General features: G+C 40.5%; 2 protein-coding genes across 2 annotated transcripts in view; one reads left to right on the top strand and one right to left on the bottom strand.

Moving 5' to 3' along the window:
* Positions 1 to 13,878: 13,878 nt before the first annotated feature.
* Positions 13,879 to 51,830, top strand: rdh10a (retinol dehydrogenase 10a). Its single transcript, XM_088322352.1, has 6 exons — positions 13,879 to 14,416; positions 21,023 to 21,249; positions 40,560 to 40,658; positions 45,973 to 46,118; positions 50,041 to 50,172; positions 51,390 to 51,830. The coding sequence occupies exons 1-6, from the start codon at positions 14,131 to 14,133 to the stop codon at positions 51,511 to 51,513; spliced, it is 1,014 nt and encodes a 337-aa protein (XP_088178478.1). The 5' UTR covers positions 13,879 to 14,130; the 3' UTR covers positions 51,514 to 51,830.
* An 11,658-nt stretch (positions 51,831 to 63,488) lies between these two features.
* stau2 (staufen double-stranded RNA binding protein 2) overlaps positions 63,489 to 72,089 on the bottom strand; it is a 169,198-nt gene continuing 160,597 nt past the window's right edge. Inside the window, exons 14-15 of the mRNA XM_088322111.1 lie at positions 66,864 to 66,929; positions 63,489 to 64,246 (exon numbers count right to left, since the gene is read on the bottom strand). Of these exons, the coding sequence (XP_088178237.1) occupies positions 64,211 to 64,246; positions 66,864 to 66,929 (102 nt within the window). The 3' untranslated portion in view covers positions 63,489 to 64,210. The remainder of the gene's footprint in view (positions 64,247 to 66,863; positions 66,930 to 72,089) is intronic.

Below are 72,089 nucleotides of genomic sequence, written 5' to 3'. Positions count from 1 at the left end.
AACCGGACGTCGTGTCGCGGACCGTTATTGGCCGGCGGTTTCCCTTTGTGAGATGGGTAAAGATTTCGACATGGCCCCAGAACGAAGATGAGGGAGCGTAGAGATGCTATCAGCGTTTTGGGGCTGCCAGGGCCTTCCTGTGGCTGGGATCCTCGCAAAGGGACCGAGAGATAGGAGACCCGTAAGGGGGGCCAGGCGGGGGACTCAGACTGAGCCTCAAGATAGAAAACCTATGAAAGCATCTTTTTCGATCCGGTTGAATCGTTCGGCCTTATACTTAAGCCTCTAACTCAGGGGTGTCAAACTCATTTCAACTCGGGGGCCACACGATACAACAAACGTTCTGTCGGGGGCCGGACGAGTAGATTAAAGAAAAAGAAAAAGAGAGATAAAGAAATCAGAGAAAGAGGGAGGGAAAAGAAGAGAGAGCGGGACAAAGAAAGAAAAAGAGAGAGAGGCAGAGAGCAGGAGAAACAAAAGATGAAAAGTCGTGAGAGAGGGGGAAAAGAAAGGGAGAGGAAGAAAGAAATCTAAAGAGGAATAGAAAGACAGAAGGAGAGAAAAAAGAAATAAAGCGTGGAGGAAGAGAAAAGAGAGAAAAGGAAAAAAGGAAGTTAGAGCAAAAGAGGTTAAAAGACAGAGAGAGAACGAGACAAAGAGCAACAAAGGGAGAGAAAAAGAGAGACACGGAGAGTGAAAGAAACAGAGACAGAGTGGGAGAAAAGGGGTGGAAGAGAGAGAGAGAGAGAAATACAAGTACAGTGTATTTGTTCGAGGCACCTGGCTTTGCCAACATATTTCAACCTGCAGCTTGTTTTTCTCTTGCGCTTCTCCGAGCGTTGTCTCGCGGGCTGGATTAAATCCCTAAGCGGGCCTGATCTGGCCCGCAAGGTGCCTCTTTGACACCCCTGATTTATTAAAAAGAAAGGATAAGAGAGATAAAGAAATAAGAGAAAGAGGGAGGGAAAAGGAGAGAGGGCGGGACAAAAAAAGAAAAAGATAGAGGGAGAGAGCGTGAGAAACAAAAGATAAAAAGTCGTGAGGGAGGGGGAAAAGAAAGGGAGAGGAAGAAAGAAATCCAAAGAAAAATAGAAAGACAGAAGGAGAAAAAGAGAAAAGAAAGCGTGAAGGGTAGGAAGAGAGAAAGAGGAAAGAGAGAAAAGGAAAAAAGGAAGTTAGAGCAAAAGAGGTTAAAAGACACAGAGAGAGAACGAGACAAAGAGCAACAAAGGGAGAGAAAAAGAGAGACATGGAGAGTGAAAGAGACAGAAACAGGGTGGGAGAAAAGGGGTGGAAGAGAGAGAGAGAGAGAGAGAGCGAGAGCGAGAGCGAGAGAGAGAGAGAGAGAGAGAGAGAGAGAGAGAGAGAGAAACAAAAGATAAAAAGTTGTGAGAGAGGGGGAAAAGAAAGGAAGAGTAAGAAAGAAATCCAAAGAGAAATAGAAAGACAGAAGGAGAGAAAAGAGAAAAGAAAGTGTGAAGGGTAGGAAGAGAGAAAGAAAAAAGAGAAAAGGAAAAAAGGAAGTGAGAGCAAAAGAGGTTAAAAGACACAGAGAGAGAAAAAGAGAGACATAGAGAGTGAAAGAGACAGAGACAGAGAGTGGGAGAAAAGGGGTGGAAAAGAAAGAGAGAGAAAGAGAGAGAGAGAAAGAGAAATAGATACAAGTACAGTGTCTTTGTTCGAGTCACCTGGCTTTGCCAACATATTTCAACCTGCAGCTTGTTTTTCTCTTGCGCTTCTCCGAGTGTTGTCTGGCAGGCCGGATTCAATCCCTTAGCGGGCCCGATCTGGCCTGTTTGACCATAAAACCTAAATACTAACTCCTTTATCGAAATTTGGCCGCCGTAGGAAAAAGGCGATACCTCGATACCGACTTCTTGTTCGACCCGAGTCTGTCGAAATGTCCCGCAGCGTGGTGTGGGGCAATCTGTGGTCCTGAGGACTGCGACATCTTCACAGAGTGAAGAAAGAAGGTATTTCATCTCAGCGCCGCTAAATTACTCAACCAGCGGCACAATATAGGACCTAAACCCCCCCCCCCCCCCCCACCCCCGACCATAACAACATGCGTTTTATAGCTCGGATAATCTGCCGATTCGTTGTTTTCTTCCTACTCTTGGATGCAGCCTTTGACCTTCCGGGAGAGGACAAGTTAAACCTCTTTGCGTTTGAAAGTTCTCTTTATCTTTCAGTACTTTTGGACTTGCTAGTACTTCTGTGTACCCTAGTGTTCATTTGAGCAGTGAAAAGTGATGGGTCCCGGGGACTCGCGTGCTCAAAAATCTATGGGTCCCGACAGAGATCTATGGGCACAGGTGTCAAACAGGCGGCCCGCGGGCCAGATCAGGCCCGCTAAGGGATTGAATCCGGCCCGCGAGACAAGACTCAGAGAAGCGCAAGAGATAAACAAGCTGCAGGTTGAAATATGTCGACATGATGTTGACAAAGCCGGGTGCCTCTCACAAAGGCGCTGTACTTGTATTTATTTCTCTCTCTCTTCCTTTCTCTTCTTTCTTTCTCTTCTTTCTTTTCTTTCTCTTCTTTTTTTTATTTCTCTTCTTTCTTTTCTTTTCTTTCTTTTCTTTCATTCTTTCTTTCTCTTCTTTCTCTTCTTTCTTTCTCTTCTTTCTTTCTCTTCTTTCTTTCTCTTTGTTTTTTCTTTTCTTTCTCTTCTTTCGCTTCTTTCTTTCTCTTCTTTCTTTTATTTCTCTTTTTTATTTTCTTTATCTTCTTTCTTTCTCCTTTTCATTCTCTTCTTTCTTTCTTTTCTTTCATTCTCTTCTTTCTTTCTCTTCTTTCTTTCTTTCTTTCTCTTCTTTCTCTTCTTTTTCTTTCTTTCTCTTCTTTCTCTTCTTTCTCTTTCTTTCTCTTTCTTTCTCTTTCTTTCTCTTTCTTTCTCTTCTTTCTTTCTCTCTTTCTCTTCTTTATTTCTCTTCTTTCTTTCTCTTTGTTTTTTCTTTTCTTTCTTTATTTCTTTCTTTCTCTTCTTTAATTCTCTTCTTTCTTTCTCTTCTTTCTTTCTTTCTCTTCTTTCTTTCTTTCTTTCTCTTCTTTCTTTCTCTTCTTTCTTCCTCTCTTTCTCTATCTTTTTCTTTTTCTCTTTCTTTTTTTCTTTCTCATTCTCTCTCTTTCTTTCTTTTCTCTTCCCTTCTCTTTAATCTACTAGTCCGGCCCCCAACAGAATTTTTGTTCTATCGTGTGGCCCTCGAGTTAAAATGAGTTTGACACCCCTGTCTATGGGTCCCCAAAATTGAGTGTGCTCCATGCCCTTACAAACTGTCGTATTTTCCCTTACAAAATACTAAAAAAGTCTTTTTTTTTTCCAAACATGTTTATTTATGTAGTTTAACATGTTATATTGTACATGTGTTTCCTTATATCATATGTATTGTTAATGAACATTTTGTTGTGAGACACTGAGTTGCTCGACATGAATGAGGTTTATTATAAAAAAAAGTTAAAAAATGAAGTCGCTTGGACATTCACTGTAGAAGGAAAAAATACATAATTAAGTAGAATTTTCTTATTCAAATGATGAATTCATTTTCTGCATTAAATTAATGCTGGTAATATACTGATTAAAGCAGGGGTGTCAAACTCCTTTGAACTCGGGGGCCACACGATAGAACAAACATTCTGTCGCGGGCCGGACTAGTAGATTAAAGAGAAAGAAAAAGAGAGATAAAGAAATAAGAGAAAGAGGGAGGGAAAAGAAGAGAGAGGGCGGGACAAAGAAAGAGAGAGGGGGGGAGAGCGTGGGAAACAAAAGAGATAAAAAGAAAAGTCGTGAGAGAGGGGGAAAAAAAGGGAGAGGAAGAAGGAAATCCAAAGAGAAATAGGAAGACAGAAGGAGAAAAAAAGAGAAAGAAAGCGTGAAGGGTAGGAAGAGAGAAAGAGAAAAGAGAGAAAAGGAAAAAATGAAGTTGGAGCAAAAGAAGTTAAAAAGACAAAGAGAGAAAGAGACAAAAAACAACAAAGGAAGAGAAAAAGAGAGACACAGAGAGTGAAAGAGACAGAGAGTGGGAGAAAAGGTGTGGAAGAGAGAGAGAGAGAGAAACAAATACAAATACAGTGTCTTTGTGAGAGGCACCTGGCTAAGGCAACATCAAGTTGACATATTTCAACCTGCAGCTTGTTTTTCTCTTGTGCTTCTCTGAGTGTTGTCTCGCGGGCCGGATTCAGTCCCTTAGCGGGCCTGATCTGGCCCGCGGGCCGCCTGTTTGACACCTGTGGATTAAAGGGATCACCACAAACCTGTCTTTTATTCATTTTCTCCTTTTATACTTCCTTTTTTTCTTAACTTCTTAATACAACATCATCATTTGTAATATAATGCATCAAAGCAAGTGAGCCGTTTGAGAGCCGGCTCTCTTGAATGAGTTGAGCCGAAAAAGCCGGTTGTCTAAAAAGAGACGGACTTCCTTTCACTACACAACTACCACGGAATGATGCATGATGGGAAATCCCCTGGCAGCAGACGCATGCTCACGGTAGCATCGAACCGCTCGCTTCGTTCGCAACGAAAAAAAACGATACCGAGATAGAGGCTACCGCGGCGAACTCGTTTGACACGATTGATTTGCCGTTTCGTCATAGTCGGTGTATACCCATCATCGACAAATTTGCGTTTTTCCGTACAGATTTTCTTGTACGTCGTACACGTCTTAAAATGCATACTAAACGTACTTTGTACGGCAAAAACGTACAGCTTGACAGGTACGCATTTCAAATATTTCATACTTTTTAAAGTGTTTCCGTAGTGCAGTGCTTAGTAACATACCCGGTTTGAGACCAGGTGGAAACATGTGTTGGCCTGGGGAGGGATGGGTGCCACCAGACCGTTCTTGCCCCTGACACACCACAGGAAATGGTGCTCTGAAACCCTAAGGCACAGGTGTCAAAGAGGCGGCCCGCGGGCCAAATCAGGCCCGCTAAGGGATTGAATCCGGCCCGCGAGACAACAGTCAGAGAAGCGCAAGAGGAAAACAAGCTGCAGGTTGAAATAGGTCAACTTGATGTTGCCAGGTGTCTCTCACAAAGACACTGTACTTGTATTTATTTCTGTCTTTTTTTTTCTTTTCCCTATGTCTCTCTCACTCTCCAACTCTTTCTTATTCTCTGTCTTGCGCGCTCTTTCTATTCTTTCTCTCTAATTTACACTTGAATTCTCTTTCTATTTTTCCTCCCTTTTTTTGACCTCTCTCTTTCTCTCTCTCTCTCTCTCAAATTTTCTCTCCTACTCTCTTTTGTCTCTTTTCTCTGTCTTTTTAACTTCTTTTGCTCTAACTTCCTTTTTTCTTTTTCTCTCTTTTCTCTTTCTCTCTTCCTACCCCTCACGCTTTATTTTCTCTTTTTTTCTCCTTCAGTCTTTCTATTTCCCTTTAGATTTCTTTCTTCCTCTCCATTTCTTTCCCCCTCACTCATGACTTCTTTTTTTTATCTCTTTTGTTTCTCACGCTCTCTCTTTCTTTGTCCTGCCCTCTCCCTTCTTTTCCCTCCTTCTTTCTCTTATTTCTTTATCTCTTTCTTTCTCTTTAATCTACTAGTCCGGCCCCCAACAGAATGTTTTTTCTATCGTGTGGCCCCCGAGTTCAAATGAGTTTGACACCCCTGCCCTAAGGGATCCAAGCAACCATACAGTTTTTGTAGTCTGTTTTACTGGTCGGTACGTTTTTACAATTTTTGTGCTTTTACATGTTAGTACCTGCGGATGAGTGGTCCACCACAGAATCGCTGCAAAGAAATATAATATGTTTATATTTGGAAGCAAGTGGGAAACACAGCGAGGGTGAGAAAACCGAGCGTCTAGGAGGGGGCTGGCTCCTGAGAAAGAAAGAAGAGAGAGAGAGAGAAGGGAAGTAGAGAGAAATAAAGAGAAGTAGAGAGAAATAGAGAGAGAGAGAAGAGAGAGAAGAGAGAAAAGTGAGGCAGAGAGAGAGAAGAGAAGTAGAGAGAAGTAGAGAGAAAGCGACAGAGAGAGGGGAAGAGAAGTAAAGAGAAAGAGAGAGAGAAAGAGAAATAGAGAGAAGGAGAGAGAAGAGAGAGAAGAGAGAAAAGTGAGGCAGAGAGAGAGAGAGAGAGAGAAAGAGAAGTAAAGAGAAAGAGAGAGGGAGAGAGAAAAGTGAGACAGAGAGAGAGAAAAGAGAGAGCAAGAAAAGAGAGAAAGAAAGAGAGACAGATAAAAAGAAAGAGAAAGAAAGAAGGAGAGAGTGGAAGAGAGGGAGAAAAAAAGAGAGAGAGAGAAGAGAGTGGAAGAGAAAAAAAGAGAGAATGAGAGAGAGAAGAGAGAGAGAGAAGGGAGAAAAGAGGAGGAGAAGAGAAAGATATATATATATATAGGAGATCAAAAGAGAGAAGAGAGTGAGAGAAAATGAGAAAAAAAGAGAGAGAAGAGAGATGAGAAAGAGAAAGATGGGAGAGAAAGTAAGAGCGAGAAGAGAGAAGAGAGAAAAAGGGGGAGAAAGAGAGAAAATAGAGAGAGAAAGACAAAGAGAGGGGAGAGAGAAATAAAGATGGGAGAGAAAGAAAGAGAGAGAAGAGAGAAAGAGGAAGAAGAGAGAAGAGAGAAAAGAGGAGAAAGAGAGAACGTAGAGAGAGAAAGAAGGAAGATGAGAGAGAGAAATAAAAATGGGAGAGAAAGAAAGAGAGAGAAGAGAGAAAGAGGGAGAAGAGAGAAGAGACAAAGGGGGAGAAAGAGATTAAGAAGAGAGAGAACGACTTATCAGAGATAGACAGAAAGTGAGAGAGAAAGATAGGAGAAAAAGAAAGAGAGATACGAGAGAAGAGAAAAAGAGTGAGAAAGAGAATGAGAGAGAAAGAGAATGAGAGAGAGATAAAAAGAAAGAGAGAGCAGAGAGAAAGGAGAGAGAGAAATGGAGAAAGAGAGAAAAGAGGTTTGAGAGAGACAGGGAGTTGAGATAGAGAATCAGACTATTATTAAACCATCCCCTGATCTAAAACCTACATGAGGGTAAGGAAAAACTCAAAAACCTCAAGTCAAGTCCTATTTGTGACCCCCTTAATCACAAAGAGTCTCAAGGGATGCACAGACCACAGATTATTGCAAACCACAGACTATGATGACACCATCCCCTGATCTCAAACCCACATGACGGCACAGATACACAGATATTGTCAACATAAATTATAGGTTGGGTAGCACGGTGGCGCAGTGGTTAGCGCGTGTGTAGCACAGAGCAGAAGAGAGAGGGAGAGAAAGAGAGAGAGAGAGAAAGAGAGAGAGAGAGAGAAAGAGAGAGAGAGAAAGAGAGAAAGAGAGAAAGAGAGAGAGAGAGAGAGAGAGAGAGAGAGAAAGGAAGAGAGAGAGAGAAAGGAAGAGAGAGAGAGAAAGAAACAAGCAAGGGCGAAAGGAGAACGAGAGATAGAGAGAGAGAAAGAGAAAAGAGAGAGAGGAAGGAAAAGAAGAGATGAGAGGGAGATAAAAAGAGGGAGAGGCAGAGAGAGAGAAAGAAAGCGAGACATAAATAATAACCAATCACATTCTCCAAATCCACTTTTTTTTTCTACACAAACTTTGCTTTCCAACAGAGAAGCAATCCAGTCACGTGACACCGTTCGGTCCAATAACAGAGCATCGACAAATATATCCCTTGCCTTCCTCTCCAAAACGGTACAATTGAACAAAAGATTTCAATAAAAGGAAATGAAATGTCCACTTCGTGTTCACTGTGTCATCAAACCCCGAAAAGCAAGCGTTCTGTCAGGAAGCCATTTTCCGTTATGTGGCTGCGTAACCTTAGTTTCACCAGAGGGGGGCACTGTCGCATTATTTTTCACGCACTGTTTTTCACTCCAAGCGTTTCAAACGCGTTTTAGCTCAAGGGCCGCATGGTTGGGAGATAAACTCTCACGGGGGCCGGACTAGTAGGTTCGAGAGAGAAAGAGAGAAAGAGAGAGAGAGAGAGAGAGAGAGAGAGAGAGAGAGAGAGAGAGAGAGAGAGAGAGAGAGAGAGAGAGAGAGAGAGAAAGAGCAGAAAGAAAGAAAGAAAGAGCAGAAAGAAAGAAAGTAAGAAAGAGCAGAAAGAAAGAAAGTAAGAAAAAAAGAACGATAGAAAGAAAGTAAGAGCAGAAAGAAAGAGCAGAAAGAAAGAGCAGAAAGAAAGTCAAGTCAAGTCACATTTATTTCTGTAGCCCTTAATCACAAAAATGTCTCAAAGGACTGCACAGGATTACAATTACAAAATTACACAATTACCCGATCTTAAACCAGCATGAGCAGAAAGAGCAAAAAGAAAGAGCAGAAAGAAAGAGCAGAAAGAAAGAAAGAAAAAGAAAGAAAGAAAGAAAGAAAGAGCAGAAATAAAGTGCAGAAAGAAAGAGCAGAAAGAAGGAAAGGAAGGAAAGAAAGAAAGAAATAATGAAAGGAAGGAAAGAAAGAAAGAAAGAAAGAGCAGAAAGAAAGAAAGAAAGAAAGAAAGAAAGAGCAGAAAGAAAGAAAGAAAGAAATAAAGAAAGACAAAAAGAGCAGGGAGAAAGTGCAAAAAGAAAAAAAGAAAGAAAGAAAGAAAGAAAGAATGAGCAGAAAGAAAGAGCAGAAAGAAAGAACGAAAGAGCAGGAAGAAAGTACAGAAAGAAAGAAAGAAAGAAAGAAAGAAAGAAAGAAAGAAAAAAGAAAGAACAAAAGAAAGATAGAAAGAAAGAAAGAGCAGAAAGAAAGAAAGACAGAGAGAGCAGAGAGAAAGAGCAGAGAAAGGAGAGAGAACAATAAAAAGAAAGAAAGAAAGAGAAAATGAGAAAATGAAAAAGATAGTGAGAGAAAAACAGCAAACAGATGAGAGAAAATGTGATAGACAGAGAAATGAGAGAGTGAGACGTGAGACAACAAGATCAAAGAGAGAGAGAGGGAGAGTGAGAGAAAAGAGAGAGAAGAGAGAGAGAGTGAGAGACACAAGAGAGAGAGTGAAAGAGAGAAAAGATGCAAAACAGAGAGAAAAAGACCAAATGAAAGAGAGAGAAAGAGACTGGTAACCATGGAAACCAGCACTGTTTCATGTGGGGGCGCAAAAAAACGTCACGCAGACCCAACGTCTGTGTTGGTTCAAATCCAGCTACCGGACTTCCTGTGTGTAGTTTGCATGTTCTCCCCGTGCTTGCGTGGGTTTCCTCCGGGCACTCCGGTTTCCTCCCACATTCCAAAGACATGCATTTCAGGTGTGCCCTGCCATTGACTGGCAACCAGTTCAGGGTGTCCCCTGCCCACTGCCCGATGATTGCTGGGATGGGCTCCAGCACCCCCGCGACCCTACTGAGGATAAGCGGTGCAACTAATGAGATGAATTTTTCTCATTATTATTATTTCTCTTTCAAAACGGAGACTGTCATATTTGACCACTTGGTGTCGCTGTATTGAGTAGTGAAAGAAAAAACGAGTGCTCCAAAACACATTAAAGAATACAATATCGCTATCCCCCTCTCTCTTTTTCTCTGTGTCTCTCTCTCTCTCTAGCTCTCTCCCTCTAGCTCTCTCTCTCGCTAGTTCTCACTCTCTCTCTTTCCTTCTCTTTCTCTCTGTTTCTCTCTCTCTCTTTCATGCCCCTTTTATTTTTCTAGCACTCTCTCTTTAGCTCTAGCTCTCTTTTTTTCTCTCACTCTTTCTCTCTCTTTCTTCCTCTCTCTCTCTCTCTCTCTCTCTCTGTCCCACTCTCTCTCTTTCCTTCTCTTTTTCTCTCTGTTTCTCTCTTTCTCTTTCATGCCCCTTTTGTTTCTGGCACTCTCTCTTTAGCTCTAGCTCTCTTTTTTTCTCTCACTCTCTTTCTCTCTCTTTCTTCCTCTCTCTCTCTCTCTCTTTCCCACTGTCTCTCTTTCTCTCTTGCAATGTCTCTCTCTCTCTCTCTCTATTTCCGGCTCTCGTCACCTTCCCTCTCTCTTTCCCTTTCTCTCTCTCTCTCTTTCTCTATCTCTCTAGCGCTCTCTTTCATGCCTTTTTAGCTTTATAGCACTCTCTCTCTAGCTCTTATCTTTTCTCTCTCTCCCTCTCCCCCTCTCTTTCCCACTCTATCTCCCTTTTTTCTCTCTCCTTCTGTCTGCCTCTCTCTCTCATAGTTTTAGCTTTCTAGCTCTCCAGCTCTCATTCTTTCTCTCTCTCTCTCTCTCTCTCTCTCTCTCTCTCTCTAGTAAAACAACAAATTTAGAGACTATTTTCCCTAACAAAATGTAAAATTCTCTATCATATCAATCCCGTGTGTGTTCGTAAGTGGCTTAAAGGCTCCAAAACAACTGAACCGATTTTCGTGAAAATTTACACAGTAGTACTTTAGGCCTCTGGGAGTGTTTTTAGCTGGGTTTCGTGTCAAGTTACTCCCAATAAATACCAACAAAATCGATAAACATCCGCCTTCGTGTACAAGTGCAGCTGCATACGGTCATACTGCTCTTTGACACTCCCTAGAGGCTCCCTGCTGCTATTTCAACAAACCACGGCCCCAACAACCTCGCTCAAGTACAATGCCCGACAACAATGTTTTATTTCTTTATTTAAACTCTGTTTTTTAAAGTTGATACACACGAGTAAAAAAAAAAAAAAGGTGTTGAATATTCTCTGATGGCCCCCTGGTGGACAGTAACATAAATCCAGGGAGCTCATGTAAATGTCCGCCATCTTGCTGCTACAGGTAAAACAAAAACCTTGTGATAGATTATGCGGTTTGGTCACTTTGAGTCTCTGTTGTTTGTATTCCTCCTTGCGCTTTGTGGCACTCCACAATACAGTGACATCTAGTGGTCAAGTAAAACGCACTGTCCCTTTAAAAAGACGGGTTTTGGTGAGTTTTGAATTATTCTCGTGCATCGGTGTTTGTTTTTAAAATATATTTCAAAACTTCAGGTATAGTATAGTTCTTAAAGATATCGGTAACTGCATTTTTGTTTGTTCGATGGGACGATTATTAAGGCTCAGATACGGCCAAGCCTTTCTCTCCCTTTCTTTTGCCTTCTGTCTCACACCACTCACTCTGCACCTTCTGATTGGATGAGCAACCGGAGGCGGAGCCACTGGAGCAGGAAGAATAACATTAGTAAGGATTTGCAGGTCTGCTAACTCTTAGCTTAACTTAGCACAAAGATCTTAGGCACTAAAAATGCTTTATTTTCAAAATGAAACATGTACTATGCTAACTTTAAACCGTAAAATAATAAACTGTTTCGGAACAAAAGTCAAGAGATTCACACCCAAAAAGCAGAAAAGAAAAAAAAACACAAATACCGTACAACAATTTCAAAAAGACATCTAAAATACCTTCCATTGCACAATATTTTGAAAATGAAGTTAGTTGTGCCAAAAAAGTGAAAACCCTATTGCATACATGCTAACCGTTTGACATTAAAGCTGGGGTGTGTCATTTGAGGTGTCCTTAAAAAATGAAAAAATAAAATATTTTCTCTATTAAAACATGTAAACAATACCCAACTGAGTTCAAAGAGCCCATACATTTTTAGTTCCACCACTGCTTCTATCTTAGTTTTAGCTGTTCAGCACGAGGAACACATTAGGTAAGAGGAAAGGGCGTGGTTGGAGAGGGACATTATGCTCGTCACTCAAGTTTTTTGTTAGCGTAGCATGAAAATGGTGAAAGTAAGAAAAGGTCCAAACGCCAACACAAAGCATCTAAAAAAATGCATGTAGGAGACAAATGAACCGCATGTGATCATGACTCTAAACCAGGAGATGGCGGCAGAGAGTAAATGGTAAATGGTCTGCATTTCTATAGCGCTATTCAAGTCACGGAGGAGCTCCCAAAGCGCTTTACAATCTGCTTCACACTTACCCATTCGCGCACACACTCACACACCAATAGCGGCCTGCTTATGACATCATTGTGTTTATTTTTTGTTTAGATATTCTTCATATTTGTGAAATTTGTTTACAAAAAATATAAGGGTTTAGAGCACAGGTGTCAAAGAGGCGGCCCGCGGGCCAGATCAGGCCCGTTAAGGGATTGAATCCGGCCTGCGAGAAAACACTCAGAGAAGCACAAGAGAAAAACAAGCTGCAGGTTGAAATATGTCAACTTGAGACACTGTACTTGTACTTCTTTCTTTCTCTCTCTCTCTCTCTCTCTCTCTCTCTCTCTCTCTCATCCATCCCTTTTCTCCCACTCTGTCTCTTTCTCTCTCTGTGTCTTTTAACCTCTTTTGCTCTAACTTCCTTTTTTCCTTCTCTCTCTTTTCTCTTTCTCTCTTCCTACCCTTTAGGCTTTCTTTTCTCTTTTCTCTCCTTTTGTCTTTCCATTTCTCTTTGGATATTTTTTCTTCTTCTTCCTCTCCCTTTCTTTTCCCCCTCTCTCACAACTTTTTATCTTTTGTTTCTCATGCTCTCTCCCTCTCTCTCTTTTCCTTTCTTTGTCCCGCCCTTTTTCCTTATCCGTCCCTCTTTCTCTTATTTTTTTATCTCTTTTTCTTTCTCTTTAATCTACTAGTCCGGCCCCCGAGTTGAAATGAGTTTGACACCACTGGTTTAGAGTAACAAAGTTTCAAAATCCAGACAAAGTTTTTTAAAAACAGCAATTTGTCCAGCTGTGCACACAACAGCTGGACATTCTTAGTAAATCGCGACTCTAAAAACCCAACTCAACATTCAAATCTTCTCTCGCTCTATTCAAACTCCTACTCCCGCTGTTTTGGGTAAACAATATGTGCACGCATCCTGTGCTGATCCAGTGATGATGTAAGGCAGGGATGTCAAACTCGTTTTAAGTCGGGGGCCACAAATGCTATAAAAAATCTCACGGGGGGCCGGACGAGTAGGTTTAAGAGAAAGAGAGAGGGAGAAAAAGAGAGAGAGGGAAAGAGAGAGCGATAAACAGATAAGGAGAACAAGGGAGACAGAGTAACAGTGAGAGAAAAAGAGAGAACAGACTAGAGATATGAATGGAGAAGAAGGGGGAAATGAATGTAGAGAGAAAAAGAAAGTGAAAAAAGAGAAATATAAAAAGAATAAGAGAAGTGAAACGACAGAAAGAAAAAGAGTCAGCAGGAGAAAAAGAGACAAAATGAGGTGAGAGAGAGAGAGAGGTCGAAAAAGGGAACAAAAGGGGGTGAGAAAGAAAAAGAAGAATAGAAAGAGATCATTGAAGTGTAAATTAGAGAGAGAAAATAGAAAAAGAGCAAGCCAGAGAAAAAGAAAGAGTTAGAGAGTGAGAGAGAAATAGAGAAAAAAAAGAGAGAGAGAAAGAGAGAGTGAACAGGAGAAAGAAAAAGAGGGAGGAATAAATAAAAAAGAGCAGAACAGAGATATGAATGGAGAAGGGTGAAATGAATATAGAGAGAAAAAGAAAGTAAAAGAGAAAGAGAAAAAAATAAGAGAAGTGAAACGACAGAAAGAGAAAGAGTCAGCGGGAGAAAAGGAGACAAAGTGAGGTGAGAGAGAGAGATGTCAAAAAAGGAAAAAAAAGAGAAGAATCGAAAGAAAGATAATTAAAGTGTAAATTAGAGAGACGGAGAAAAATAAAGAGTTAGAGAGTGAGAGAGAAAGAGAGAGTGAACAGGAGAAAGAAAAAGAGGGGAGGAATAAATAAAAAAAGAACTGAGTCAGAGAGAAATGGAGAAACACGACCACAATTGTTTTGCAAGTGTTAACTGGCTTTGGTGACACCCCGGTGGAAACATTTAAAACCACAGCTCATTTTCCTCTTGCGCTTCTCTCACTGTTGTCTTGCGGGGCCGGATTTAAACCATTCGCGGGCCTGATCTGGCCCGCGGGCCGCCCGCTTGACACCCGTGACGTAAGGGGTCTTCATGTAACACTCAGAAAATGTAGGTTTTTCACATGTCACGTGATCAGCGGCGAGTCAATTCCATTGAGCGCTGGCGCTAAAAGCTCGAGTCCGATTGGATCCGGACTAAATGGGAGGAACGAATAAATAGCGAGCCCACATGCGCGTCGGGAAGAGTCGGAGTAGACTAAGCGAGCGCACAACCTCAACTTTTTAACTCAACTTCTCGTCCATTTTTCCCTTCCCGCGCGCTCGCTCCCTCGCTTCTCTCTTTTCCCATCTTCGCCGCGGTCCGTGAAGTACCCCGCCCGTTCTCCTACCTCAGAAAAGTCTCCCAACGTGGCGCTCGTCCCCTCTTTCATTTCATCCGCAAAATTCCAGTTGTTTTTCCCTCCCCAACATGATGATCATCGTGGCGGAGTTCCTCGTGGTCCTCCTGAAGGTTTTGTGGGCTTTCGTGACGGCCGGAGCCAGGTGGGTGGTGCGGCCCAAGGAGAAGAGCGTCGCCGGACAGGTGTGCGTGATCACCGGGGCTGGAAGCGGCTTGGGGCGGCTCTTCGCCAAGGAGTTCGCCCGCCGGAGAGCCGTCCTGGTGCTCTGGGACATTAACAGCAAAAGCAACGAGGAAACCGCAGAGATGGTGCGGCAGATTTATCACCAAGTGGACGCGCCGACCTCCAAAGATGGTGCGTTGTCGTGCACGGGGTTCCTGATTGAATCGTGAATATTTGACGACCTTCGCGTCGCGACTTGTGTATTCCACGCAACGTGGGTTACATAACCTAACTCCTCTGACTCTTAAAAAACGCACGCTTTCGATTGCAACCTGCAGGATTCTCTTCAAATCGAATGATACGCGCGTGTCAAGCGATCCGGTTGGTCACCGAGTCTATAATATTCTGCAGTTTGGCCCCAAAATGGACTTCATGTCCGTGCACGAGTAAATAACTTCATTGGATGCGAGAAAAAACGCAAAAAGGTGCAAGAACCAATCGATTAAACCGGGAGTAATTAGCAATGTAACTGTTTTATAATCAGGGTTGGGTAGGGTTACTTTAACTGGATTACTTTCAATGACTTTTGGATGACTCCAAAACCAAATATGCGAATAAAAGACAAAAGAAACTAAATTTTGTGCAGGCTTGGGGAGTAACGGAATACATGGAACGGCAAAAATGCGGTTGGCAAGCTGGTTGGAGTTATTTTCATTTTGTTTCTGTCGCATTTGATGTTCGTTTTGCCGGAGATCAAAGAGATCAAAGCCAGGAGAGAAAGCTTACCACGTGTTGTGAGTCATTATTTTATGCATATTTAGTTTTTTTTTGTCTTTTATTACCTTTTTTGGTATTTGAGAAATCAAAGTAATTGAAAGTAATCCAGTTAAAGTAACCCTGTCCGTACACGAGTAAATAACTTCATTGGATGCGAGAAAAAACGCAAAAAGGTGCAAGAAGAAATCGATTAAACCGGGAGTAATTAGCAATGTAACTGTTTTATAATCAGGGTTGGGTAGGGTTACTTTAACTGGATTACTTTCAATGACTTTTGTATTACTCCAATACCAAATATTTTTGATAATCTGATTGGTTGATTTTACAAAATACGACGTGGCTAAAGTTACTCAGTACTTGAGTCATTTTTGGTCTTTTATTACCTTTTTGGGTATTGGAGTAATCCAAAAGTTATTGAAAGTAATCCAGTTAAAGTAACCCTGTCTGTGCACGAGTAAATAACTTCATTGGATGCGAGAAAAACGCAAAAGGTGCAAGAACCATTCGATTAAACCGGGAGTAATTAGCAATGTAACTGTAGCACTAAATTTCGACACAAATACGGTAATGTACCACTGTAAAACTTCACGTAAAATGCGTACTGGGGTAGTTCTTGCTTTTTAATTTTTAATTTTGTCAAGGAAGGCCTTTATAGGGTGTGACACCATGATTAAATGCTTCCTGTAAAGTTTCTCATTGTTAAAATGTTTCTCAAAGACACTTTTGAACAGTAGTCTCGTATAGAGCGAGATTTTTGGCCGCTATTGGTGTGTGAGTGTGTGTGTGAATGGGTAAGTCTGGAGCACATTGTAAAGCGCTATATAAATGCAGACCATTTAACGTTTAGCATCTTGATTATCCTCAAAACATTTGAAGGCTGACTCCCTATTGGTGTGTGAGCAGGGTTGGGTAGGGTTACTTGAACTGGATTACTTTCAATGACTTTTGGATGACTCCAATACCAAATATGCTCATAAAAGACAAAAGAAACTAAATATGAATAAAATGATGACTCACAACACGTGGTAAGCTTTCTCTCCTGGCTTTGATCTCTTTGATCGCCGGCAAAACGAACATCAAATGCGACAGAAACAAAATGAAAATCAATCCAAACAGCTTGTTTTATAACCTTATCTTCTCTGTTCCTTTCTTTTCTTGGGTTTTTTACCTCACTGTGAATGTGTGAACCTGGAGCGTCATGCCCAATTTTGTTTTCACAATATGTGAACCCATTTTGCAACAATGACAATAAAAGGTATATTCTATTCTATTCTATTTTTGCCGTTCCACGTATTCCGCTACTCCCCAAGCCTGCACAAAATGGAGTCATTTTATTCATATTTCGTATCTTTTGTCTTTTATGAGCATATTTGGTATTGGAGTAATCCAAAAGTCATTGAAAGTAATCCAGTTAAAGTAACCCTACCCAACCCTGTTTATAATGAAATAACTGCGAAACTACTGTTTATATTAGAAATTCCTCAGATATTCAGAATTCAACACACTCAAAGGTGACTAATCGCAAATTTCTCTCCGTCGTTGGCTAGATTATCTTGAGTTGAATCAAATAAACCCAAGAATGAACAGTATGTCAAGTCATTTTTATTTGTATAGCCCTTAATCACAAAGAGTCTCAAAGGGCTGCACAGGTTATTGCCCAGACTATTATGACACCATTCCCTGATCTGGAACCAACATGAGGGCAAGGAAAAACTCAAAAACCCCAACATGAGGAAAATGAAGATGCATATTTATGTATTGGGTATAGATCGTCAAGAGAAAAACGGGAATTTATCCGTTGATTATTTGGAGAAAAACAATCACTTTTACATGAAAACTACCCATTTCTGATTTTTATTTATTTATGTAACATTTTACCATGAGAAATCTATACAATAAAGGATATTATTAAACATTTTCGCCTAATTACTAGATGCAAAACAGTACATTCTATGAATTGTTTGTCCATAACTTAAATTTTCTTCAAATTTTCAAATGGAATAAACAACAAAAAAACCTGAGACAGGCTGTCGATTAATCCAGTGTTTTTTTTTTAATCCTTTTTGAACCAAGGTACACTTTTATTGATAAAAAATGTTTAAAAATGAAGTTATGTCAAATATGTCACTGTACAACCCCATAAGCAGATAATTAGTATGTAAAAAAAAAAAAAATACTTCAAATAAAAAAGAATGATGCGCTTTATTTTTATTTTTTACAGCGCAATCTTAAACCGCTTTGTTAAACAAATGAAGTTATTAAATGTACTGTGCTACCTCATGAGCAGATAATTAGTATATAAAAATCTACTGCCACCTACTGATATGGATGACCAATACAGTTCCTCGTCTGAAGATAGCAAAAATACTGAATAATGGCCTGATTTTTTTGGAAAGATAAAATTGGGCAAATTCCAGTGGCATACTAGACAAGGTCTCAACCGGCACATTAGTTGAAAAACACTTACCGTATTTTCCGCTCTATAGGGCGCACCGGGTTATAGGGCGCACCCCCAAAAAATAGTTTTTGGTTCTATATCTTCCATAGATAAGGCGCACCGGATTATAAGGCGCTACAACGGGAACGTCGACAAAACAGTCAGATGGTTCAGTCCAACTGATTACCCCCTTAACATTCCCAAAAGAAGCAAATACGTGTCGTAGACACGTGCGGATGCGGTGTCCGTACGATGTCACTCAAATGCATCGTTCCATCATTCGGAAGGTTCAAGACTTGGGATTCAAGAAATGCCAACCATTCCTTAGTTTCTATTTTCTTTTTCGCTCGCAATTTTACTGTGCATATGACAATAAACACTTGGAATTGAGTTGAATTCACTCAACTCATCACAGCAACATCAAGATCGTTCTAAAACAAGATACCGGGAAAATGGCGCATAGCTCACCTTAGTTCTCACGTTCAATAATGATACGCAACCGTGGTCTTCTTACAACCGTGAGTGAAGTAAATCCAGGAGAGTAAAATATTTACAAATACAGACGAATGAAACATGTTTCTTTATGGCGTAGTTTAGCGAGCTTGCTATTCAGTCATCTTTTTCGGCCAATTGCAGGGTTTGTTTCGGCCCTCTAGCCTATCCGAGGCTCCGAATAACTTCAGCCAATAGCGATCGATTTAACGGATGATTGACACATTGGTTAGCCAATGAAACGCCGGTATATTAATCCCAGCATACACCGCGGACTACTCCACGTTCGGGGTAAAATCGAGTCGGCGGCTGTTGCGTAAGTTGCGAGACCTTGCGACTTAATATTGATCCATATATAAGGCGCACTGTATTATAAGGCGCATGGTCAGCTTTTGAAAAAAATTAAGACTTTAAGGTGCACCTTATAGTGCGAAGAATACGGTAATTAAGAAGCCAGGGTCTATAAATAAGTCAAAAGTTGGTGATTTATATTCAGCAAAAAAATGATGCTATTTAGTCAATATGAGTCTGTTATTTTAGGGTATTAAGATTTTTTTGTAAGGATATTTTAATGAAAACGTGACATTTTTTGCAATGTGAATTTGAGAATCTGTGTTTTCAATGCTATTGACGGCAATCGACGTCAAATTCTACTTTAGCGAAACGGTGCGATAAGGGCTTTTTTTACAACTTTGATTTTCCTTTATTTGATAAGTGAAAAATTGGCATTTCAGGTTTATTGATTTTAATCATGATCAATAATTCTTAAGAGAAACCTTTTGAGAACGATTATAAATGGCTGCCGATTAATCTGCAATAGTCTAGATTTCACTCATTTGGTTAATTTTATTTTGCAAAAATTAACTCTGTTATTGAGTTCGTACATGTCAATATTTTTTTCTTGAATATTTATGTCCTTATAATTAAAAATATGTTTTTACTGATTAATCAGCCAGGCACTATAAATTTGTCCCTATTTGGTGATTTTTAATTTTGCAAAACTCAATCAAATAATTAAGTTTTCGATATTGTTTTTTTTAAGATATTTATAAATTTATTTCAGAATATTATTTACTGTTTTTTTTTTTTTTAATTGGCTTGGTTCTATAGATTAGTCCCAATTTGGTGATTTTTAATTTAGCAAAAATCAACCAAATAATTGAGTATTCAATATTATTTTTTTAAATATTTATACATTTATTTTAGGATATTATTTACTGTTTTTTATCGGCTTGGCCTTATAGATTAGTCCCAATTTGGTGATTTATTTTTTTTATTTTTTTTTTATTTCGCAAAAATAAATCAATTATTGAGTTCGTACATGTCTATTTTTGAAAATATATATTTATTTTGGGGTATTTTTACTGATTTATCAGCCTGCTTCTTTCGCTCGTTTTTCTTTTCCTTTCTTTTTGCGTGCTCTTTGTTTTCCCGTTCTCTTTTTTTCCTTTCATTCTCTATTTTCCCCCCTTTTTTCCATTTTTTTTCTTTAAAATTTGCTATTTTTTATTTATTTTTCATTTTTTTTTCTATTCTATGCTTTCTATTTTTCTTGATAATTTGTGAAACGCCCTGCAAAAAAATGGGAACACAAAATGTTTTGTTTTGGTCGGTTTGAGTCCCCGTATTGTAGTTTGTTTTCACCTTTGTAGCACTCATTGTCAATTACTCCACAGAATACAGTGATATCTAGTGCTCAAATATTACTCTCATATATTCATATTGGCTCGATTCTTTTTTTTACTATTCGTGTTTGAAATATTTTGCAAGATATGAACCTGTATACAATATTTCGTGTCATTGTCGGCCATAACAGTGTCTGAAATAAGGTCTGCTCGGACGCCCGGGGCGTCCATCTTTTATGTCGGGTCTACAACTTTCAAAACGTCTCGACAACTTTTTCAAGAAAAAAAAAAAACCCCAGAAAGATTTTTCTTTCAAATCAAACGTTTGCTTTATTCCGATTTCGAAATCTTCGTTCTGTTTGGACGTTTCAGTTTCGTTTAGCAATTTGCATACTCGGCAGCCAATCAGAAGCCTGCATCGTATAATTTCGTGCTTCCGGACTCCCGAGCGTTATAAGGTCATGCGTGTGCATATCATTTTCCAAAGTCGACGCACAAAAAACACAAGAAAAATGGATAAGTGGTTAGGAATCAAGCCAAAAACTCCAGAAGATATATTCAAAAGAAGCTATCAAAATGAATGACTTTACAAAACGTAAACGCACATTAAAAGCATGGGGGCAGGCGGTTATTTTTTGTCATGAGTTTTAGACACTTGCATTAGACGTCAAATTCGACTCGAGCAAAACTGAATTCCAGGCATTTTTTTGCAACCTTCGTCACCGGGTATTTTCTTTATTTTCATAACTTTTATAAAGTAGAAGAACTGGTTGTTATATACAATGTAAATTTGAAATGACGTGCAATCGGAGAATATATCTATCTCTATCTATCTATCTGTGTCTATGTCTCTCTCTCCATCTCTGTCTATCTAACTGTCTGTCTCTCTCTCTCTCCATCTCTCTCTATCTCTGTCCATCTATCTGTCTTTGTCTATGTCTCTGTCTGTCTCTCTCCATCTCTCTGTCTGTCTGTCTCTCTCTCTCTCTCTCTCTCTCTCTGTCTATCTGTCTATGTCTGTCTCTCTCCATCTCTCTCTCTCTCTCTCTCTATCTATCTGTGTCTATGTCTCTCTCTCTCTCCATCTCTCTCTCTCTATGTCTATCTATCTGTCTGTGTCTATGTCTCTCTCTCTCTCTCTCTCTCTGTCTGTCTGTGTCTGTCTCTGTGGCTCTCTGGCTCTCTGTCTCTGCCTCCTTTTTCCTGTCGGAGGCCGCCAATCCAAAGCGATCAAGGAATGAATTTTGCCCTTTGCCGTTTGCACTATTGCGCTACTGTAAAATACTATACATAGCCATAATTATTTAGCATATTATTAGTACTTCAATACTCTAAGTCAGCACAACATTTATTTATATCTGTACATTCAAGGAAACTGTGCGGGTCAGATGTATCGACATTTCGTTCTGTATACACGTGTACTAAAATGACAAAGTATATCTGAATCTGAATCTTTCCCCGTCTCAGGCGGCGTGGAGGAGGTCCCCCCGTTCCAGCCTCAAGTCTACACCTACGCCTGCGACGTGGGCAAGCGCGAGAGCGTTTACTCCACGGCGGAGAAAGTGCGTCGGGAAGTGGGCGACGTGGACATCCTCATCAACAACGCCGGCGTGGTTTCGGGACACCACCTGCTGGAGTGCCCCGACGAGCTCATCGAACGCACCATGGTGGTCAACTGCCACGCCCACTTCTGGGTGAGCCAATCGCACAGAGGCACTGTTATGAATTCCCGGGATGCTTGCCGTTCCGACGAATCGTCCGGGAAAATCGCATTTGCGCCGGAATCGCGCGTGGAAAATGAGAAGGGCGCTTCTTCGGGCATTCTTCGAATAGCAAGATTTTAGACCCGCTAGAGCAGGGGTGTCAAACTCATTTGAACTCGGGGGCCACACCATAGAACAAACATTCTGTCGGGGGCCGGATTAGTAGATTAAAGAGAAAGATAAAGAAATAAGAGAAAGAGGGAGGGAAAAGGAGAGAGGGCGGGACAAAGAAAGAAAAAGGGAGACAGTGTGAGAAACAAAAGAAAAAGTTGTGAGAGAGGGGGAAAAGAAAGGGAGAGGAAGAAAGAAATCCAAAGAGAAATAGTAAGATAGAAGGAGAGAAAGAAGAAAAAGCGTGAAGGGTATGAAGAGAGAAAGAGAAAAGATAGAAAAGGAAGATAGAGCAAAAGAGGTTAAAAGAGACAAAGAGCAAAAAAGGAAGAAAAAAAGATAGACAGAGTGGGAGAAAAGGGGTGGAAAAGAAAGAGAGAGAGAGAGAGAGAGAAATAAATACAAGTACAGTGTCTTTGTTCGAGGCACCTGGCTTTGGCAACATCAAGTTGACATATTTCAACCTGCAGCTTGTTTTTCTCTTTGGCTTCTCTCCACATTGTCTCGCAGATCGCATGAAATGATTGTGACGGGCCACATCAGGCACACGGGCCATGAGTTTGATACATGTGGTGTAGTGCAACCGAAAACGAGTGCTACAAAATACAAGGAAGAACACGAGCTACGGAGACCTAGTTTCCAAAACGCGCTGTTTTTCTTCTAGTTTTTTTTTTTAGTCCAGCTTTTTGCAAAATCTTTAGTATTTGGGGGTACGCCTAGCAGCAAGATGGCAGATAATCGTGTCGGCTACCTGTAGATGAGCTTCATGTTATGTAAAATAAGTACAAATTTCATTATTTGCACCATTTATTCTCAGTAGGGTTACGGGTAGTACAAATTTGAGCTAGGAATATTTAAAAAAAAAAAAAAGCACACCTAAATGTATTCGTGCCTAATACTCTAATTACTATTTTTTTTACTACTAGAAAATAGTATAAAATTGTATATTACTAGAAAAAATATCTTAATATTGTGCACTGATTTAAATAGTCACTTCAAGTAGAATAATTCATTCATTTTAAGTTTTATTGTTATTTTCTCATTTTGTGTATTTTAAAGAACTGTTGATACACACTTACGAAAACAATAATCAATGCTATTTTTAATTTCCTGACACCTTAAGTTCACGAATCCGTTAACTGCCAGGGTCGTAGTGGCACCACTTCCTGTGTTATGTCTTGGGCAAGTACAGCGCCCAATCCCTCTATAGTCTGTTTTTTGGGGTAATGGTTTTTTCTACCACATGAAAAAGAGAGTACTGGTTTCCATGGTTCTTAGTAGCAGGAGAGGCCAAGTGATCTGACTCGTATACAGCACATTCATCATCTGGTCGCTGTGGTTTTCGGTGTAAAGTGTTGTCCTGCTCTGCATTGACGGGTGACTATACTGTTACTGGGGAAATACTATTTTGTCCAGCAATTTTGAGTATCCCTTCCTATAGTACGCATCAGATCACTTCAGGCTTTTATATTTTTGTTTGAAAAAAACGCCAATTTTGTCGTAACGTCCTTTGAGGAGCATTTCTTCAAAAAAACAATTCAATCCATTATTCCCCAAAACAAGGCCTTCATTGTCTTAAATCCAATTTTCGAAAATCTTAAAAATGTGACCACGTTAATAAGATTTGTTTGAACTAAAAGGATATAATCACATTTTTATTTTTAGATAATTCAGCGATTTACTTTGGTGGCAACATGGCGTGACCGCAATAACAGAACTATCAAACGGTGATGTGGTTTCAGTCGGACACATGTTTTAGATCTACCCACAATATAGCAACATAGGACCAAAACATTTAATATGGACCATGGGAAAGTGAACATTTAATGGGAAGGGGCTTTCTATGGGTATGGGACACCATGGACTGTGTGCAAGAATTTTTGGTTTGTGATGTTTGTTTTTTTCCCCGACTTTCAAAAGACATTAAAAACGTCATAGTCTTGATTTTTAACTTTCCTAAAGATGCAGGAACCCTGAATAAGTTACCGTATTTTCCGCACTATAAGGCGCACCGGGTTATAGGGCGCACCCCAAAAAAAATAGCTTTTGGTCCTATATTTGACATACATAAGGCGCACCGGATTATAAGGCGGTACAATGGGAACGTGGACAAAACAGTCAGATGGTTCAGTCCAACTTCTTACCCCCTTAACATTCCCAAAGCTTGCAAAGAAGCAAATACGTGTCGAGAACACGGATGCGGTGTCCGAACAATGTCACTCAAATGCATCGTTCCATCTTGGGATTCAAGAAATGCCAACCATTCCTTAGTTTCTATTTTCTTTTCCGCTCGCAACTTTACTGTGCATATGACAATAAACCCGAAGAAGAAATCCGGCTTCTACTTCCTAGTTCATGTGTAAACATTCTATACTGTATCTATAGTGACATATTTATTGTTTAAGATCTCAGCCATCCATTCAATAGGGTTGCTGTAAAGTATAAAGAAGAGGCTAGTTGTTCTTTTGAAACGAAAGTGGAATAAGAAAGCTTGATACGGTTGAGAAAATGGTAGGAACGCTTTTTTGGGCCACTTTTTACCACGGAGTAGGACCTTTTGAAGCGCATCTTCCAAAAGTAAGTCAAACTCGACTTTATTTATCTTTTATAGGCATATTGTTTTATGAAATGTTCATTATTTTAGTACAAAACAATACAGGTTGTTTATACAAGCCTTAAACATACAAATTATAGCACTGAAGCAACTTAAAAACAAATTCAACTTACGAACGATCGTCGTCGGCAAAAATACTATTAATGAACTGAACAAACGATCATAAATTGAGTTTTCTATCGTGATTTATTAAAAAAACGTATACTGAAACTACAATTAAGTCCAATTAAAATCTCTCTCGATTCATATATTTGTTAAAAAGCTATAGAAGTAACCCTATAAAAACGTTCGACCTAAAAACCTGTAACTATTAAATTTGTGGCCCCAAGATGAATTAGTTTGAATTTTTCTTATCTCGAACAACTTTTCCCTATGAGAAATAACTGAAAACCAGTTAATCCGTTCCCTGCCTGCCAAAATCATCCAAATAAATACCGTATTTTCCGCACTATAAGGCGCACCTAAAAGTCTTAATTTTTTTAAAAAGCTGACCATGCGCCTTATAATACAGTGCGCCTTATTTATGGAACAAAATTAAATCGCAAGGTCTCGCCACTTATGCAACAGCCGCCGACTAGATTTTCCCCCGAAGGCGAAGTCGTCCGCGGTGTGTGCTGGGATTTATATACCGGCGTTTCATTTCCTAACCAATGTGTCAATCATCATTTGAATCGATCGCTATTGGCTAAAGTTATTCGGAGCCTCGGATAGGCTCGAGGGCCGAAACAAACCCTGCAATTGGCCGAAAAAGATGTGTCAATCATCCGTTAAATCGATCGCTATTGGCTGAAGTTATTCGGAGCCTCGAATAGGCTAGAGGGCCAAAACAAACCCTGCAATTGGCCGAAAAAGATGACTGAATAGCAAGCTCGCTAAACTACGCCATAAAGAAACATGTTTTATTAGTCTGGATTTACTACACTCACGGTTGTAAGAAGACCATGATTGCGTATCATTATTGAACGTGAGAACTTAGGTGAGCTATGCGGCTTTATATTTTCCCGGTATCTTGTTTTAGAACGATCTTGATGTTGCTGTGATGAGTTGAGTGAATTCAACTAAATTCCAAGTGTTTATTGTCATATGCACAGTAACGTTGCGAGCGAAAAAGAAAATAGAAACTAAGGAATGGTTGGCATTTCTTGAATCCCAAGACTTTAACCTTCCGAATGATGGAACGATGCATTTGAGTGACATGGTACGGACACCGCATCCGCACGTGTCTACGACACGTATTTGCTTCTTTGCAAGCTTTGGGAATGTTAAGGGGGTAATCAGTTGGACTGAATCATCTGACTGTTTTGTCCACGTTCCCATTGTAGCGCCTTATAATCCGGTGCGCCTTATGTATGGAAAATATAGGACCAAAAACTATTTTTTGGGGGTGCGCCCTATAACCCGGTGCGCCTTATAGTGCGGAAAATACGGTAATATAATATCACATTTTTCTGATCACAGAAAACACATTCAAATAACAATTGGATATAAAAGTATTGTATAAAGATAAATAATACACTTCCCCGAACCGTCGAGAGTTTCGAGTGCAAATGCGTTACAGTTCCTGATCAAAACAATCCCCCCTTCATTAAAAACCACGAATAAAACAAAGTGGAGACCACGTGGAGCTTCTCCCGGGAAAACCCTCGGCATAATACGGCTGAAAATAGCACGACTTCCCCCCGGTAGGAATCCATTCCGACTTCAAGGTTGACGCAGGCACTAAAAACGTGGCGGGGGGGCCCGAAAAAATCCCACAAAATCACGACAGAGGGTTTACAACGCGGTCGTCACCTTAAACCCCCCCCTCTGAGGAGAAAGACCTGATTTAGGACGCAGGAAATTTCAGTTTACGAGCGAAGTCGTCATGCCAAGATGCCCGGAATTAGGGTGTTTTTTTGGGGCCCTCGGAGATTTACATTTTCTGTGCTTGAGCAGGGGTCACTTAGTGTTCCCTCTAAGCTGCACATTCTCAGCGCACAAGAAAATCTAGCCAGCGCACAAAAATCAGGGATCGAAATTACTAATTAAGAAGCGACTTAAGTCAAAGTTACACTGCATGAAGGTCAAAATACACGTTGTGTCCTAAATGCGGTATTTTGGAGTCGAAGTAGAACGAAGTTGAGTAAAGTTAGTAGAATTTGTCGAGAACTGGCTTTTTCGGCTCAGCTTACAAAAACGAACCGGCTCCTTCGGGTCCTCAACGGCTCTTCAGGTTGTTTTTGCTTCTTTCATCCCAAAATGACCAAATATTATGTAAAATGATGCACAAAATGACTTAAAGGAAGGGGGGAATAGAACAAAAGAGAAAAAATAGCAAAATGAAAAAGTAGTGAAAAGCTGAGAAAAAAAGAAACAAAAGAGAAACAAAGAAGCAAAAATTGAGAAAAAAAGCCAGAAAAAAATGAGTTGTAAGAACAAACGACGTTTGTAGGCAATCGTACACGAGTCAATTCATTCAAAAGAGAAAAATAATTTTGCATTGCCGGAAATTCAGCAAAATGTAACTTGATGTCAAGTTTTGGACATGTTTGATAATGGTTTAGTTGCCACACTTGGGATTGCCGTTGCTCACTGTTGTTTCAAGCGTTGCTCACTGACTTGGTGTGAACGCTCAGACCCCGTAAGGAAAATTACCGGGAACATTGGTCACCCACTAGTTTTCTTAAATCTTGACGATGTGTTCAAGGTTCCGGACGAGGGTCGGAAATGTCGCTTTGTGACTCTTTCATCTTTAACTGTCATCAATGGCACAGAATATTTCAATTTTTAAAGGGACACTTGGTAAGATCTGACCACCAGGTGGAGCTGTATTGTGCAGTGCTACAAAGCAAATCCTTAAATAGTTAGAATAGAATAGAATATATCTTTATTGTCATTGTTACAAAATGGGTTAACATATTGTGACAACGAAATTGGGCTTGACACTCCAGGTTCACACATTCACAGTGAGGTAAAAAACCCAAGAAGATAAGGTTATGAACAAGAAGGATAAGGTTAGAGTTAGAATTTACACAAGAAATGTCGGCATGTAGGATGTTACATACAGTTTGGTATCGTAAGGGTATACCGGAGAGACATGTGACGCCGCTGCACTCGCGCGCGCCGCCATCTTGAAAAAGTTGCATTTTAATGTTGTGTTCAAGGACTGAGAAATGCTTGAATATTGGGCAAAGTGCTTGGAAATGGATGGGGGGGGAATAAAGATGTTTACAACCCAATTTTAGGTTCCTTTAAAATTTAATAACCAGTTTTTTTTTTAGATTTTATTCATCCAGTTTTTGGGGGGTGGTTTTGTACAACATGACCCAATTCACACTGTAAAAATTTCATATATGTAAAATAAAAAATGGAGAACGATACTATGCAGTTATGTAAATTGATGTAAAATACGTCAAACTACTTAGGTAGGGTGAAAATAAATGAGATTCATATATTTGTTGTAAACAAGTCCCATTTAAAAAGCTATAGAAGTAACCCTATAAAAATTGTTCAACCTAAAAACCTGTAACTATCAAATTTGTGGCCCCAAGATGAATCGGTTTGAATTTGTCTTATCTCGAACAACTTTTCCCTATAAGAAATAACTGAAAACCAGTTAATCCGTTCCCTGCTTACCAAAATCATCCAGATAAATATAAATATTTATATATATATATATATTTTTCTGATCACGGAAAACGCATTCAAATAGCAATTGGATATAAAAGTATTGTATAAAGATAAATAAAATGCAAGTTTATTATGATAACTTACCATGGAGGAAGTTGGGGGTTGCTAAAGCTGTGTGCGTGATGGTGAGGGAGCACAGGATCAGGTCTGTCTAGCGCAGGGGTGTCAAACTCATTTTAACTCTGGGGCCACACGATAGAACAAACATTCTGTCAGGGGCCGGACTAGTAGATTAAAGAAAAAGAGAGATAAAGAAAGAGAAAGAGGGAGGGAAAAGGAGAGAGGGCGGGACAAAGAAAGAAAAAGAGAGGGAGAGAGCGTGAGAAACAAAAGAGATAAAGTCGTGAGAGAGGGGAAAAGAAAGGGAGAAGAAGAGAGAAATAGAAATAGAAAGACGAAAGGAGAGAAAAGAGAGGGCAAAGGGTATGGCGAGAAAGAAGGGAAAAGGGAAGTTGGAGCAAAAGTTAAAAATACGCGGAGAGAGAAAGAAACTATAATAAAGGAATAGAAAGAGACACAACGAGTGAAAGAAAGTGGGAGAAAGGGGTGGAAAAGAGAGCGAGAGAAAGAGAGCGGAAGAAAGAGGGAAAAACAAAAGATAAAAAGTCACGACAGAGGGGGAAAAGAAAGGGAGAGGGGGAAAAGAAAGGGAGAGGAAGAAAGAAATCCAAAGAGAAATAGAAAGACAGAAGGAGAGAAAAGAGAAAAGAAAGTGTGAAGGGTATGGAGAGAAAGGGAAGTTGGAGCAAAAGAAGTTAAAAATATGCAGAGAGAGAAAGAAACAAAGAGCAATAAAGGAATAGAAAAAGAGACACAACGAGTGAAAGGGACAGAGTGGGAGAAAAGGGGTGGAAAAGAGAGGGAGAGAGGGCAGGACAAAGAAAGAAAAAGAGAGGGAGAGAGCGTGAGAAACAAGAGATAAAAAGTCGTGAGAGAGGGGGAAAAAGGGAGAAGAAGAGAGAAATAGAAAGACGGAAGAAGAAGAAAAGAGAGCGCGAAGGGTATGGAGAGGAAGAGAAAAAAGGGAAGTTAGAGCAAAAGAAGTTAAAAAGACGCAGAGAGAGAAAGAAACAAAGAACAATAAAGGAATAGAAAAAAGGGACACAACGAGTGAAAGAGACTGAGTGGGAGAAAAGGGGTGGAAAAGAGGGAGAGAGAGACGGGGAGAGAGGGCAGGACAAAGAGAGAGGGAGAGAGTGTGAGAAACAAGAGATAAAAAGTCGTGAGAGAGGGGAGAAAGAAAGGGAGAAGACAGAAATAGAAAGACGAAAAGAGAAAAGAAAGCGCAAAGGGTATGGAGAGAAAGAAGAAAGGGAAAAGGGAAGTTGGAGCAAAAGACGTTAAAAATACGCAGAGAGAGAAAGAAACAAAGAGCAATAAAGGAATAGAAAAAGAGACACAACGAGTGAAAGAGACAGAGATGGAGTGGGAGAAAAGGGGTGGAAAAGAGAGAGAGAGAGAGAGAGAGAGACACAGACACAGAGAGAGACAGACACAGAGAGAAAGAGAGAAAAAGAAATACAAGTACAGTGTCTTTGTTCGAGGCACCTTTCTTTGGCAACATCAAGTTGACATATTTCCACCTGCAGCTCGTTTTTCTCTTGCGCTTCTCTGAGTGTTGTCTCGCGGGCCGGATTCAATCCCTTAGCGGGCCTGATTTGCACCGCGGGCTGCCTGTTTGACACCGTGTACTAGGACATCTGTTGAGGTACCGCTGTATTTTTTTTTTTTTTTTTAGTTTTACTTCCACTAGGGGGTGCTAATACGCATTATCCCTTCTAAGCGCATTCTCGAGGCGTACAGGTGCAGGCATTTGAAAATAAAACTCTGCAAAGCAGGATCCTTCCGCCTGGTCGCCTCCATTCTCCGGCTCCGGCAGGAATCGGGCCCTCGGAACTCGGCTCCTGTCGTTTGGCATCTCGTCAAGCCGATCGGCAGACAAGAAAGCGATTGTCGGATAAAGTGGGTCAATAGCGGCTTACCAGTTGCCTCTCCTTTGGGTCCGCCCCATAGGCCCGGTGCCGCCTCCTTCGGCCTGCTCTTTTCCCGCCTCGGTCCGGGAGAAACTTCTTAACTCGGGGGGCCGCACCGTAGAACAAACATTCTGTCGGAGGGCCGGACGAGTAGATTAAAGAGGAAGGAAAAGAGGGATAAAGAAATAAGAGAAAGAGGGAGGGAAAAGAAGAGAGGGCGTGACAAAGGAAGAAAAAGAGAGAGAGCGTGAGAAACAAAAGATAAAAAGTTGTGAGAGAGGGGGAAAAGAAATCCAAAGAGGAATAGAAAGACAGAAGGAGAGAAAAGAAAGAGCGAAGGGTAGCAAGAGAGAAAGAGACAAAAGAACAACAACAAAGGAAGAGGAAAAAAAGGGACACAAAAAGAGAGACAGAGTGGGAGAAAAGGGGTGGAAGAGAGAGAGAGAGACATGAGAAAGAGAGGGAGACATGAGAAAGAGAGAGAAAGACATGAGAAAGAGAGATAGAGAAAGAAAGACATGAGAAAGAGAGGGAGAGAAAGACATGAGAGAGTGAGAGAGAGAGAGAAAGACATGAGGAAGAGAGGAAGAAAGACATGAGAAAGAGATATAGAAAGAGAAAGACATGAGAAAGAGAGATATAGAAAGAGAAAGACATGAGAGAGAGAAAGACATGAGAAAGAGAGAAAGACATGAGAAAGAGAGATATTGAAAGAGAAACACATGAGAGAGAGAAAGACATGCGAAACAGAGCGAGAAATACATGAGAGAGAGAGAGAAAGTGACATGAGAGAGAAAGAGTTAGAGAGAGAGAGAGAGAGAGAGAGAGAGAGAGAGCAAAGAGGAGAGAACACAGGCGGGCCAGATCAGGCTTGCTAAGGGATTGAATCCAGCCCGTGAGACAACACTCAGAGAAGCGCAAGAGAAAAACAAGCTGCAGGTGGAAATATGTCAACTTGATGTTGCCAAAGCCAGGTGCCTCTCACAAACACTGAACTTGTATTTCTTTCTCTCTCTCTCTCTTTCTTTTCCACCCCTTTTTCTCCCACTCTGTCTCGGTCTCTTTCACTTTCTGTGTCTCTTTTTCTCCTCCTTTGTTGCTCTCTGTCTCTTTCTGTGTCTTTTTAACCTTTTTTCCTTTTCTTTCTTTTCTCTTTATCTCTTCATACCCTCCGCGCTTCCTTTTCTCCTGTCTTTCTATTTCTCTTTGGATTTCTTTCTTCCTCTCCCTTTCTTTTCCCCCTCTCTCACGACTTTTCATCTTTTGTTTCTCACGCTCTCTCCCTCTCTTTCTTTGTCCCACCCTCTCTCCTTTTCCCTCCCTCTTTCTCTTATTTCTTTATCTCTTTTTCTTTCTCTTGAATCTATTAGTCTGGCCCCCGACAGAAAGTTTGTTCTATCGTGTGGCCCCCCGAGTTAAAATGAATTTGACACCCCTGAGATAGATAGTTAGATACTTTATTCATCCCCATAGGGAAATTCAAACTTCCAGCAGTCTCCTTTGTTGTTTATTAACAGGATGGCCTCAGGGTGCTGTGTTGTAGTTTAGCCACAGCGGAGTGGATGATGTCACACGCTAGTCCAAAACTTTGTGTAGTACTGCACTTCTATAACTACTGTATACATTTTCAGTCTTATCCACCGTATTCTGCAGTGTATATCGGGCACACTTTCAAATTTCTGGCCAATTTCTTTGTAGGTCCGCCTTGTATTCTGATATTTCACTATAGCTTGAATTTTATTTTCTTATCAAAAAACGGGATATTTCATCATGGCCCATGCTACTAGCTTTGACACTGACATAGCATTATGCACCGTTTTTTTTTTCTTGTAAATTTAGTATTTACACATTTGGGTGGCACAGCGGCGGTGCAGAGTTTGCATGTTCCCCCTGTGCATGCGTGGGTTACATCCCGGCACTCTGTTTTCCTCCCACATTCGTGTCAGGTTGATTGTCCCTAAGAGTGAATGTCTGTCCCTTTGTGCTCTATGGCTGGCTGGACACCAGTTCAGGGTGTCCCTTGGCCTCTGCCTGAGGAGAGCTGGGATAGACTCTAGCCCCCCGCGACCCTACTGGGGATAAGCGGTGCAGAAGATGGATGGATTCGTACATTATTTTAGTATCCGTCTGTATAAATAAATCCGTTTTTGGAAAAAGTCAGTGAGAGAGAAGCCCGGTCTGACCCGGTTGTAATGATTGACACTTTAGGCCTGACCTAGACCAAAATCTGGGTTTAGGATCTTGCCTCTGTTACATAGTAAAGTGGAACCTCGGTCCTCGACCATAATCCGTTCCAGAACCCTGTTCGAAAACCGATTTGTTCAATCACCGAAATCAATTTTTCCATTAAAAATAATGTAAATCGTTTTAATCCGTTCCAACACCCTGAATGTTTACCTTGAATATTTAACGTAAACTAAAGCTAACCCAGGCTAATCGTACGTTCGCGTTATCGTAATCTTCCGTACGAAAGATGACGCTAACATGAACGTGTAAAAATTAAAAAAAAAAGGATAAAGAAAAGAATTATGAATAGGATTTCTTACCTTTGTGGCGGTCAGCAGAAGGCGCTCGCACACCTCCTTCATATTTTGCTATTATTTCTTTCTTAAATGCAATAGTTGTACACACTACTTTTCTTTTTTCACCTGTAGCAACTTTGCTGCTTGCACTTTCTTCGGAGGCATAATTAGGGGCTAAAAGACTTCCTACACCTATATTAAAAGCGAAAGCAAAAGGAAGCACGTCCGCACGCGATAACAGTTGGTCAGGAACAGGGTTGGGTAGGGTTACTTTAACTGGATTACTTTCAATGACTTTTGGATGACTCCAATAGCAAATATGCTCATAAAAGACAAAAGAAACTAAATAGGAATCAAATGATGACTCACAACACGTGGTAAGCTTTCTCTCCTGGCTTTGATCTCTTTGATCTCCGGCAAAACGAACATCAAATGCGACAGAAACAAAATGAAAATCAATCCAAACAGCTTGCCAACATCATTTTTGCCGTTCCATGTGTTCTGTTACTCCCCAAGCCTGCACAAAATGGAGTCATTTTATTCATATTGAGTTTCTTTTGTCTTTTATTAGCATATTTGGTATTGGAGTAATCCAAAAGTCATTGAAAGTAATCCAGTTCAAGTAACCCTACCCAACCCTGGTCAGGAAAAGAGCGATCTCAGCACGGCACCCTAGCGTACGCACTCACGCATTACCGGCGTTCGAACTCCGATTTTTTTTGACCGAACAGCGAAGCAAGACTTTCTCGAAATTTTCGGTCGGACTCCGATTTCTTCGAACTGAGAGGCGTTGGAAAACCGAGCTTCCCCTGTACTGTAACAGTACCACCTCAAACCGGCAATCCCTTCCTTAATTAGGAGGCCATCTGGTTGAATCGGACGGGGGCCGATATTTTGTCGGTATTCGTATCGTGGAGGCTCGCTAATGCAGCCTGACATCCCAGGTGCAGGAAGCTTTTGTCACGGGACCCCCGGCGCTTTCCCCTCGGCCGCAATTAGGTGGAGGGGCGGGGGCCCGCTTCACGTCGGGGGCCCGCTTCACGTCGGCGGGTAATTTAGCGGAACGAGGGAACGGCGAGGCCCAATTAGGAGCGGCTCTGATGTAAGACACGAGACCCCCGCTCGCCTTCACACTTTCCGTGTCCGATAGGTCGGCAGGGGTCGGGGACGCATGCCGGGAGCTGCCACGAGAGCCGGGACCCGCATTTTGAGCTAGCGTGCCATTGGGCATGTTACTCGGTTCCTCCTCGGTGTTTCAGATTATTCTCAGCACACAAGAAAATCTAGCCGGCTCACAAAAATCAGGGCTCAAAATTACTTATAAGAAGCGACTTAAGTCAAAGTTACAGTGCATGAAGGTCAAAATACACGGGATCCCCTGACGTTGTGTCCTAAATGCGGTATTTTGAAGTCGAGTCGAAGTAGAACGAAGTTGAGTAAAGTTAGTAGAGTTTGTCGAGAACCGGCTTCTTCGGCTCGGCTCACTAAAAGGAACCGGCTCTTTCGGGTCCTCAACGGCTCTTCAGGTTGTTTTTGCTTCTTTAATCCCAACATCACCAAATATGATGTAAAATTATGCACAAAATGACTTAAAGGAAGGGGGGAATAGAACAAAAAAGAAAAAAATACCAAAATAAAAAAGTAGTGAAAAGCTGAGAAAAAAAGAAACAAAAGGAAGAGAAAAAAAGAAGGAAACATTTAGAAAAAAAGTCAGAGAAAAAGAAAAGAAAGAAATGTAGGAAAAAAAGTAAATACAAGAACAATCAGGACTCACCGACGTGATGCCCAGGAGCATTTTGGCCTTCTTTCTAACTAGCGATCTAGCTTCGTTTGAAGCTTTCTATATGTTTATTTAGATGGGGTATTACTCTTTTAGCTAGCTTTCTAGCTCCCTTTTAGTTTTTCCCCTGTTTTACTTTCATTTTGTTTCTGTCGCATTTTATGTTCGTTTTGACGGAGATCAAAGAGATCAAAGCCAGGAGAGAAAGCTTACCACGTGTTGTGAGTCATCATTTTATTCCTATTTAGTTTCTTTTGTCTTTTATGAGCATATTTGCTATTGGAGTCATTCAAAAGTCATTGAAAGTAATCCAGTTAAAGTAACCCTACCCAACCCTGTGGGAGAGCTATAACTCACTCCGGTATCTTACATCCTTTACAGTGGGAGTCTGGAAATTTGGCGGAGTCGCTCTCCGCATATTTCTAGTCGATGCCTCAACGGCACGCAACGTCTTCCCTCGCCCATTTGTTTTCCGATCGGCCCTTTCAAACGTATACTGTGAAGAAGCGCAGATCACCGCGCTCCGGTCCAAATGGCTTCTACCTGGCGGCGACGCCTTCCAAAAACCAAATCGTCCTTTTTACGGCTTCCAAGTTTCCTTATCTGGACAAAATGAAGCAAGATGTCAGCAAGGTTATAAAAAGTGGATCTTCCTCCCACTCGCATGGACTCCCGTGGTGGGAACTCCGATCACTAAAAGAGCCTGTTCTTAACGATTTTTCGGATTTTTAATGATCTATTGTAAAGAATTATGACACATTATGCTACTACATTGATTTGACTTTATTGCAACATCCTTTGCTATCTGGTAATCCTGAAAGGGGGATGCCACATGTTTCTTCATTTTCCTCATGTTGAGGCTTTTGAGTTTTCCCTTGCCCTCATGTTGGTTCCAGATCAGGGGATGATGCCATAATAGTCTATAGTTTGCAATAGTATGTGGTCTGTGCAGCCCTTTGAGACTCTTTGTGATTAAGGGCCAAACAAATAAACATGACTTGACTACATTATAATAGCATTTATTGTTTGAATATACAGTGAAGTTTTACCTAAATGAAACTATAATTTTTTTTTATTAGCAAATAAGACGGAGATGATGGCACTCATATGGATCAGTCACGGGTGCCTTCAAGAGAAAGGGGGAGAAATGGAGGGCGAGAGAGAAATTAAAAAAAGGGAAAGGCCGTGAAAAGAGAGGAGAAAGCTTCAAAGGAGGAGAGGGCTAGGGAAAAAAAAGCTAGAAGAAAAGGGAGATGTACAGAGAAAAATAGAAAAAGTGAGAGCAATAGAAACATGAAAAAAATGGGGGAAAAAAGGAAGAGGGTGACAGAAAGACAAATGGGGAGAATAAAGAAGGAAGGAAAAAAAATTAAAGGGACAGAGGAAAATGTGGAAAGAAAAATGGGAACATGGAGATAGAAAGAGATGGAGAGAGAAATGATAGGATAATTGAAATAAAAAGATACAGAAAAAAATGTAGAAAGGGAGAGAGTAATGAAAGAAAAATGGAAATAAAAAGGGACCGAGAAAATAAGGTAGAAAGGGTAAGAGTGATAAAAAGGAAAGATTGAATTAGAGATAGAAAATGATGGGGAGAAATAAGGATATGAAAATAAAAATGGATAGAAAGAAAGGGACAGGGAGCAAATATGGAAAGGAAGCGAATGATAGAAACAAACAATTAAATGGAGAGAGAGAAAATGATGGGGAGAAAATAGGATAGGAAAATTGTAATAAAAATAGATAGAAATAAAGGGACCGAGAGAAAAGGGTACAAAGGGATAGAGTGATAGAAAGAAAAATGGAGAGAGAATATGATGAGAAATAATAATTAAAAAGGAATGGAAAGAAAGGGACAGAGAAAAAGTTAGAAAGGGAGAGAGCGATGGAAATTGAGAAAGAAATTGGGAGAAAGAACGATAATAAAAAAAGATGGAAAGAAAAGGACAGAGAAACTTAGAAAGGGAAAGAAAGGGGGAGAAAGAACAAGAAAGAAAAATGAAAAGATTAATTATGGGGAGAGAGAAGGAGAAAGATGAAAAGATTGAAAGGAAGAGAGGAATAGAGAGGGAGAGCTGTTCCAAGAAAGGAGTCACCTCATAGGGCCAATTCGTTCACAAACGACCCATCCCAAACTTGCTATCTGGTACCACGCTCCCTCTGGTTCCGTTTACAAAGAAGCTGCGTTTTTTTTTCCCCCTGTGTTCGACTCTCCTCCATGCTATTAAACTTCGGGAGAAGGCAGACGCACTGGGAAAAAAAATCCACTTTTATCATCCTTTGCTCGTGTTTTCAGTTTAGAAAAAAAGCTGGCCAGCTCTACTTGTTATTGTTGGCGCTTTGAGACCAAGGCAGGCACCCGACAAAAGGCCGAGCCGGCCGTTGTTGTTTTTAGGCTTCCTGCCGAGAAAAGCGATGGCTCGGTTCCCGTAATGGCAGTCACGTGTCACACCTGCTGATCGGCTCCCGCCGGGGGCCCCGGATGCGAGTCGGGGGACCCCTGAGGGGCCCGATCGATAAGCTCATCGAGCGGATGTTCTCGTGACTTGAGGAGCCGCCGTTCTACCCTGATGACAAGCCGTGACCCAAATCAAAGATTTCACTCTTCTATGAATTGAATGAGAATATTTTGCAGTTTCAATCAGAGATGGAAGATAGTTTATTTAAGACAGAATAACCAGCAAAATGACTACATTTCCCACAATGCCCGTTGACGACGATATTTCCTTTATTACTCTACTAGCTGCACTTTTAATGAAATCCGAAACGCTTTACTTTAGTAGCTTCAGCCATTTTAACAAACTCGTAAATGAAAATGTGCAACTAGTATAATATATAAAAAACAAAACTCAAATCGTGTACTTTTAGCACAAAAACTGAATTACTGAACCGAAACACTGCAGTAAGGGGAAGAAAATCAAGTTTATCCACAAAATCAACCAAAAAGTGCAATTCGAAGTTATTCCAGTATACAAATCGTTCTCTTTTTCTGTGGGTGTCAACTCACAGAACATTATCGCCATCTACTGTTAAGGAGTGTAATAGCACCTGGGTCATTTTTCTCTCCTGAGCATTATTTTTTTGCCAACGTAAAGGCCCGCGACCCACAAGTTGAAAAACCCTGTTATATAAGTTAATTTTAGTTAAAGGGGTCAGCAACGATTTTGAAGCAGAGCTACTTTTTGTTACCGATTGGTGAATGGCTATTGGTTTCCATTTTCTATAATAACTTGTGTTATTACTATGCTGTTACTATGTTATTACCATGTTATATCTGAGAAGAAGAGTTAATAGGGGCTCAGTTAACCATAAATATCCAGCCAGTTAGAAATCATCCCGTTTCTTAGAAAATCGCAATGACCGGTCACTGGCGAGCTACTTTCAGGTTCTGTCTTTCGGGCTACTTCGTTGTTCTCTGGGGCTACCCGGGGCCTGCGGACACCAGGTTGGAGACCCCTGTTTTAGGGGATTTTTCCAGGTTCTGGTGCTGCCTTCAGGTTCACTGCACATTCTGGTAAAATAGAAAATTGCAAATCTGTAGTCTATTATTGGATTAAGAAAATGAACAATTTGTTTCGGTGTGAGAAAAAGTAAGATTTTAGCGCCTCCTAAGTGGTTAAAAAACATATTTAAGCTATTCCATCTATTTTACATAAACACAGAGAGAAAGCTGACATAATTGTCGGCCATCTTGCTGCTACTGGTACCCTGAAGAGACAAAAACCTTGTGAAAAGCTGGGCAAAAAAGAGAGTCTGAGTAGTTTTTAACCCTTCCTTGTGTTTTGTAGCACTCGTTTTTGGTTGTACCACTTAAAGCGGCAACATCTAGTGGTCAAAAATAAATAAAAAGTAATGTATATATTGTACTATAATAGACTATGAGCAGAATTTTTTTTTCCTCAGCTACCAATAATAGAGACAAAAGTATAAAAATGAGAAAAAATAGGAAGAAAACGGGAAGAAAAATTATATATATACCGTATTTTCCGCACTATAAGGCACACCTAAAAGCCCTTATTTTTTTTCAAAAGCTGACCATGCGCCTTATAATACAGTGCGCCTTATTTATGGATCAACATTAAGTCGCAAAGTCTTCCAACTAACTTGCAGCCGCCGACTCGATTTTCCCCCGAACGCCAAGTAGTCCGCGGTGTATGCTGGGATTTATTTACCGGCGTTTCATTGGCTAACCAATGTGTCAATCATCATTTGAATCGATCACTATTGGCTAAAATTATTCGGAGGTAAAGGGGGGGGATCCTTTTTATCATTTATAGGCTCGCATAGGCTAAAGGGACAAAACAAAGCCTGCAATTGGCCGAAAAAGATGAATGTGAATAGCATGTTGGGTAGAACTACGGCATAGAGAAAACAGTATTTTACTATTCTGTACTGTATTTGTAAATATTTTACTCTCCTGGATTTACTACACTAACGGATATAAGAGGACCATGGTTTCACATTAGTATTGAACACAACGACTTAGGTGAGCTACTCCGGCTATATATTTTCCCAGTATCTTGTTTCAGACTGAACTCGATGTTTCTGTGATGAGTCTATTTTTAAATTAAACTCAATTCCAAGTGTTTATTGCCATATGCGCGTGTGCGGTACAGTTCTGAGGTCGTGGGTTCGAATCCAGCTACCAACTTCCCTGTGTGGAGTTTGCATGTTCTCCCTGTGCTTGCGTGGGTTTCCTCCTACATTCCAAAGACATGCATTTCAGGTGGATCTGCCAGTCCAAATTGTGCCCTGCGATTGGCTGTCAACCAAATCAGGGTGTCCCCTGGCCACTGCCCGATAATGGCTGGGATGGGCTCCAGCACCCCCGCGACCCTACTGAAGATAAGCGGTGCAGATAATGGATGGCTTCTGATTGGGTGAAAGCTGCAGTGACTAGTGCAAGGTGTTCCGTAATTTGTGTTGACAAAAACGGAGTAACTTTAGCAACGTCGTGTTTGTTTAAAACAACCAATCAGATTATCAAAGTCCATCCAATCAACCCAAAAACACATTTAATTTAAAAGTAGCTCCTCCTCTTCTGTGTTTTCAGAGTCAGCATTGTTAAGAGACATTTTCAATCTGTTTCATCCGTAAACAAAAATCCCCTGCTGAAATTGAACATACCGTAAATTCCGGACTATAGAGCGCACCTGATTATAAGCCGCACCCACCACTTTTTAGGTGATATGCTGTTTTTGTACTTAAACAAGCCGCACACATGTATAAGCTGCGTGCGCCCGCATAACAACTCGTGACACAATCAAGTTTAACCCAGGCCAGGCTGTAAGTTCCACGATTGTAACTATACTGATAGTACACAATCCTAGAACCACAGTCGGCATCATGAATGGAAAATGATGCCCGTAATTAACATATGATGCAGACTTGTAAAGTCCGGGTCCCGTTGAAAGTAATCCAAGGAAACAAAATGTATATTTCCAAAGTTAACGGTAAGAAAAATATATATCAACTATTGTCTGCCGTGTCCACAAACACTCACCTTTACCGGTCCCCACTACCTGTCTGTTACGCCCCTTCTTTTTGATTCGTCCGTAGAACACATAACAGAATAAATCTCTAAAATAAATACATTACAAAAATATAAAGTTGCAAATACATATTATACATGGTTACACATATTTACAAAAAAAGACTGTACACCGAGAGAGTTTTCAAAGCTTTAATAATGATAATATAACTTTCATCCCAAACCGTGCCTTTGAAAGGTACCAACATGCTAGTTAGGATCACGCTCGCAATGTATCAAACGTGCCTGTTTAAAAAAAAAAGCATCCCATTTTTGTGAAATTCACGGTAGATCGTCCTCAACTTCCTCCTCATAACTATCGCCATCAAGGGCGTCTTCCTCTTTTTCGGAACGTACCTTAACTTTATAGACCATGTATGCTTAAACTTAGAGGTTGCAGTCTTTCTTGGCGCGCATATTCTACTGGTCTTAACCTTACCTTTTATAATCGAGTGCCGCTGGTGGCCGTTAGAAAAATTCCATAAATTGGCTGCTTCACTGAATAAGCCGCAGGGCTTAACATTTGGAGAAAAAAGTAGCGGCTTATAGTCCGAAATTTACGGTAATCAAGTGACGAGGCTGCTTCGTTAGATTGGTTAAAGATGAGGGAGCCTGCGTCAAAACAAATGTGCCTTAGCGGAGACAGACAGACGCCTACTTACGTGAAGGGGATTTATTAAGTAACGGCTTCGATGTTGCCTAATGTAGCACTGTGTACTGTGTAGCGTTCTTTAACAATGGCCATCAGATCCGTGTGGGAAAAGAACACCGTGACACACATCACATACCTGCCTGTTCACTGAATACCTGTGGGGGAGGTGGGCGAGCGGGGGGGTCAGACACCTCCCACTTTTTCCTTTTCACACCTGCCAAAAAAAACAGTCCACCCTTTCATATTCATTTTTTTTATGCCTCCCATGAATCCGCATGCTTCTTTGTGCGTCGCCATGGCAACGTAAGGGGAAAAAAAAAACGCGATCAAAGCGCTTTGGCACAAGCCAACTTACTTGATTTCTCATGTCTTTTGTGTCTCCGCCTGCAGACCACCAAGGCCTTCCTGCCCAAGATGCTGGAATTGAACCACGGCCATATTGTGACGGTTGCCAGCTCTTTGGGTTTGTTCAGCACAGCCGGAGTGGAGGTTAGTATCGACCGCGTCGTATTTTACAGTTCCCACCGTCGTAAAGAAATACGGAATCCGAGCGGAGACCCGAGACCCTCCCCCCCTGAAATTAAAAGATGAGCATGGGGGAGCTTCTTATGGATTCTATGTGCATCGGTGGGTGGTTTTAGGAGGAGGGGGTTTCTCCTGACAGCTCCCCAAGCGACGGAGACGTCTTCATCAAGGCCCGCTCGGTATTCATGTCACTGCCGATTTCTACGGGAAAAAACTGGCCTTTTTATTCCTTTTTTCACAATACAGTGGAACCTGGGTTCTCCACCATAATCCGTTCCAGAACCCTGTTGGAAAACCGATGTGTTCGATCACCGAAATCATTTTTCCCATTAAAAATAATGTAAATCGTTTTAATCCGTTCCAACACCCTGAATGTTTACCTTGAATGTTTAACGTAATCATAAAGCTAACCCGGGCTAATCGTACGTTCGCGTTATCGTAATCTTCCGATAAACAAAAAGTAATGTATATATTGTAGTATAATAGACTATGAGCAGAAAACAAATTTTTCCTCAGCTACCAATAAGAGAAAAAGTATGAGAAAAAATAGGAAGAAAACAAAGATTATTAGGCTCACACAGTTGAGCAAGAACAATGCAATGATTAATTAATAAAGCGAGATCGCTGGCTGATGGGAAGTGGGGTAACTCAGCTTTACCCCACTTCCCATCAGCCCGCGTTTGCTCCGCCCCTTCTTTTTGATTCGCTCGTAGAACACATAACAGAATAAATCTCTAAAATAAATTACAAAAGTATATAGTTGCAAGTACATATACATGGTTACACATATTTACGAAGAAAGACGGTACCGTACGAAAGATTACGCTAACATGAGCGTGTAAAAATAAAAAAAGGATAAAGAAAAGAATAGGATTTTTTACCTTTGTGGTGGTCAGCAGAAGGAGCAGATGGACGGTGAGAGGGATGGAGGAGGAGGGAAAATGGTTGTTTGGAAGGATGTTCTTTTCTCTTAAAATATCTATCCAATGACACTCGCTTCTGCCTTCTTTTTAGCACTTTTCGGAAGTGGTTCATGACAGTGTCATTAAAGTCATGATGACTCTGGTGGCTGCAGCTTCATCGGTGCGGTGAAATTCTGTAACTCGGCCCATTTGCTTCCCGTCAGCCCGCGTTTGCTCCGCCCCTTCTTTTTGATTCGCTCGTAGAAAACATTTTTCTACATGCCGACATTTCTTTTGTAAATATCCTGTAAATTAATTAATTAACTATAGCCTTATCCTCCTTGTTTTATAACCTTATCTTCTCTGTTCCTTTATCTTGGCTTCTTACCTCACTGTGAATGTGTGAAACTGGAGTGCCATGCCCAATTTCGTTGTCACAATGTTAACCCATTTTGTAACAATGACAATAAAGGTATACTCTATTCTATTTGTTTAATCTCGGACGTCCCCCTAGTGTATTGGAGGTGCAATTGCACCTGAGAAAATTAAAAGGAGTAAAAAAATGTGATGTGAAACATCCAGCCCGGCGTTCGAACTCCGATTTTTGTTCGAACAACGAAGCAAGAATTTCTCGAATTTTTTGTTCGGATTCCGATTTGTTCGAACTGATTGTCGTTCGAAAACCGAGGTTCCACTGTACTTGTTTTAAAATGGCCACCCGGTGGCTAAAAATGGTACGTTCAACAAGAGGTACGAATGACCTTTCTCTGGATTGCGGGGTTTAGTGTTGGGAGCGTAACTGAAAAATTAGTTAAGGTCTATGTTCCCTCTAAGCTGCGTGTGTGCGCAATTGTGCACTATCCAGAGCTTTTCCGCGCACAAGAAAATTGAGACGGCTTACAAAAATCAGGGCTCGAAATTGCTAATTAAGAAGCCAATTAAGTCAAAGTTACAGTGCATGAAGGTAAAAATACAAGTGTTCCCCTGACGCTGTGTTCTAAATGCGGTATTTGGAAGTCAAGGTCGATGTAGAACGAAGTTGAAAAAAGTCAGTAGAGTTTTTCGAGAACCGGCTTCTTCGGCTCGGCTCACTATAAAGAACCGGCTCTTTCGGGTCCTAAACGGCCCTTCAGGTTGTTTTTGCTTCTTTAATCCCTACACGACCAAATATTATGTAAAATTGTGCACAAAATGACTTAAAGGAAGGGCGGGGCAATATGACAAAAAAGAAAATAGAACAAAAGAGAAAAAAATACCAAAATGAAAAAGTAGTGAAAAGCTGAGAAAAAAAGAAACAAAAGGAAGAGAAAAAATTAGGACAAATTCAGAAAAAAAGCCAGAAAAAAACTAAGGAAAAAAAAGTAAATAGAGAAAAAAAATAAACACAATGAGATTTTTTTCTAAAGGAATAAAAAAACGAGTAGAAAAAAACAGGGAAAAAGAAGAAAAAGTTTGTGTTGCATTCAAATAATTTCCAATTATATCAAGTGAATCTTGTTGCCAACATTGTACTTCCACTAAAAAATGTGATTAAGTACAGTTCTGTATCTTACAACCGACTCAATAAGCCCCCAAAAATGTTAATATTATGCGACAAAATATCTTGTGAAAGAAATGTAAAAACAAACGACCTTTTTAGGCCATACAACCTTTGCAATAATACATGAGTCAATTCATTCAAAAGTAACATTTTTATTTGCATTGCCGGAAACTCAGCAAAATGTAAGTTGATGTCAAGTTTTGGACATGTTTGATAATGATTTAGTTGCCACACTTGGGATTGCCGTTGCTCACTGTTGTTTCAAGCGTTGCTCACCCACTTTGTGTGAACGCTCAGACCCCTGCAAAATGACAGGGAACATTGGTCACGGTTACCGTATTTTCAGGACTAAAAGGCGCACTTAAAAACTTCAAATTTGCCAGAAATGTATAAAATGCGCCTCATAACAAAACACAATGGATTACATTGGAAATGCATACAGTATTTATAAATATAGCTACATATTTAAGCATTAATTGAGCAATCAATAATGGTCGTCAACCTTAATCGTAAATCATATGCAACTCTATTTGAAACAGATGACGTACAAAAAGGCACTACCACCCTTTTTTTACTCCGTGACAAACTGATTTGCATAGTGCATTCTGATAGGTTACAGTCTCTCCACTTCACCTGTGAGTCAATAACAATGTAAACTACAGAACGAGAAACTAGAAAGTCTCAAAAAAATACCGTACAAGCTCTTTTAAATATCAATCATGAACAGAGAGGTTAATGACACACACAGGTGGAGAGAATGTACTATGCAAATCGATGCTTTTCGTTTTGTAATATGCTCTATAAAGTTTAATTTACTTTCGGAAGATGAGCTTCAAGAGTAAGGCAACTTCCTCCTCCGTTGTAGGAAGTTACCAAAAAATGCCATCCAACCATTTTCTCAACCACATTAAGCTTCCATATTCCAAGCGTCTAGTGATAGTGTTTCCGCCCTCTCTGCTGCAATCCGGGTTCGATTCCTGTTGCAAATAATGTTTTGCAATCCTAATCAGCGATATTTCTTTACTAATTAATCATTGCATTATTGCTGTTGCTCAACTGCGTGAGCCTAATAATCTGGTGTGCCTTGTAGTTCAGAAAATAAGGTAGTAGTTACCTTACTTAACTGTAACTCAGTTACCCCCCCCTGGTTACTGACACCAAAAAGTACCACGTTAATCACAAAGTAACTAGTTACAAATTACCGTTTATGCTTAGGCGGAACACTCCATATCAATTTTGTCTATGGGCTTCAAACCACTCAATGATCTTTATTTCTGAGTGCTGTCCAAGAGGTTTTATTTATTTATTCTCCAGGCATGTTATATTGCAAAAATAACAAAAAAAGGCCAAAATTCAGCAGATTTTGACGTTTGGACCGTTGAGTTGGTTTGTTGTTTCTGTATACACCGAATGGGGTTTTAAAATAAGTTGATTGGCAATTGATTGTCTTAAATGTGCTTTACAAAATAATTTCATATAAGCCACGCGCTGCCTACCTTTCATTACAGGGGATGCACAACCGAATATGTGAATTTGAGCTGACCCACAATTTCAGAATTTTATTCTATTGTTGTAAATCTGGCTTGGATGCCAGTATAGAATATACAGTTGGGAGAATATCTGCGTGAGGAGAAATACAGCGTCCTCTTATTCTGTGCATGAGGCGCTGCCACCATAACTATTCAGTTGTGCTCGTTATGTACGTATGTGTGATATAAACATCAGTGTTCATTTTTGCTCTGAAAAGTGATGGGTCCCGGGGACTCGCATGCTCAAAAATCTAGGGGTCCCAACAGAGATCTATGGCTCCCCAAAATTTCGTTTTATCCAGGTTGAAATTGTAAATCGGCGACAAACATGTAATATAAATCTATATATTCAGTTTTAATCATCAAATTATTGTTAGTAATATACCGATTAAAGGGATCACGACAAACCTGTCTTTTTTCATTTTCTCCTTTTATACTTTTTTTTCCTTAACTTCTTTATACAACATCATTCGTAATATAATCAAAGCAAGTGAGCCGTTTGAGAGCCGGCTCTCTTGAATGAGTTGAGCCGAAAAAGCCGGTTCTCTCTCAAGAGACGGACTTTTCACCACACAACTCGAGATCGGCGTGTAGACGAAAACTCGAACCGCGAGACCAAAACAACAATGGCGGATCTGCCTGACGAAAAGTTTGAAGTGCGGTAAATCTTTGTTTTAAAAAAAAATGTAATCGGGTAATAATGACAATTTGGTGTCAAAAAAGTTGCGTCCCGGGGACGCACGTTGATTTGAGACTATGCGTCCCTAGCAAAAATCATGCGTCTAGGACGCAGGGACGCCGGCAAACCAGAACACTGAAACATGCCCGCCTGTATTTTCTGGCAGAACAGGGGTTGGTATGTGACACTGCGAGAGTGCGAGAAAGGGTGTCTTAGAGAGAGAGAGAAAAAAAGAAAGGGAGGGGCGCTTAGAGAGAGAAAGGGAGAGGGCCTAGAGATGGAGAGAGAAAAATAAATAGAAAAGGAGGGGGTCTTAGAGACAGAAAGATGGAGAGAAAGGGGGGATCTTAGAGAGAAAGAGAGGGAAATGGAGGGGGGGCTTACTGTAAAAATGTCATCCGCAACAAAAAAAGTATATCTCTCGTCATTGACGTCGTCAAGTTGTGAAAGATTGTATGCTAAGAGATTAGACACGGCACTCCAGGGTTGACACGAGAGACTTTGAAGACAAAAGAGACGAAAGACAATCCTTGCGTGATCCGGATAGATTCAGAATCCAGAAAACATTGCATTTTGCTATCTGCATTTAATAGCGCAGGAACATTCAAAGTGACTTTTTTGTCCCCAGGATTACTGTGCCAGTAAATTCGGCGCCATCGGCTTCCACGAGTCCCTGAGCCACGAGATCAAGGCCTCGGAGAAGGACGGCATCAACATGACGCTGGTTTGTCCTTACCTGGTGGACACCGGCATGTTCAAAGGATGCAGGATAAGGTGAGTCCTCCTGCTTCCCTCTTCTCTTCTGCAGAGTTTTGCTGCTCCGGTTTTCACCCGATGACGAGTACTATTTTAATGTTCGAAGCAGACCAGCCAGACCACGGCTCTTTTGTGCCTCGTAGTTGCAGATTAAAAGGGTGGGGGTCCTCCAGGTAGACTCACTGGTAAAACCAACTTCACCTGTTCTCCGAACAGGGTTGGGTAGGGTTACTTAAACTGGCGGCGCAGTGGTTAGCGCATGTGCGGCACAGTTCATGTCATGGGATCCTGTCGTGGGTTCAAATCCAGCTCCGGACTTCCTGTTCGGAGTTTGTATGTTCTCCCCGTGCTTGCGTGGGTTTCCTCCGGGCACTCCGGTTTCCTCCCACGTTCCAAAAAACATGCATTTCAGGTGAAGTGGCCGGTCCAAATTGTCCCTAGGTGTGAATGAGTTGGCCGTCCCTGTGTGCCCTGCGATTGGCTGGCAACCGGTTCAGGGTGTCCCCTGCCCACTGCCCGGAGAGGGCTGGGATGGGCTCCAGCCCCCCCCCGCGACCCTGATGAGGATAAGCGGTACGGCTAATGAGATGAGACTTTCAATGACTTTTGGATGACTCCAATACCAAATATGCTAATAAAAGACAAAAGAAACTAAATATGAATGAAAATGATGACTCACAACACGTGATAAGCTTTCTCTCCTGGCTTTGATCTCTTTGATCTCCGGCAAAGCGAACTTAAAATGCAACAGAAACAAAATGAAAATAAATCCAAACGGCAATACATTTTTGCCGTTCCATGTATACCGTTACTCCCCAAGCCTGCACAAAATGGAGTCATTTTATTCCTATTTAGTTTCTTTTGTCTCTTATTAGCATATTTGGTATTGGAGTCATCCAAAAGTCATTGAAAGTAATCCGATTAAAGTAACCCTACCCAACCCTGCCTCCGAATGACCCATCAATACAGTCACTGCTATTCTGATAGACAGAGTAGTTAAAATTTTGACACAAGTACTGGTACTTCAGAATAATATCACTCAAGTAAAAGTAAAAAAAAAAAAAAAGACTCAAGTACTGAGTAACTTTAGCAACGTCGTAAATATATATATTTTTAAACAACCAAATAGATCATCAAAGTCCATCCAATCAAACCCTAAAAATAGATTTAATTTAAAAGTAGCTCCTCTACTTCTGTGTTTTCATAGTCAATTAGTGTTGAGCGTCATGTTCGTAAACAAAAATCCCCTGCTGAAGTTGAATATGGTCACGTGACGAGGCTGCTTCGTTTGATTGGTTAAAGATGAGGGAGCCTGCGTCAAAACAAATGTGCCTTAGCGGAGACAGACAGACGCCTACTTACATGGAGGGGATTGAGTAAATGAAGTAACAATTTCGATGAGGCCTAATGTAGCGGGGTAAAAGTACTGTGTTTTCTTCACAAATGTACTCAAGTAAAAGCGACACTGGGTAATATTTGAAGGCCAGATGTTGCCGAATCGTGTAGTGCAATCAAAAAGGGAATAATACACACTAGACTTAAAAATGCACACATTTTATTTCTATTTTTTTTCTTGGCCAAGCTTTTTGGTTCTTCAGGTACCCGTAGCTGCAAGACGGCGAACAAATATGTTAGTTTCCTCTAGAGGAGGATCGTGTTATCGATTATCATTTCGATAATTGTTATTCTTTCATATATTACATTTTTTAACAATGAGGAAAAACCAAGGTAGATATTTTGTAAAAAGAAAAAAACAATATTTAAAAGTACATAAAAAATGTCATAAAAACGAATTCATATTTAAAAATTAATGGGGTTTTTTTTTTACTAGGGGAAAAACAAGTTAAAAATGATGAGTACAAATTAATCATTTAAAAGGAGCAAAATATCATTAAGAACACTAGATAAAATCGTGTTCCAATGGCAGATAATTAAAAGCTCATTTCACTAAAACCTCATCATTATAGTTTTCTTTTTGACACTAAACCTTGTTTTTACCAAAAAATACATGTCTCATTGGCAGATTATTATGCTTATTTGACTAAGTCATTAATTTTTCTTTAAAAGAAACCTAGTAAAATATTAGAAATAAGCAAAGTTCATGTTTTTTTTAAACAGGAAAAACAAGATATAGTAAAAAATAAATACTTAAAGGGCAAATTTATATATAAAGGACGAAAAAATAATTCCACGCAGCCGGCCAAAATGATCAAATGATGTCAATATATACAATAGTAAAAAAAGTACTACTGATAAGGAAATGTGGGTCTTTGGTGCCAGTTTTATCCTTTTTGTGTGTCTGCTCCAAAAATACTACAAAACCAAATATGGTATTCAGTGTTTAAAACAGGACCCAATGTATGTATTATACAAAACTATGACAACCGTACACTAATACTATAATAAAGAAATGCTACAAAAGTACATCCAGAGTAATACTACAAAATATCAAATTCAGTGCTTTTAAACTAGAGAGCTAATGTATTTTGCTTAAATTCTGAAAAGAAAAATACCAACAGAATGCAAATATACATCTAACATAATCAGGGTTCCTGCAACAAGTTCAATTCAAACCTTTATTGTCTTTATTTAATACTAAATTGACAAAAAGACATATTTATTGCGCACAATACATGGTGTTAGGTACACATTACCTGTAATTGGTTATAGCCATCGCGAAAAATGTCGGAGAGCCACTTTTCCTTTATCCAAAGTTGAGACGCTGCCCTTACGTTCTGGACAATTGTTTGTAAGTTGAATTTGTTTGTAACTTGCATCATTCTGTATGGAATGTAAGTTTAGGGCTTGTATAAGTAACGTATATTGTTTTGTACTAAAAAAATAAACAATTCATAAAATATTCTCTATAAAGTTGAATTGAATTTACCTTTGGAAGAAGCGCTTCAAGAGGTCCTCCTCCGTGGTAAAAAGTGGCCCAAAAAAAAAAAAAGCGATCCAACCATTCTCTCAACCGCATCAAGCTTTCATATTCCACTTTCATTGCAAAATAAACCACTCACCTCTTCTTTACACCAGCCATATTGAATGGATGCTGGAGATACAGTATAGAATGTTTACACACAAACTAGGAAGTAGAAGCCGGATTTCTTCTTCAAGGTGGATGCTGGGTGACCTCTCACAGCGCCACACGCCGGTAGTGGCGGAATGAAGCACTACAGTAATGTCCTTTCCTTGGAAAAAGGTGCACACAAGACAAAATCTAACAGCAATGTCCAGATATTTTTCCACATCCCATAAAAAATGTTCGTAACTACAGTTTTTCGTAAGTCGGATGGTTGTAAGTAGGGCAGTGTCTGTATTTGTATTGTGGATAGACCCAAGACATGCGTTTGTGCTTAAAGGCCCGACTGAAACTACATCACCGTTTCGATAGTTCTGTTATTGTGGTCATGCCGTGTTGCCACCAAAGCAAATTGGATTATCAAGACAATTAATAAATGTTACAAAATATTTTATTCATGTGTTCACATTAAGACTTTCAAAAAATGGATTCAGGACATTTTAATGCCAATAAGGCTTTATGTATAAAATAATGAATTGAAAGCCTCTTAAGACTTTTCAAAGCTCCGCAGGAACCCTGGTAATGCTACAAAACTAAATATCAAATACAATGCTTAAACTGTGAATATGTCAAAATCAATGTGAAGAGATGACATTTAAAATACGAAAATTACGTAGATAAATTAGAAAAACTGGATAGGTTTCCAGGAACTAACCCAATGTGGCCTGTGACTCAATGTTTGCCCACCGCTGCACTAGCAAACAATTGTATTTTTTTTTTAGTATTTTTTTTTCTTTAAGCTGGGTCACTGTGACAGGAAATTTCACTAAACCCTGCTTCTTAAAGCAACAGTTTGCAATAAGATTTAAGACCATAGACAGTAACACTAAACGAGTCGTCTCCTACCTTGTTTTCCAGGAAGGAAATCGAACCGTTCTTGCCCCCTCTGAAGCCGGAATTCTGCGTTAAGCAAGCCATGCGCGCCATCCTCACCGATCAGCCCATGATCTGCACGCCGCGTATCGTCTACATGGTCAACTTCATGAAAAGGTAAGCTCGCCTCTCTTCGTCTTCTACGGTCACCATCATACCTACCCACTCCTTTGCACATCTGTTCTCCAGAGTTATTGTTATTGTATAGTGACTTGTTTACCTGACTGCCCATTTTGCACATCTGTTTAGCTGCTCCTCTTGCACTCTTTGCACTACTGTATAATACTATACATGGCTATAATTATTTAGTATATTATTAGTACTTCAATACAACATTTTATTTACCGTAAATTCCGGACTATAAAGTGCACCATGTATAAGCCGCGGGCGCCCGCAGTAAAGCTTGTGACGTAGTCACAAGTTTAACCTGGTCCAGTAAGTAAGTTCCACAATTGCAACTCCTGGATAATACACAAGTCCAGAACAACAGTTGGTATCACTTATAGAAAATGGTGCCTGTAATTAACGTATGATGCAGACTTGTAAAGTTGGGGTCCCATTGAAAGTAATCCAAGGAAACAAAATGTATATTTCCAAAGTTAAGAGTGGGAAAAATATATATCCACTATTGTCCGCTGCGACCACAGTTCTACCGGTAACTCAGCTTTACCACATTTCCCGTTAGCCCGCGTTTGCTCCGCCCCTTATTTTTGATTTGTCTGTAGAACACATAACAGAATAAATCTCTAAAATAAATACATTACAAAAATATACAGTTGCAAATACATATTATACATGGTTACACATATTTATGAAGAAAGATAGTACACCGAGAGAGTTTAAGGCTTTAATAATAATAATATAACATTCATCCCGAAAGGTACCAACACGCTAGTAGGATCACGCTTGCAATGTATCAAACATACCTGAGAAAAAAAGCATCCCGGTAGATCGTCTCCAACTTCCTTCTCACAACTTTCGCCATCAATTGCATCTTCCTCAGTATCAGAACGTACCTTAACTTTACAGAAAATATATGCTAAAACTTGGAGATTTCATTCTTTCTTGGTGCACATATTCATCTGGTCTTAATCATACCTATTATATTCCTGCGCCGCTGGTGGAAGTTAGAGAAATTCCATAAATTAGCCGCTTCACTGAATAAGCCGCAGAGCTGAACATTTGGGAAAAAAGTAGCGGCTTGTAGTCCGGAATTTACGGTATATCTGTACATTCAAGGAAACTGTGCGGGTCAGATGTATCGACATTTCGTTCTGTGTACAAGAATGACAATAAAGTATATCTGAATCTGAATCACTTGCTTCCCTTTGCAGCATCCTACCCTTCGAAGCAATCGTGTGCATGTACCGCTTCCTGGGTGCCGACAAGTGCATGTACCCCTTCCTAGCGCAGAGGAAGGAGGCCATGAACAACAACGAGGCCAAGAACGGGATCTAAGAGGGAACCTACCAGCACGATGGGGAAGACCACTGAGGATAAAACGGCGGAAAGACTGAATATTCTGGTGCACTTGCATTGAGCAAATGCAAAGGTTTACCATATTGTTCCTCTGGGACAAAGAAAGCTGTGTACTGCACAATGGATTTATTTGTCGTTTTTCTGTGTATTTTCTTTTCAAGAGACATCTATATACTGTCACTAGTTTTGAAGCGGTATCCAATTAACTATTTAGTCACCAGCCTTATCTAGTGTCATTGTGGAAATGTACAGTATGTTACTGTACGGACAGTAAAAACAAACTTTCCTCACTTTAGTTTTGTAGACCTGCACTGTAATTCTTCAGCTTTTTCCTCACTGCCGATTGGTTACAAATATTCGGACCGGTTCGCTACCATCGACAGTTCTGCTGGCAATGGACGAGTTATCGTAAATTCCGGACTACAGGGCGCACGTTTAAGATTAATAGCTGCATATTTAGGAAAGAAACCGTTTACTGTTTAAAATCTGATGTAGCCTGTACAAAAAGCAAACTTAAACAGTAAAAATAAACTCATTTTCTACGTTTAAAAACAAAGGTCGAGTCATGTAGCTCCCTTAGCTTAGCACTATGACCCGAGCAACAGCCCCGCTTTTGTTTGCAATCCTTACGCCGCTTCGTAAGTAGGTTGGCCATCCATGAAAATCCCACATCTCTTTGTATCTATTTCGGGATATCAAAGGTGGCCTAAAAAGTTGAAATTTAGACGCAGACCAAAATGTAAAGGTTCCTCCCGACTAAAGGCATTATTGGCCACGCATGTGTCCAGAAAAGAAAGCAAAAAAGGGGGAAATGTCTAGTAAAGAAAAGTAACAAACTCCTATTTACAGCTTTCAATAATTGAATTGGCGATAATGTACCCGTAAAAGTGCGACAAAAACATTCCCAAAACAAACCTCAATGTACTGTACACATGCTGAGCCCCGTACGACTGATCTTAAGCTCTCCCATCCCTTGCGCACATGACAAATGTATTGAGAGGAGGTATTTAACAAGTATTGCTACTGCTGTATAAAAATGACAGAAATGTCAGGAATCTTTTGAACATGTAGTGTCAGCTGATTGAATATTTGAGTTTGGCAGAAGGCGGCTAATTATGAGTATATTTTCCCTGTCAGGACGAAAAGTAATGTCATATTGGGTTATCAGTCTGATGGGTAGGGTTACTTTAACTTGATTACTTTCAATGACTTTTGGATTACTCCAATAGGAAATATGTTAATAAAAGACAAAAGAAACTAAATAGGAATCAAATGATGACTCACAACACGTGGTAAGCTTTCTCTCCTGGCTTTGATCTCTTTGATCTCCGGCAAAACAAACATAAAATGCCACAAAAACAAAATGAAAATAAATCCAAACAGCTTGCCAACTTCATTTTTGCCGTAACATGTATTCCTTTACTTCCCAAGCCTGCACAAAATGGAGTCATTTTATTCCTATTTAGTTTCTTTTGTCTTTTATTAGCATATTTGCTATTGGAGTAATCCAAAAGTAATTGAAAGTAATCCAGGTTCCTGACCCCTGGTATATAGGAAGGGTTGGGTAAGGTTACTTTAACTTGATTACTTTCAATAACTTTTAGATTACTCCAATACCAAATATGCTAATAAAAAACAAAAGAAACTAAATATAAATAAAATGATGACTCACAACACGTGGTAAACTTTCTCTCCTGGCTTTGATCTCCGGCAAAACGAATATAAAATGCGACAGAAACAAAATGAAAATAAATCCAAACAGCTTGCCAACATCATTTTTGCCGTTCCATGTATTCCGTTACTCCCCAAGCCTGCACAAAACTGAGTCATTTTATTCATATTTAGTTTCTTTTGTCTTTTCTTAGCATATTTGGTATTGGAGTCATCCAAAAGTCATTGAAAGTAATCCAGTTACCCTGAATATCGTGCACCCTCTGTTAGAATCTAGTGTTGGCAAGTATGATTTTTCGCCACCAATACCCCAAAAAACGGATAATGTAGAGATATAGTAGCGCTTGTAGTCTGGAATTTACGGTAAAAGGAACCCCCAAAAAATCTCAGAGAATGTATATTTTCAAGTTGATGTCTGTTACTCGAGGGAACCGTATGAAAATGATTCATTCGTCCCTCCTTAAAAACACTGTGCTGTCGAGTTTGTCCAAAATGTGTTTGTAAACGTCGTCAAGTAGCCCAGTAACCCAGTAACCCAAACCAACGTTTCCCTATCCTGTCGTGTTTGAATATTTACAAAAAACGACATTCCCGCAGGCCTCATTCCTTCTGTCCCCAAAGCGATGAGCCTCGATTCTCTACCTCTTTGTTATTTTGCCTTTGATTATTTTTTTTCAGACGATACGACAAGCCTTTTATTTTGGTAGATTTCTGAAGACTGCTCCATAGCAAAGCAAAATATGGTTTCCAATGTTTTAGTGTCTCTAACTTAAATTAATAAAGTGATTTAGATTATTACAATGTGTTTTTCAGATTCCTTTGTGTGCTTTCTTAGTGACTCACCTGCCAGGAACTTCTGTCTTTTGTTGGGGTTTTGTAACCGCTGAGTCGACCTTGTCTTTTGTCAAGGAACAATGTAGCAAACGACCTCTAAATTAGAAAAGATAAAGGTTTATTTAAGGTAGAAGCATTTTCTGGTGTATCAAGCAATGGTCCCTGTCATTTTGCAGGGAACATGAGCGCTCACACAAAGCTGGTAAGCAACGCTTGAAACGACAGTGAGCAACGGCAATCCCAAGTGTGGCAAGATAATTCATTATCAAGCATGTCCAAAACTTGACATCACGTTACATTTTGCTGAGTTTTCGGCAATGCAAATATATTTTTCTCTTTTGAACGAATTGACTCATGTACTGTTGCAAAGATTGTATGGCCTACAGACGTTTGTTCTTACAATTCTTTCACAAGATATCCATTTCTTTTTATTTCCTGATATATTTTGTCGCATAATATTAACATTTTGGGGGGCTTATTGAGTCGGTTGTAAGATACAGAACTATACTTAATCACATTTTTTTAGTGGAAGTACAATGTTGGCAACAAGATTCACTTGATATCATTGGAAATGATTTGAATACAACAAACTTTTTTTTTTTTTTAAATTAAAAAAAAAAATCTTTTTCATAGCTGTTACTTTTTTCTTTTTGTTCTCTGTACTTTTTTCCTACATTTTCTTTTTTTCTGGCTTTTTTCTAACTTTTTCCTGCTTTTTTTTCTCTTCCTTTTGTTTCTTTTTTTCTCAGCTTTTCACTACTTTTTCATTTTGGTATTTTTTTTCTTTTCTGTTCTATTCCCCCCTTCCTTTAGGTCATTTTGTGCATCATTTTACATCATATTTGGTCATGTTGGGATTAAAGAAGCAAAAACAACCTGAAGAGCCGTTTGGGACCCAAAAGAGCCGGTTCTCTTTAGTGAGCCGAGCCGAAGAAGCTGGTTCTCGACAAACTCTACTAACTTTACTCAATTTCGTTCTACTTCGACCTCGACTTCAAAATACCGCATTTAGGACACAACGTCAGGGGAACCCGTGTATTTTTACCTTCATGCACTGTAACTTTGACTTAAGACGCTTCTTAATGAGTAATTTCGAGCCATGATTTTTGTGCGCTGGCTAGATTTTCTAGTGTGCTGAGAATGTGCGCGCTAGCGTAGCTTAGAGAGAACACTGGTATCAAGCCAATCAATGGTATATGGTCACATTTTATAATGAATAAGTAATGAGTCATTAACAATTAGATTTGCTAAGGCACTTACCAAATGGCGCCACGCAGGTTGTTCGTCAGGTGAGGCACAGTCCGATAACATCTCATCGTCTTACCTTAACTTCTGAATAAGGCTCTATTTGAATCAAAGCATGCAGATAAGTTATCATCCATTATGAAAAAAACTCCATGAAACGTGTAAAAAAATGACGAGATGGCTTCATGTACTGTTAGCTTGCTAATACTATCACTAATTCTATTGTTTAAAAATCAATCCCTGGTCTCACTATCGCCCTCTCCCATGAGGCAAGAGAATTGCGTGCCTCACTCAGCACAAGTTACAGATTAGTAATACAAATAATGTAAATGGAACAGTTATAAACAAGAAAAATCAAAAATTGTGAAGCACTAACTAAAATATACCAATTTCATATATTTGTAGTTTAATGTTTCCATGATGATAGTGAGGCACAGACTTACCTGACTGCACGTCACTGCAAACAATACATTACAAAGAGGACACTAGTTTTATCGGAGGAAAGAGAAAGGGTTGCGCCCACGATCTGGTGTTCGCTGGAAACGGGAAGCATGTCGCTCTGATAATCGGATTTGCTATTTCAGTGGATCTTCCATGTCAAGCGATGGCGGTGTCGGAAAAACGGGTCAGTAGCCAGGACAGGAGAGCAAAAACGTGGTCGGGGTCGGAAGCGAGTCATCCAAAATAGGAGAGAAGACGTAGTCGGGGACAAAAAGAGGTCGAAAGCCGGAACGGGAGAGCAGACGTGGTCAGGATCAAAAACAGGTCGAAGCCGGGGACAGACGGGAGCAAAAAACAGGAGAGGGGTGGTCGAAAAAGGCTTGTCTAGTGTTAACTGAGTTTCGCAAACGGACTGACAAAAGGGGACAGACAAGAGTGGGTACAAACACTGATCGGGAGCCAATCAGAACCCGCGGCAGTTGCCGCCAAAGGACCGGGCACAGCTGAGTCACATCAGTAATCATGAAAAAAAACATGTCATTTAAGATATTTATTCACCAAAATCATGCTTAAGGCTAGCAGACTTAGCACATGCATCACTGGCACAATGTCCGAAAGAATCAAATCTAGTTTTGCTTAACCGGCCACTGTTTCCATGGCAACTGTAATGCTCTAAACAACTGCTTGAAAGGGCTTTGAAAGTTTTGGAAAAAAATTGTGAAAAAAATGTGGCCTGTAAGAGATTAAAATCAGTGTCTTAAAAAATAAATAAATTATGAGACCAAAGACTACATTACCCACGATGCCTCTCAACTTTGCTAAGTGCCACAACTCAATAGTGGAATTGAGAAATAAATTACCCTGAAAATGTGGTTATTTTGTTATAAAGGGATATCTCGACATATGAGCTTAATTCGTTACCGGGTTGTGCTCGTATCTCGAGTGAATTATCCCTATAAGAAAACCCTGAAAACCAATCGATTCGTTCCAGACCTACTCCCAAAAGCATCTTAGTTAACCCTAAATAGCCCTAAAACACATCCGGATCACCAGGAAAACATTCAAATAACAAATGAACATAAATATGTAATAAAAAGATGAAAATAAAATAACTTTAAAGCCACAGTCTCTAGTGGTAATGTCTGGAAATTCTTCGGAAGACATCTCATATCTCTAGAAGTAGAGATATAAAGATCCTATGGTTTTTACGGTTAATGGGGACCAGATCTACCTGCGAAAAGTGAAAATCAGCAAAGTAGTGTCGCACCCTTCGACACAAAGAGAAAATAGTTTGATTTTAGAGATATATAGTATTTAAATTCATTACAAGGATTTTCTGCTTGCCAACTGAGAAAATGGAAACCCAGTACCAATTTCAAATTTGTCTTTTTTTTTTTTTTTTTTTTAACATTTTTGGGCGCACCTTGATCAAAGCCCTGCTGGCTGAGAGATAGAGAACAGAGGGTTCGTCAGATAGATGCATCATCTAGGCGGCATGGCAATGGCGCGAGACACAAACTTAGCGAGATTCAGAAAAACGCAGAACAGGTGTCTGGCGGTCACAATAAAGTATAAAAGGCGGAACGATATGAATTGAGCAAACTGCATCAGGGAGCTTAAGTCAAAGGGTTTTTAATTAAATATTTTTCCTGGGAAGAAGTGAACCAACGATAACTGAAGCGCAAAGAAGCAAGCAATCTATGTATTACTGTATTTAACTTCTATACCTCTAGTAACATTGTTTTAAAGGAAACTAATGTTTGTGACTTGAATGGTTAATAAATTGAGAGTACAGTAATCAAAACCCCCAGAAATTTGAAGGTGTGCCTTACAGTCTGAAATGACATCTGAGCCCTTTAGTGTTACCTGTGGTGTGATTACTGTAATGCACTACTCTCCGGTCTCCCGAAATCCAGAATCAAGAGTCTTAAGCTGGTACAAAATGCCGCAGCGGGGCTTTTAACTAGGACAAAAAAGTCCGATCACGACGTTTTTGGCTAACCTGCATTGGCTCCCTGTTAGCCTAAGATGTGATTTCAAGGTTCTCTTGGTATTATACAAAATCATACATGGACTTGCTCCCTCATATCTTTCAGATTTAATCTCCCCCTATGTTCCGGTCCGGAGCCTTCGTTCTGAAAGCGCTGGTCTACTGTTGATCCCAAGAGCCAAGAAGAAATCCGCAGGTTCCAGAGCGTTCTCCATTTGGGCCCCGGTGCTGTGGACTGCCCTTCCCCCTGAGATTCGACCTGCAACCTTAGTGGAAATGTTTAAAGCTAAGCTTAAAGAACACTTCTATTCTATAGCATATGAATAACCTATATTTTTTGTTGACAATATCTCTGTATTATTAGTAATTGCAACACCCTTTGCTGTCTGGTAATCCTGAAAGGGGGATACCACGTGCGGTCCCTTCTCAAGGTTTCTTCATTTTCCTCATGTTGAGGTTTTTGAGTTTTCCCTTGCCCTCATGTTGGTTCCAGATCAGGGGATGGTGTCATAATAGTCTGTAGTTTGCAATAGTCTCTGATCTGTGCAGCCCTTTGAGACTCTTTGTGATTAAGGGCGCCACAAAATAACTTGACTTGACTCAACTTGACTCATCCTGAGGTTTTTGAGTTTTTCCTTGCCCTCGTGTAGGTTTTAGATCAGGGGATGGTGTCATAATAGTCTGTAGTTTGCAATAGTCTTTGATGTGTGCAGCCCTTTGAGACTCTTTGTGATTAAGGGCGTCACAAATTAACTTCACTTGACTTAACTTGACTCATGTTGAGGTTTTTGAGTTTTCCTTGCCCTGTTGTAGGTTTTAGATCAGGGGATGGTGTCATAATAGTCTGTGGTCTGTGTAGCCCTTTGAGACTCTTTGTGATTAAGGGCTGTACAAATAAAAATGACTTGACTTGGCACTTCCATTTATAAAGTCACATTGAGCCCTTTGATGACAGACATGACGCAGATGTTGACCCTCGGTGAAACTGACTTTGACACCTCTGCTTTACAAAATCAGGCTCTGATTGTTTTTTTTCCTGTGGGCATCTCTTGGATACCTTTCATCCTGCGCCGAAGACCGGCACTGATAAAAGACATCCAAGAGGGTCAGCGGCGTATAATCAGGCAGAAAGAAAAAAATCAATGATCCCAACGTTTGCTAGCGTGCGTCACGGACTTGCTCTGCTAACATATCGATTCTTGGTGTATTTCGGGCATCAAGGTTCACTTCCTAAATCGGCTGCTCTGAGCCTGGCAATTCATCTGGGGCCTTCGCATGGCCTCCAGCAAGTTCTGCCAGCTTCTGGAATGAAGATGTGCCGCTAATGCGTGTGAACAGCTCTGGCGCTACTTAACGGTGAGCAGATGTAGCTGCCAGCTGAGCTTGTTAGTCAACGCAGCCGGAGGAAAGAGTTTTTTTTTCACAATCCGGGTTGGGAGACCGCCCGTTATCGATCTCGGCTAGATCAGGCGCTGTAATAAACAGACGGATGCTGTTTTGGGGGTTTTACGTTAGCATTTTACACTATTAGTGCATTGAATCATCATTCAGATTATATAAAGCACAGGTGTCAAACAGGCGGCCCGCGAGACAACACCCAGAGAAGCGCAAGAGAAAAACAAGCTGCAGGTTGAAATAGGTCAATGTGATGTTGCCAAAGCCAGGTGCCTCGAATAAAGACACTGTACTTGTATTTATTTCTATCTTTCTTTTCCACTCCTTTTCTCCCACTCTGTCTCTTTCACTCTCTCTGTCTCTCTTTTTCTCTTTCTTTGTTGCTCTTTGTCTCTTTCTCTCTGTGTGTCTTTTAACCTCTTTTGCTCCTACTTCCTTTTTTTCCTTTTCTCTCTCTTCCTACCCTTAGCGCTTTCTTTTCTCTTTTTATTTTTCTTTGGATCTCTTTCTTCCTCTTCCTTTCTTTTCCCCCTCTCTCACGACTTTTTATCTTTTGTTTTTCACACGCTCTCCCTCTCTCTCTTTTTCCCGCCCTTTCTACTTTTCCCTCCCTCTTTCTCTTATTTCTTTATCTCTCTTTTTCTTTCTCTTTAATCTACTAGTCCGGCCCCTACAGAATGTGTGTTCTATCGTGTGGCCCCCGAGTTAAAATGAGTTTGCCACCCCTGATATAAAGGATCACAATTGTAGAGCTTAGGAAGCGACGGGAATTGAAGCTAGATCTGATAGATAAAATGGAAACTATGTTTGGCATTTCTGGAATCCCAAGACTTTAACCTTCCGAATGATATTTGGAACGATGCATTTGAGTGATTGGTGACATCGTACAGACACTGTTTCCGTACATTTCTGAGACACGTATTTGCTTCTTTGCAAGCTTTCGGAATGTTAATCAGTTAATAAGTTGGACTGAACCATCTGACTGTTTTGTCCACGTTCCCATTGTAGCGCCTTATAATCCGGTGCGCCTTATGTATGTAAAATATAGGACCAAAAACTATTTTTGGGGGTGCGCCCTATAACCCGGTGCGCCTTATAGTGCGGAAAATACGGTATTTACATCCTTAAACGTACGAGTATTCGTTATTTAACTTATCCTATCAACAGCAGCAGACAAGCGCTTCCACCGTCGTCCACTGAAAGAAGACAAAGACAACTTTTGTTCCCTCTCGTGAGTTGAGGTGATTTTACTGCATTCCATCGATATGACAAACCCAGCCACAATACGCAGCGTCCTCGACAATCTCGAGCAATAAACATTGCACGGGGCGATACGAGACACAACGGGTGTAGATGTGATCCACGAAATTTGCGGGGGCAGAGGAAATTGCTGCAGGTTTCTTCTATTCACAGTAAGGAAAACAAGTATTTGAACACCCTGCTATTTCTCTCACTCAAAAATCATGGAGGGGTCTGAAATTTTCATTTTAGGTGCATGTCCACTGTGAGGGAGATAAACTAAAAAGAAAAATCCAGGAATCACAACGCATGATTTTTTAAATAATTTATTTGTGTGATACAGCTGCAAATAAGTAATTGAACACCTGTGTATCATCTAAAATTCTCACCCTGAAAGACCTGTTAGTCCGCCCATTAGAAGTCCACCTGCACTTATCCTGAATCAGATATACCCGTTTGAGGTCATACGCTGCATAAAGACACCTGTCCACTCCATACTATCAGTAAGACTTGAACTTGTAACATGGCGGAGACCAAAGAGCTGTCCAAAGATACCAGAGAAAAAAATTGTACACCTCCACAAGGCTGGAAAGGGCTACGGAGCAATTGTCAAACAGCTTGGTGAAAAAAGGTCCACTGTTGGAGCAATCATTAGAAAATGCAAGAAGACAAACATGTCGGTCAATCTTAATCGGAGTGGAGCCCCATGCAAGATATCACCTCGTGGGGAGTCATTGATTCCAAGAAAGGTGAGGAAACAGCCCGAAACTACATGACAGGAGTTGGTCAATGCCCTAAAAAGAGCTGGGACCACTGTTTCCAAGGTTACTGTAGGTAATACACTAAGACGTCATGATTTGAAATCATGCATGGCACAAAAGGTTCCCCTGCTTAAACCAGCATATGTCAAGGCCCATCTTAAGTTTGCATATGACCATTTGGATGATACAGAGGACTCAAGGGACAACGTTTTGTGGTCAGATGAGACCAAAATAGGAATAATAAGAAAGAAGAGTACAATCTGAAGAACACTATCATCCTTACTGTGAAGCATGGGGGTGGTTTCATCATGCTTTGGGTTTTTTTTCCCCCGCACATGGTACAGGAAGAGTGCGCTGCATTAAATAGAGGACGACCGGGGGCCGTGTATTGTAAAATTTGGGGAACAACCTCCTTCTTTTAGTCAGAGCATTGAAGATGGGTCGCGGCTGGGTCAACAAGCCGAAGCACACAGACAGGAATACCAAGGATTGGCTCCGTAAGAAGCATATTAAGGTTCTAGCAGTTTGGAGGAAGAATGAAGAGTACAATGTAAAGAACACCATCCCTACTGTGAAGCATGGGGGTGGTAGCATCATGTTTGTTCTGCACATGGGACAGGAGGAATGCACTGAATTAAAGAGAGGATGACTGGGGCCGTGTATTGTGAGGTTTTGGGGAACAACCTCCTTCCCTCAGTCAGAGCATTGAAGATGGGTTGTGGCTGTGTCTTCCAACTCAACAATGACCGTAAGCACACAGCCAGGAAAACCAAGTAGTAGCTCCTTAAGATGCGTATCAAGGTTCTAGCATGGCCCAGCCAGTCTCCAGACCTGAACCCAATCGAAAATATTTGGAGGAAGCTCAAATTCCGTGTTTCTCAGCGACAGCCCAGAAACCTGATTGAGAGAAGATCTGTGTGGAGGAGTCAGCCAACCTCCTCCTGCAGTGTGTACAAACCTGATGGAAACACTACAGGAAATGTTTGACCTCTGAAATAGCAAACAAAGGCTACTGTACCAAATATTAACATTCATTTTCTCAGGTGTTCAAATACTTATTTGCAGCTGTATCACACGAATAAATCGTTAAAAAAATCATGCATTGTGTTTTCTGGATTTTTCTTTTTAGTTTATCTCTCTCGCAGTGGTAATGCATCTACGATGAAAATTCCAGACCCTTCCATGATTTCCAAGTGGGAGAAAAAGCAAAATAGCAGGGTGTTTAAATCAATGTTCCCTGTCATTTTCCTTACGGGTCTGAGCGTTCACACAAAGTCGGTAAGCAACGCTTGAAACAACAGTGAGCAACAGCAATCCCAAGTGTGGCAACTAAGTCATTATCAAACATGTCCAAAACCTGACATCACGTTACATTTTGCTGAGTTTCCGGCAATGCAATTTTTTTTTTCATTTTTGAATGAATTGACTCATGTACAATTGCAAAGGTTGCAGGGCCTACAAACGCCATTTATTTTTTACAATTCTTTCACAAGATTTCCATTTCTTTTTTTTTTCTGGTATCTTTTGTCGCATAATACTAACATTTTTGGGGGCTTATTGAGTCGGTTGCACGCTACACAACTGTATTTAATTACATTTTTTAGTGGAAGATTCACTTGATATAATTGGAAATGATTTGAATGCAACACAAACTTTTTCCTCTTTTTCCCTGTCTTTTTTCTCCTTTTTTAAAAAATCCTTAAAAAAAAAAAATTTGCTTCTTTCTTTTCTTTGGGCTTTTTTTCTGATTTTTTCCTGCTCTCTTTTTTTCTCCTTTTTTTTTTTTTCTCAGCTTTTCACTACTTTTTCCATTTTGGTATTTTTTTATTTTTTTGTTCTATTTCCCCCCCTTCCTTTAAGTCCTTTTTTTGCACAATTTACATAATATTTTGTCGTGTAGGGATTAAAGAAGCAAAAACAACCTGAAGAGCCGTTTGGGACCCGAAAGAGCCGGTTCCTTTTAGTGAGCCGAGCCGAAGAAGCCGGTTCTCAAAAAACTCTTCTGACTTTACTCAACTTTGTTCTACTTTGACATTGACTTCAAAATACCGCATTTAAAACACAGCGTTAGGGGAACCCGTGTATTTTTACCTTCATGCACTGTAACTTTGACTTAATTGGCTTCTTCATTAGCAATTTCGAGCCCTGATTTTGGTGAGCTGGCTAGATTCTCTTGTGCGCGGAAAAGCTCTGGGTAGTGCGCAGTTGGAACATTGGTTCAAATACTTTTCTTCACTGTAACTTGACAATCGTACTGCCACACCTAGTAACCTGCATGTCGGGTACGCGCCGGCGTGGTCACGACTTCGAAAATGGTACCAAGGCGGACCGGAGCAGCCTGCCTCGGAGGTCTCCCCTCCACACCACGTTTGTCCACATGAAACAAAAAAACGTTTATTGTGTTACTTTTCAGTATATGATACTCTTGCAATTCATACACGTCCATAGAGATAGATTAAGTCATTTTTTTTTTTAAGTCAGCATACAAGGTAAGCTAGTGGACTATATATGAAGACAACGACTAGAACTTTCACAGCACTGGCATTGGTTAATTTCAAATACAGTACTCAAGCATGGTTAAGAGTAATGATCCAGAATCAAAGAAAACAAAAACAAATACGCTACGAGTTGTTTTTCCTCTCGACTAAAAATGTTCTTTTCTATTTCAATGGCATGGGGTAGACATCTCATGTTAACCATACCGACAAACAAGAATCTGACAGGAACCGTCAGTGTTGGACTTCCCTCCATTTCGAACAGGACCATGCATATCGCTTGTTATGGTTTATTATCTTAATTAGAACTAAGCGGAGGCTCAAACTTCGTTACTAATGTGTGGAGATAGTGTTGTCTTCACATAGACTCAGGTCATGGGGCTTTCAGTCGCTTGCGTCAAGGTGTGCATCCTGGACAGGTTATGCAGGATACAGTGGCCGTCGTGGGGTGTAGGTGTGTGCGTGGGAGAAGTTATATTTCGGGCTCAGGCAGGAGGTGGTTAAGGGGAAAAGTGAGCGAAAACGGGGAGGGGGGGTGGTTCAGCTCCTGGACGACAGCCTTTGAATCCGTGCAGACCTGAGTGGTGGTGCCTGAGTTAGTCTGTTTAAAGTCCGTCGTCCTTGCCGCAGGTTTCCGTGTTCTGGGAACACAAAGTCAGATTCAGTATCCCCTTTGAACCCATTGGCTTTTATTGGAATCGAAACGGCATCACAGGTGCATAGAAGGGAAAAAGTGGACAAAGAAACCTAAACAACCACATCAGAGTCCATAGAGTTGTACCCCTAAAAATAAGAGTGTTGAGGCCATTTTTTTCCCATGAAATTTGTCCTTCAAAGCGGCTGCCTTTTCCAGCAGCTCCCCTGTTATATCGCACTTTTTGTGATTTATTGTTTTATTGTCTGCTCCTATCTTCGGTGTTTTTCTTCCCGTTTGACAACTGCACTTTGGATGACATTCTATCCTATGGACATGGGTTTTAGCGCTCAAAAATGCGTTTATCCGAAGAATCAACTCCTTGCCCTGACGAATTCTCGTGCCGGCGTGATGAGGGGGCCTATTGATGGAAGAAGAGCCGGAGCTAGCGAAGCGGCTAGCGGCGTTATAAGTCATCGGTACCGTCCGTAATCATGGTAAATGTGAAATCACTACCAAATAAGACCAACTGGCTGTGCTGGCGAAAAACATTGAAGCGCACAGGGAGTGCAGTTGCTGTGTTTTTGTGGAAACGTGGCACACGTTTAGCATCCCGGACGCTAACGTGTAGCCACCCGGAGCTACCCGGACCGGAGCTATCCGGCTTCAGCGCCGCTATACAGAGACACGAAGGCCTACGGGAATCGGAGAGGAGACGGATTCGCTAACACGAGGTGGTGTATCCCTGGACACAAAGAAAAAGATTTCCATCTGCCTCAGGGATGTCGAACTTTTGGACTAGCGTGTGACGTCATCCACTCCGCTACAAGCACCCCTAGGGCATCATGTTAATCTGTTAATATACAACAGGGTAGACTGCTGGAAGTGTGAATTTCCCTACGGGGATGAATAAAGTATCTATTTATCTATCTATCGGTTTCAAAACAATGTGCATGCAAAGTTCTTTTGTAAAAATGTCACAAATGACTGGAAACGATAAGCATATCGTCATATTCACTTTGGGTGTAGACTGCACTGAGGGAGAGAGAGAGAAGGAAGTGCCTTGCGCTGTGTGCAGAGATCCGCCCACCTGTACTGCTCACCCAATCAAAGTCAGCGTTTTTATTTATCAGTTGAAATGGTTTCTTATCGAACTTCTGCATGAAGTTGCTTTAGCTTTATACGGACCAAAATCGGGATGAAATCACTTGACTTTGGAGCGCCACAGAAGAGATACCGTAAATTCCGGACTATAAGCCGCAACTTTCAACCCTGCGGCTTATTGAGTGATGCGGTATATGAACTATTGTATAATATGTAACCCATGTATAATATGTATTTGCAACTGTATATTTTTGTAATGTATTTCATCTCATCTCATTAGCCATAGCGCTTATCCTCATTAGGGTCGCGGGGGACTGGAGCCCATCCCAGCCATCTCCAGGCAGTGGGCAGGGGACACCCTGAACTGGTTGCCAGCCAATCGCAGGGCACACAGGGACAGACAACTCGTTCGCTCATTCACACTTAGGGACAATTTGGACCGGCCAATTCACCTGAAATGCATGTTTTTGGAATGTGGGAGGAAACCGGAGTGCCCGGAGGAAACCCACGCAAGCACGGGGAGAACATACAAACTCCGCACAGGAAGTCTGGAGCTGGATTTGAACCCACGACAGGTTCCCATGACATGAACTGTGCCGCACAAGCGCTAACCACTGCGCTGCCGTGCTGCCTGTAATGTATTTATTTGTATTTATTTTAGACACTTGTTCTGATATGTTTTGCACGGGTGAACGAAAAATGAGGGGCGGAACAAACGCGGGGTGCCGAGTTTAAGTGGGGACCGCTAAAGGTGAGGGACGGACAAGAAAAGAAGAAGGGGTAAAAAGTTGGTTAAAGAAAAAGGAGTTGCGTCAGTAAATGTGTTCATCTGATATATTTTTCCCACCCTTACCTTTGGAAATATACACTTTTTTCCTCGGATTACTTTCAACGGGACCCGGACTCTGCAGGTCTGCATCAAACCTTAAGTACCGGTATCATTTTCCGTTCATTTTGCCGGCTGTGATTTTTGGACTTTAATGAAGGACATTTAGTTACAATCGCGGGACTTGAAGTCGGGTTTGGGTTCATTTTGTGTTTGTGTTACATGTTTAAATGTGGGCGCCTGCGGCTTATATACAGGTGCGGCTTGTGTAGGTACAAAATCGGTTTTCCTCTTAAAATGTGGTGGGTGCGGCTTATAATCAGGTGCGCTCTATAGTCTGGAATTTACGGTAGTTACATTTTATTTTAAAAACATGCATTTCAGGTGAATTGGCTGGTCCAAATTGTCCCTAGGTGTGAATGGGTAAGTGAGTTGTCCCTGTGTGCCCTGCGATTGGCTGGCAACCAGTTCAGGGTGTCCCCTGCCCACTGCCTGATGATTGCTGGGATGGGCTCCAGCACCCCCGCGACCCTACTGAGGATAAGCGGTGTAGCTAATGAGATGGGACATTTTATTTCGGAGCCATAGGTACTCATGAAAAGAGCCATATATGGTTCCCTACCCCTGCTATATACAAACAGGAAGCAGACAGACACCTGGCTCTGACCCGGGCGGGCGGACGGGGCTACCGTACCTTGACGGGGTTCTCCACCGGGTCCAGTCCCTGCTCCGACAGCTGTTTCAAGGCACTTAGAGCGGCCTGAGAAGAGAAGGGGAGAACAGATGGTGGAGTGAATGCGGAGAGGGGAGGAAGAGCGCCATGGAGTGGGAGGAGAGCCAGTGTCGGCCTTCAGCTGCTTTTCAAATAACACCGGACTCTGGGAAAGACAATGCCAGCAGGACACTTTCCCTTCGCTCGGTGTTGTCTTTGGCTCCTCCGCTCTCGCTGTTTGTCTCGCGTTATTGGCTTAACGTTTCCGCTTGATGTCCTCGCTGCCGAGTCAATAGGAGCGCTCGACATCTGTATCCCCGAGTACCACACCTAAATAAACAGCGGCCCGATGAACCGACGAGTCGAAGTTTTGCTTCCATCGGTTATTGCGCTCATCTCTGTTGTCCACGATTTAGGTCACAGGGAAAAAAATGGAAGCTAAAAGATTGCTCATAAAACGCCGCAGAGCAATGTTCCCTGTCATTTTCCAGGGGTCTGAGTGTTCACACAAAATCGGTGAGCAACGCTTGAAACAACAGTGAGCAACAGCAATCCCAAGTGTGGCAACTAAGTCATTATCAAACATGTCCAAAACTTGACATCAAGTTACATTTTGACGAGTTTCCGGCAATGCAAAATGATTTTTCTCTTTTGAATGAATTGACTCATGTACTATTGCAAAGGTTGTATGGCCTACAAACGTCTTTGTTCTTACAATTCTCTTACAAGATTTCTTTTTATTTCCTGACATATTTTGTCACATAATATTAACATTTTAGGGGCTTATTGAGTCGGTTGTAAGATACAGAACTGTACTTAATTACATTTTTTAGTGGAAGTACGATGTTGGCAACAAGATTGACTTGATATAATTGGAAATTATTTGAATGCAACACAAACTTTTTATTCTTTTTTTCAGTGTTTTTTTCTACTTTTTTAAAAAAATTTCTTTAAAAAAATCTCATTGTGTTTCTTTTTGTTCTCTATTTTCTTTTTTCCTACATTTCTTTTCTTTTTTCTGGCTTTTTTCTAAATTTTTCCTTCTTTTTTTTCTCTTCCTTTTGTTTCTTTTTTTCTCAGCTTTTCACTACTTTTTCATTTTGGTATTTTTTTCTTTTTTGTTCTATTCCCCCCTTCCTTTAGGTCATTTTGTGCATAATTTTACATAATATTTGGTCATGTTGGGATTAAAGAAGCAAAAACAACCCGAAGAGCCGTTTAGGACCCGAAAGAGCCGGTTCCTTTTTGTGAGCCGAGCCGAAGAAGCCGGTTCCCGACATACTCTACTAACTTTACTCAACTTCGTTCGACTTCCAAATACCGCATTTAGGAAACAACGTCAGGGGAACCCGTGTATTTTGACCTTCATGCACTGTAACTTTGACATAAGTCGCTTCTTATAATTTTGAGCACTCATTTTTGTGCGCTGGCTAGATTTTTTTGTGCGCTGAGAATGTGCGAGCAGTGCGCAATTGCGCACGCGCGCAGCTTAGAGGGAACACTGCCGCAGAGTATGATACCAACCGATGTACACTACCGTTTAAAAGTTTGGGGTTATCCAGACAATTTGGTGTTTTCCATGAAAAGTCACAACTTTATTGATACGGCTTTTTCTTTTCCACTCTGCCTTGCTTTTATCGTCGCCGGCGACTTTAATCAGGCATGCTTAAGGACTGTACTTCCCAAATTCATTCAATACGTGAACCGAGCAACCAGGGGAAAAAACACTGGACGGTGTGTACAGTAAGATCAAACATCTAGTTGGATCCGGCCATCTCTGTCTGTCCCTCACCCCCTCCGGAGGAAAACAAAGCCTATGCAACAAGGACAGTACAAACATCTTCTTTGTTCCTTTATCTTTTTGTTTTCTTTATCCTCACTGCAAAACGTGGAACTGGAGTGCCACGTCCACTTTCGTTGTCACAATATATACAACCCATGTTGTAACAATGACAATAAAGGTATATTCTATTCTATTCTATTGAAGGCCAGAATCTCTTGAGTCGTAGACTTTGACATGGATGTTTTGCCATTACTATTAAGGTGCTAGTAGAGGACCTGTAAGGCATTTATTTCCCAAACTAGAGATTAATACAATTGTCATCTGGACGATCGTTTGTAAGTCCAATTTGTTCATAAGTGGCTTCAGTGCTTCATTTTGTATGTTTGAGGTTTATGTAAGTATGTTTAAGCTCTGTATAAGTAACCTGTATTGTTTTGTACTAAAAAAAATAAACATTTTATAAAATAATATGCTCTATAAAGATAAAGTGAAGTTAAACTTACTTTTGGAAGATGGGCTTCAAGAGTCAAGCTTCTTCCTCCGCCGCGGTACCAAGTGACCGAAAATAAGCAATCCAACCATTTTCTCAACCGCATCAAGCTTTCTTATTCCACTTTCATTTAAAAAGAAAAGTCTCGCCTCTTCTTTACACCAACCATATTGAATGGATGCACGAGATATCAAGCAATGAAAATGTTAAAGTCCCTAGTGCGCTGGAGATACAGTATAGAATGTTTACACACGGACTAGGAAGAGGATTTCCTCTTCGAGGTGGATGCAGGGTGATCTCTCACAGCGCCACACACCAGTAGTGGCGGAAAGAAGCACTACAGTACTGTCCTGTACTCGGAAAAATGACCGCATAATACAAAATCTAACTTACAGCAATGTCTGGATATTTTTCGACACCCCGAAAAAAAATGTTCGTATCTACCGTTTTACATAACTCGAATGGGGAGCGTCTGTATACATATTTAATTTTTTTGTTAAAAAATGACTTTTAACGTGACTTTTTCAAAAGACATCAATTTAAATCTAACGAGAGAAACAAACTCATGCGTCAAATATCATCTTGAACTGAAAAACTCCGTCATTAGAGCCGAGGCAACGACGCAGAATAGTGGATCGGATTGATTCCCTTTATCGGGTTCTTGTCCTAAAGCCACGGACTTCATTTTTAACACTTTTGCACCGCGCTGGAGGAGTTATGCGGCAGTGATTTACAGCACAATTAAGAGGACGTTTCCACCGAGGTTCGGACTGAAACTAGACAGAGACCAATGTGGTTTGGGCAAAGATTTAGGGAGTGTTTTAGAACGCCAGAGCATTTATCAAAAAGACCATTTATCTCCAGCGTCAAATCCGAATGAACTCACATTGCAGGTGTTTGAATAACCGTGTTTCCAGATTATAAGGCGCACCTAAAACCTCAAATTGGCCAGAAATTTGAAAGTGTGCCTTATAACCCGGTGCGCCTTATATAAGGCAAAATATGGTGGATGAGACTGGAAATTCATATAGTATTTATACAAATCGCCATAAAATTGCTTACTACGGGAATCAGCAGCAACACTTACCACGAGCAGGGTTCGTGCACCTTTTTTATCACCAATTTCAAGCACTTTTTAAGGACTTTCAAAACTAATGTCCGATTCCTCCAGTACCATTAAAAAAATCAGGTGTTAATCATATATTTTGTATATCCACAAATATATCTGCCAATGAAATATGGAATTTTTAATCTCGAGTAAATCACAAATATTATTGTGGATCTGAAGAAAACATGTCTAAATATTTTTGAGACAAATTTCTTCCCAGTAATGTGTAGCTAACATTTTCAGTTGCAGGAAGTTTTTCCTTTTACAATATACAACTGGAAACTCTACCTTAATAAGCAGGGTTGGGTAGGGTTACTTTAACTTGATTACTTTCAATTATTTTTGGATTACTCCAATACCAAATATGCTCATAAAAGACAAAAGAAACTAAATATAAATACAATTATGACTCCCAACACGTGGTAAGCTTTCTCTCCTGGCTTTGATCTCTTTGATCTCCGGCCAAACGAACATCAAATGCTACAGAAACAAAATGAAAAGAAATCCAAACAGCTTGCCAACATCATTTTTGCCGTTCCATGTGTTCCGTTACTCCCATAGCCTGCACACAATTGAGTCATTTTATTCATATTTAGTTTCTTTTCTCTTTTATTACCATATTTGGTATTGGAGTAATCCAAAAGTAATTGAAAGTAATCAAGTAACCCTACCCAACCCTGTTAATGATTTGCATGGCCTATTATAAATGTCCATAATAGATACGAAGTCCTGAAACACATTTCACGGTGCTATGCACCTGTTCCATAGGGGCCATACAAACTTATGCCAGCTGCCGTTAATCACGCAGAAAAATGTCAAGGCAAAGCCACTTGACAGCAGTATCGGTGTCATTTTTGTGCAGACTCTTTGAGAAACAAGGCAACAATTTCAAGTATTTTACAAGCACATCACCCTGAATTGGAGCACTTTTCAATCCTTAAAAAACATAATAAAATTCAAGCATTTTTAAGGATTTCAAGCACCCATACTAACCCTGCAGATAGACCACTAGTGATACAGATGACATACAAAAAGGCATTCTATATTAATCTCATTATCACATTTTTACTCTTGGTGCCAGAAGCGAAAGTTACAGAATGGAGAAAACAGAAATGGTCCAGAAAGATATAAATAAACGCAAAGCCAGATACAACAAAGAGTTGTTTTCATCGTCGTGTTTTTTTATGCATTCATTTATATCTTTTAGTTTCCCTCCTCCTGCCTTTTTGCGTTCATTTATATCTTTCCGTTTTCTCCATTCTCGAACATTCGTTTCCGGCACCAAGAGTAAAAATCTGATAATGAGATTAAAATGGAATGCCTTTTTGTATGTCATCTGTATCACTGGTGGTCTGTTTGCAGGGTTAGTATTAAAAGTTTAAAAGGGTTGGATTCAAAGTAGCGAGTTATAATCAAATGCCTTTTTCGTATGTAATCTGTCACACTGGTGGTTAGGCTTCGGCACTCTAACTCCCGCAACCCGGGTTCAATTCCCATTGCATCTGTGCTTTGTGATTTTGGTCAGTGAAATTTTACGATTGATTAATCATTGCACTAAACTGCACCATAAGTGTTAAAAATGCTTAACGGTTATACACGAATAAATATGATAGCTCTAGTAGTTTTAATTAAGTGCTCCTTATATTCCATTGCACCTTATATATGAGCAGTGTTCCCTCTAAGCTGCGCGTGTGCGCAATTGCGCACTGCTTGCACATTCTCAGCGCACAAAAAAATCTAGCGCACAAAAATGAGGGCTCAAAATTACTAATTAAGAAGCGTTTTAAGTCAAAGTTACAGTGCATGAAGGTCAAAATACACGTTGTG

This window comes from Urocampus carinirostris, chromosome 18, assembly GCF_059441175.1.
Source record: "Urocampus carinirostris isolate Australia breed hairy pipefish chromosome 18, RoL_Ucar_1.0, whole genome shotgun sequence".
NCBI lineage: Eukaryota > Metazoa > Chordata > Actinopteri > Syngnathiformes > Syngnathidae > Urocampus > Urocampus carinirostris.
This window is presented reverse-complemented; position numbering and strand designations above follow the sequence as displayed.

Excerpts from the sequence above, each read along its gene's own strand:
- rdh10a (XM_088322352.1), top strand. The coding sequence starts at position 14,131 with ATGATGATCATCGTGGCGGAGTTCCTCGTGGTCCTCCTGAAGGTTTTG. Across the intron at positions 46,119-50,040 it reads TTCAAAGGATGCAGGATAAG|GAAGGAAATCGAACCGTTCT; the intron begins GTGAGTCCTCCT and ends CTTGTTTTCCAG. Across the intron at positions 50,173-51,389 it reads ATGGTCAACTTCATGAAAAG|CATCCTACCCTTCGAAGCAA; the intron begins GTAAGCTCGCCT and ends TTCCCTTTGCAG.